A 72,089-nucleotide genomic window follows, 5' to 3' on the forward strand; every position below is an offset into this window, starting at 1 on the left:
AACTTCTAGTGATAATTTTGCCCTAGGTTCTTCGGCAGGCGTGTGGCGCCTCCACCGAATACCCTAGTCAGGTCCAACCATTAAATGATAGGGTTAAGTCTAATCAACTAATAGACGACCAAGCCCGAGTGTGGTTCAGCTCACCTGACCGCCTATTGAAGGCACACTTAACTCATCATATATTGAATGACAATTCCAATGCTTGATAAGTACCAGGCGTGTCGCGCCTCCAATAATTATCAAAACATTGGACCCATTATCACCCAACTTAATGGGAGGCTATGACCTAGTTATCTCCATAACCATTTCATTTTAAGGACCTAATAATTTTAGAGGATTTCATAATTAGGATAGATGAGAAGATCCAGTTAGTCTAATTTCTCCCACTGACTTCACCAAATCAGATTAGACTCAAACTGGTTAAGGAGACACCTAAATCAGTCAAACTGATTTTCCTTATAGGCATGGGCTAACTCGAATCATTAAGTGATCCAATCAAAATGTGATTGACCATGTCGGCCAGGTAAGTGAGATCGGTGGAAGGGATATGCCATTAACTCGGCAAAGACGAATCAGTGCGAGTAGCTCCCAATTAAAAACCACCGGTCAAAACTGCCAAACTTACCTTAGACACCGACTGGTTAATCAATTTCGATTTGATTACTCAAATGACTCGGGCTACACCTCTGAGCCTAAATCAAGTTCCATCTTGGTCTAATCAAAGACACGGAGTTGATCCATCTACAACTATTGTAAATTGACCTAGAATTTCCTTGACCTAATCTAGTTACTACTTAATTAGATTTGATCAATTAATTCTATTTGTCCATGTATGATTCTAACCTTAGGTCTAACCCAATCCTAGGAACTTGATTCAAGCTAACCCATATGCCCAAATAATTATGCAATGTCAATTAATTGAGTTACAATTTTATTTCATAACACTTAATTCTCAATTAAGTTTAGACTTATGAAAGTTTTGATCATTGCATATTTCTTTTTAATTACATATTAATTACAATCTTTCAGTTCTTAAAACATATTTTCAGATCTGAGTTTTTGTAATTAATCACATGTAATCAGATTTAATTCATGTTTAAGTCATTATATTTAATGTTCATGCATCACATATACATAACAACATGAATATTGCAATCTAAAATCTAGTGCTAACAGTACATAAACTTTTCTGGATTGTTAGCCTAGATGCACAAATATAATTGATAAATTAAATATTTCTAATATTCAAAAACAATAATTAAGAAGAATAAACTAGCAAATAATTAACTTGACAATATAATAATAAAATGAAGAAAGAGAGAGAAGATGGCCTGTGGATCGAAGCACGCTAATGCGCTGTCCCTGGAAAGTTTATGCCCCCACGCAAGGATCTGCTAGCACAGATCTCCTAGAGATACGACGACCCAATACAGAACCACGTCTTTCCCGTCAGTGCGCCTCCAGGGAAGAAAGTAGAGCACGTTCACACTTGCAGATACCTCAAAAGAAACTTAAAAAAAAATTATGAAGAGAAGAAAAATTTTCTTTATTTCTTTTCTCCCCAATGATCCCTAGAGCCCTTTTTATCTAGACTCTTGGAATTGGGAGAAGAAAAAATTTTGATTGTCTTTTGAAATGATCCCTAGAGCCCTTTATATAGGCTCAGGCGTGTCAAAAGAAGAAGATTCCTCTCCCGCGGATTGATGACGTGTCTTCTTGTACTCCTTTGATCCTTCGACTTATTGCATCTTGGCCATCCACGTTTTCTTCTTTCTTCGAGGGGCCTTTCTATGCTTGCTCTTGCGCTGGATGCATGATACTTGTCATGGTTTGCTTTCTTTGGAAATTTTTCCATATTTGCTCTTGCTCTGGATGCTTGCCACTTGGCCGTTAACTAATTTAGTTTTCAAAATTTTAAAATATTTAATTTAATTCAACATAAAATGCATATTATCTATGTAACATGTTGTCCAGAGTTCCAGCCATTTATTTCATTTGGGGTTACTAAATCACATGGATTTGTAAGATAAAGTATTTTTATTGTTATATCTTAAACTTTTCTTTGAAAACGGGGAAAAAAGGATATGTGAAACATTGTGCTCCATCCCCGTTTATCTGCAGTACTCTAGGTCTCAGCACAAACAAATACAACGGAGTATCATGAATTGATTGCATTTTAAATAAGAAATACAAAAGAAAAGCATAAAAGGTTAATAATAGATAGATGTTTGTAGAAATTTGTAATATCTATGTATGCCTTTGTTTTTCATTTTTGTGTTCAAAAACTAATGAAGACAAATGTATTGAACCGTATAATCCACACGACAAAACTTTATGTATTTTTTATTTTAAAATTATTCATAAAATCTTCAACTATGCAAGCAAAGATTTAATATTGTGGAACATGAGCAAGAAATGAAGCAAGGAGTAGCATGATACATGCAAAAAGTAATTTTCACCAGAAATGGTTAAAGTAACATATCAAAAATTTAAATTAGATATTCACCAAAGGCATATTACAGCATGTGGCTCTAACTTTAGGCTTTATTATTTGCTTAAGAGCATTAGGACTCTATAAGCTAGGTCAAACCAAGTAACTAATTTGTCAATAATACTTCAAATACAAATTATGTATATGACAATATATTTAAAGTTTTAAAATATTTGAAATATGGTATAGTGAAAATCTGTTCTTTCTTGTTTGGCCAAATTCATATCGATGTCATTTGCGGTAGTCTTTTAAGAAAAGAAGAAAAAATATATTTGAAATATATTAGTTGACAGCCTATGGGACCTTGGATGCAGTAGTCTAGTAGATTAGAGCATGCCTCATCATATTAGATCCATTAATTCAATTAGTATCCATGGGTAAATTTGTAAACCTTAGTAGTAAAGTTAGATTTATGCTTAAATTAGGTTTAAATTCTTCTAAAAAGAACATTGTTGGTCAACTTATGCATAGCAAAAATAATTTAGACATCTTCATCCAAAAACAGAAAAAGATCATACATCCAAAGGACATGTTTGCCATGCTTGTTGTCCCAACTAACAATCCTAATATTGTACCAGCCAACTTAAAACCTTTGTGAGTTGACCAGTGGGGCCCCCATGGCTATGCCCCAACAATTCTAATATTATATCTGATGCAGCTGCAACTTTTTGTGCTTGCATTTTTTTCACCATGATAGCATGCTTCTGCCCTGCAATATGGTACTGGAACACTTTCTCACTGTTGACCACAATATTGCAAATAGTGCAAACCTTGACACCCTCAGCAGTTCTCCCATCTTTCAAACTCTCCTTTTTTTTTTGGCTTCCAGCTCCTCTACCAATGATGGAACTCCCTTCTGTTTTGCTTTCTCACCTACAACTTTGCTTTTCTCAGCATCTGGGATTTCCTTCCTCTTAACTGCAGCTTTTGGAGCTTTAGAATGATTTGCTGTAATAGTCTCCTAAAGTTCCTACAATGTTTTTAGAATGAGTTTGAGAAGTTGGCTAACTGAGTTAGAATGATAATTCATATTATCATGTCACATGATCTCATGTTAATATCAATTCTTATAGAACGAACCATGTTGTTATTATAAAATTCTTACCTCAGAAACAAACAATAACTCAACATTTACAAATTACTAAAAAATATTTTACTAATTAAGCATTTATAATTAATTTAAATAGGATATGCTTTAATATTTTAAAAATAATGAAGAATATGTAGATATTATAGATTCAATAATGATAATTATCTCAAATCAAATGGAGAATAGCATTACCAAAATAATCACCTAATATTCCAACTTGATCGAGTCATAATCTTAAAAATAAAAATTAACAATGTGGCTCAATTTTTTTTGACTTATCGATCCAACTGAATCATAAAATACTTAGCAAATTTCAGCCAAATTTTGATCTTTTTTTAAATAGATTTTTTAAATGTATACCCTTATAGATAGGAAAAATTATATGAATATCCTCGTAAAGTTATTATTTGCATGTATACTCTTATAACGTTTTTTTGTATATCTACTCATAAGGGTATTTCAGTTATTTTAGTTTTAAGCCGTTTATTTTTTAACAACGTTAAATGGTAAGGTACATATGCAAGAGTAAGAAAAAAGAATAATATTCATGCAAATAGTAATTTTATGAAAATATTAATGTAATTTTATATATTTAGGAGAGTATACATACAAAAAATTATATATAGCTAGGTATCCAAATAAGAAGACTGTTTCATATTTGTAACTTAAGCTACATCTCGTTTTATTTATAGGACTCAAAATAGATTTAAAAGATTTGGTGATCATGCCCTTTTTGTCTTTCAACCAAAAATTATTTGATATATCAACTTACTAACGTATAGAGCATTAGGGGTTCTGAGAAGTCTCTCCAACTCTTTTTTTTTTCCCCCTTTGTAGTAGGGATAGGGATGGCTGTAGGGACTAGGGGTGCAAATGGGTCGGATCGGGTCGGATCCTGGGTGACCCCGATCCGACCCGGTTTTTTATTCGGGTCCTAATTTTGGACCCAGACCCGACCCGGTTAAAGATCGGGTCGGGTCGGGTTGGATCCGAGTTGGGTTCAGATCGGATCCGGGTCCGAGTCGGGTCGGGTTTGGGTCTGAATCGGATCCAGTTTTTTTGTATTTTTGAGAAAGAATTTGGGCAAATCTAATTTGGTCATATCATAATTATGAGGTGCTGGGTGACCCATGACTTGAAAGACTTGCAATTGATCTTCGACTTACTAGCTAAGTCGGTCTACAAGCCAAATTTCATATCACACTATTTTTTGTCCATATGACTGATTGGACGAAACTTGGTGTCTCCCAGCTCCCCTCTCACGAGGACAAAAAAAAATCCCAGACCTTCTTCCAAAATCCAATTCCATTGCAGAAAACTGGCACATGACCCATACTCAGTTCGATGTTCCCTCACTTCCTCCCTGTAAAAGTTAAAAAAAAACAGAAACCAAAAATCCAAAGGAAAAAAAAAAAAGCCAGCTACTGAGACACGACCCAGAGGTATCAACAGTGTAATAGACCGAGAGAGGATCCTGACGGACCAATAGTGCCACGACCCACACAAAAAAAAAGAGAAAAAAAACTCTCTTTTGCTTTTTCCCCCTCTCTCTTTCTCTCTTCGGGTCCAGTTGGGTCGGATCGGGTCTGTTCGGTAAATCCAGATCCGACCCGGAAAATGATTCGGGTCCAATTTTAGGATCCGACTCGGATCCGTGGGTCCTAAAATTCGGAGTCGGGCTGGGTCGAGTCAACCCGACCCATTTGCAGCCTTAGTAGGGACCATAATCCGTTTTTGTACTTATCTCAGAGTGGAGCGAGTGGGGTTAAACGGGGCGAATCGAATAAAATTATAAAAATTATTTTTAATATACAAACGCCACTGGAGTAGAGCTAAACGGGGCGAATCGAATAAAATTATAAAAATTATTTTTAATATACAAACACCACTGAACTTAATCCCACCTGTACTCCGTAGTTCGATCTCCTCCATTCTAGGCTCTCTCTCCGCCGTCCAGCCAGCCATGGCAGCCTTCACCGCCGCCTCCTACTCCAAGTACGAGATCCGGCGGCGAGACCCCAATCCGAAGGCCGCCGCCCTCCTCGTCATCGACATGCAGAACTACTTCGCCTCCACGGCCGCCCCCATCCTCCCCGCCCTCCGCACCACCGTCGCCCTCTGCCGCGCGGCTGGCGTCCCCGTCCTCTTCACCCGCCACCGCCACCGCTCCCCCGCCGACTATGGCATGCTCGGCGAGCGGTGGGCCGGCAACCTCATCTTCGACGGCACCCCAGAGTCCGAGCTCCTCCCGGACCTGGGCCGCCATCCCGGCGACCGGGTGGTCGAGAAAAGCACCTACAGCGCGTTCGCCGGGACGGATCTGGAGGAAATTTTGCGCGGGATGGGCGTGGAGGAGGTGATCGTCACCGGGGTGATGACGAACCTCTGCTGCGAGACCACGGCCAGGGAGGCCTTCGTCAGGGGTTTCCGGGTCTTCTTCTCCACGGATGCCACCGCGACATCGAACAGAGACCTCCACGAGGCCACCCTCAAGAACATGGCCTACGGGTTCGCCTATCTGGTGGACTGCAACAGGCTTGAGGCGGCTGTTGGCCGCAAGGCCTGAGGTTAGAAAGCCTGACCATCTCAGTCTCCTTTCGAAAGTTGTACTTTTGGAGTATGTAATTCGAGCTTCAGTTGGTGCTTTGCTGGACATAAAATCTAATGCTTACTTTGTATGGAAGAGCAATAGAGAGTAGATATTTTGGTGGTGCCAATATGCCGTAAGCTGATTTTGTTCCTGCTTTCTCCTATAAATGTGTTTGATTTCAAAGATGTGTCTAAGTTTTGGATTTTTTTCTTGGGAATTATTACCGATGCATTCTTTGGTGGGTTATACAACTAAGTTGATTTTTTTTGCAATCATTGGTTAAGCAATTTATCGTACTTTTTCATAATTTTATGCCACTTGATCAAAATATACTATTTATGTGGAGTATATGCCACAATTTATTGCATTGATGAGTATATGGAATTTACTTCAAGTTTCTTATAACTGTTTGTTAAAGTCATTTTCTAGAAAGCAAAATAGCCATATTGTTGTTTTCATTTTGTATGAAAACTTTATGATTTTAACTTCTTCATTCCACCAATTTACCACACGAACTCTCTTCCATTCTATTCTTTAACTGCTTAATAGTGCACTTTCTCTATATCTGAGCATTCCAATCATGTGTTCTAAATGTTGGATCATTTATGATTTCAGCAATCCCTATCTATCCAACAGAATTGTAATATGACTAAATGTTTTGATCATTAAACCATTGCTTTAGTTAAATCCTATTTATAAACTTAGATTAGGAGAGGAACTAAGATTTCTTGAAGAAAAAATACAAATTACTTGTCTCACAGTTCAAAGTGGGTGGTTTGAAACTTTCGGAGTTGGTCTGCTAACAAAGCCTTGAATTTTGTATGAGATGCATTATATGAGACACTAAAGTAATTATCTGTAATCAATCCAGACATATTTGGGTATGCTTACGTTAGTATAAGATTGCTACATGATATTAAACTTAGTTAATTGATTAAGAAAATCAAGGGAGAACCCAGACTCCGGTTTGTTATTTCTTAAATATGTCATAGCTAGGGACAAGGTTGCATACTCCCTTCATATGGCTACTACCTGAGGATGATGACCTTATCATCTTGGGTGTGTCAAACATTTCTAGTAGAAACCACATTTTAGGATTGATGATGTTCTCCTTGTATGATATATCTTGCATATTGTTTGACCTTATCTATCCATATGAACTAGCATCGGTCTAGTTACTTTTATGTTTAGGTCTAGGTCATGAAAACCAAGATAGGTTTTTAATTCTGTAGGTACTTGGGGCTAAAATTGAGGATTTATGAGATGTTTATCAGGGAAACCCCTACCTGAAATAGGAGAAATCACACTGTTAGGATTGATGATGTTCTCAGTATGTGATATGTCTTGCATATTGCTTAATCTAATCATATGATATGTATTGCATGTTGCTCAACTTTTCAGATCCATATGAACTAGCATGGGCTTAGCTTATTTATATTCAGGTTGTGTAGACCAAGAATATGTGGGCTTATTAGGTATTTGAGATGAAAATTGAGGATTTATGAGATATTTAACAAGGAATCCCCTACCTTAAATAGGAGAATAACTAGTTCAGCCAGAAAGGATTAATTAGACAAAATAAATCCATAAATAAAATTGTATTGTTAAGCTTATATTTGCATATTTGATAAATATAAATTTAGTATATTTGTTATTTTGCAAATGATTTTGGGGAAAATAATTAATCCAGTGTCTGATTAATCTTTTGGACCAAATGAATGCATGTCAAGCTATACCTTAAAGGTTCTATGGTGTTATATTATTTTCCTAAGGACAAACATCATGAGTTACTGGTTATAATGATGGGAAACAAGCATAAATGGTTGAACTATGATGTATAGGGTTCACATCTTACAATGCTCCGACCTTAGAAGTTCGCCATAGCACCATTTTTGAGGTCACTTGTAACCTAAATCATCCATGTTACTTGAGATATTCTGATAGGTTGGATTGATCAAGTGTTGATAAACCATACATTTCTAAGTCTTCGATTGGAATCCTAAATCTGGTATACTGATGTAGCCCCACATGTTTTACATGTGATTTTGTTTATTCGAAATTATGCACATGCACTTTGGTGGGATCTTAAAGTGCCTGCGTAAGTCCAAACTCCCTAATTTTTGTATCTCGGAGTTGTGAAGGACATTTATTGGTCTTATTTGGGCTACGGAGGAGCTTATTTATCCCTATCTTAAGATATAAAATAGTCAAGCTCTATTAGTTGCTTATCATGGTAAAGGCTTGAGCTTTGGTCAAGGTTTTGAATAGGATATCTCTAGTAGCAACTTTTTCACATATAAGTTATTTTTACTTTTTCAGTTCAAATCTTTACTTGTGGTCCAATCTGAGTAATCTCACTCCCTTATAAGCATTGAGATGTCATTTATAAAAAGGAAAGTTACAAATGTGCACATAAGTATATACGTATTTATATACATGTATATATAAGATGCCATTTATAAAAAGAAAAGTTACAAATGTGCACATAAGCATACATATAATATACGCATTTATATACATGCATACATACATATGTGTATGTATGCATGCGTGTGTGCATGCACTCATGCATGCATACTAGAGATATTATGGATAGATGCAATTCTAAAATCTGAGTTTATTATTTATGTCATATGATAAATACACACCCCTTTTGAAAGGCTTAGTCGCTCTATACCATTGTATCAAAATAACAACTGAATATAAATATAAAGATGGGAATGGTTATAGCCATGGTCGGCGGAACCGTCCCGAACCGTTCGATTTGGAACATATTGAGCTGTACTGGCGGCAGACCGGGACAGTTCCGGCAAAGAAACTAAGATGTCGTTGCCGGAGGGGGACCAGGAGAAGAAAAAAGAGGAAGGCCTCTCTCTTCCTTCCTCTCCCTCTCCCTTTCTCCCTCCCGCGCTCTCTCTCTCTTCCTCTCTCTCGTTCTCCCTCTCCCCCGTCTTTACTGTGTCGGTACTGGGCCATCACGGCATGGTACGGCACGGCATGGGGCCATACCGACCCGTGGCACCAAGCAACCGGTACAGGGCCCAGTTCCGGCACAACATACATTGGTTATAACTGTGTAGATATCGATAACCACACAACTTGGAGCCTCATAGATGACACTCTAGAATTTGGATTTAGTATTGCTAGAATGTTCAATGTGCAATGCATGTGGTGTGGAGGTGGATGACCCTTTGACTGGAGCTCCACACACCATTGAAGAGTTTGCCTGCCTTTCATAGTCAAAAAGATCATTCACTTTTACACACACTCTTTTGCATTTTCATAAGACATCTTGACAGGGATAGAGCTAGGATTTTACCAATGGAGGAGGGGCCAAGATTCCATTGTGAGAACTTGATATACCTATTTATGCTAATGATTTTTACACCTTTCGTTACAATATTCTTGCAATTTTCACAACATTATGATGAAGCCTAATTCAATATTACCATGTTTAAATGGTTGATTTGATGAATTTTTTTTTAATTAGTGTTGTTGCTGTGATAAAAATAAAGTCTGTGATAATTTTTGAAGTAAATTTCACCATATCTACAAAGTGGATATTGTCAGACTCAAATTTTAATGATCGTTCTTTTTTCAAAAAATATGACAAAATACAAAATAAGCTTTGGCTAATTACCAACAGTTAAATCATTAATTACAAGCAAAACAAAATCTATCCAGAGCACTATTTCTGATATTATGATAATAGTTGAAGCATACATTCTTCATAATTCAAATGGAAGTTCTCAGACAATATACAAAAAGAGAAAATACTTGATATTTATGAATTGATTATAGCAGAGCAGAACATTCAATTGAAACTGACAACCAACCACATAAATTAATATTTATTATAGCTAATTAAGTTTGAAGAAGAAAAGAAAACATTATACTTGTTGTGAGGAGAATATCTTGTTCACCAAATAGGACTGAAAATTAGAAATGTCTAATTTCTGCTTCAACTCAATAACTGGAGGGGAGAGAGAGTTGGAAGGGGATGATTTTTTGGTTGGAGTTATGGAGACAAGCAGGTATTGCGCTAGTTTGTTTCTTTTCCTTTCTTTATTTAATTAGATAAAGTGAGACTGGAAAAGAATTTTTTTAGGTTTGAATTGAGATATTAGAGACTCGAAGAGTGATTCTAGGAAAACTAGTTAGGGTTATTGGCTGGTAGTTTAATGGAACCCACGTTTTCCGGTCTTAGCTTGACCGATTCACTCAATTGATACCACTGCCTTGCATTGTGTGGACTTCCCTTCCCCAATCCAGAACTAGTCGACCTTTCATCACAAATTGAAGACGAGGAGTGAACAAGTGAGATTCAATGAAACGAATAGGAGTTGAAGTACTTGTGTGATAAAGATGAGAGTGGTTAGGAGGGCCCAATTTTCTCATAGTAGAAGGATGAGATGACAAAACTTTTTCTCATACATTTAGAAAGAGAGAAGGGTTTCGTTTTTTTGAGTAGGGGTGGGTGAGGGATCTGGAAATAGCAGTATTTAAGGGTAGTCACCACAAGGGAATTGCAAAGAAATTGTAAAAGTTTAGTGCATGCCGCCATGGCCCCTTGACCTGTCTCCATCTTGAGCTATGTTTATTACTAAGTTCCTAGTTGACTTCCTATAAGAACTATGGAATACATTAAGGCTTTACATAAATCAATCTGACTATTATTGAATGCTGATATTTTAATGGATATTGTGCTTAATACTTTGATGTTGGAGCAACCTTTCAGCTTGCGAAAGCCAAAAGTACATAACTAGGATCGAGTAATTGGCTACCACGTCAAAGTGTTTCATTTTGTAGAACAATCACATTATTAAAGTTTGTCCATTTTCTATGTATTATATTATCTTTAAGTCCTCAATTCATGATGCTGATATTTCTCAAAAGAAAAATGGTGCTAAAGTTTTTTTGGGGATTCAAAAATGACTTTTTATAAAGAGTTTGGAGCCTATGGGCTAAAGGAATTTATCTTGTAAAATGGGATATAGTGTGTATGGCTAAGAGATAAGGGGTAGTAGGAGTGCCAATGTTCGAACAGTTAAGGTAGGAAATGGCTGTAGCTATAACCAAGTAGGCAGATGCGCGGATTGGAAGAGCTAGCAGTGTTAAAATTGACAATAAGTGGGGCATGTAGGTAGTTGGTTCTGGTTTTGATGGTAGCCAAAACTATTTTCGTAGATTAGTTTTTTAAGGACCATTCTTGGTAATGCCTGAGCATTCTTAATTGCATCTTTTTTGTAATATTTTTACATCTACCTTTATTCATTGTGCAAGGTTTCTGACGGAGGACCATCCTATAAGATACCTAGGCACACTACTGTTAGGCGCAAATATAGAAATTAGAAAATTTTATTTTTTTGGGTTAATTTTATTTTATTTGAAAATTAGAGAATTTTAATTTTATTAGGACTAGAGTTTTGTAAGGACTTCAGTATTTTATTTCTATACAGAGTCTTATTAGGATTTTGGGTCTATAATTATCCACTGATATGTAATTGAAAAGATAAGTTTTGAATTATTTAGAATATTGAGTTGCTTCTTCTTCATATTTTTTCTCCTTCTACCTCTCTTTTCTTCCCTCTTCTTTTTCCTCTTCTTCCCTCTCCTTCTCCCTTTGTCTTGCGTCAGTTGGTATCAAAGCAAATTTCGATTCTCCACCATAGCCTAGTCCACTCACAGCTTCACCTTGAGATTCTCGCTCTCCAGTCTGGGCAATCTTGATGTCTCATGGCACACCTTCATTGGATCCTTCCCAAGGTCGGGAGAAAAAAAAAGAAAAGAGAGGAGGGACGATTCTGTGGAGTGATTGATTAAAACCCTATTTGATTTTGATGAGCTCAAAGCATTAGAGTATATATGTTGTTTACTAATGAATTCAATTGAGTGTTTCAGTGAAAATCTTGTCTAAGTGTCTCAAGACTTGGTTCATAATATTTTGGATAAGTTAAGAAGTCAGTTTGAACCAAAGTCTGAGACTCGAGTCGACTCCAAAGTATTACGAGTCGACTCCAAGCGTATCAGGATCACTGGCACGGGCTCGAGTCGACTCCTGACCATTACGAGTCGACTCCAACTGAGAACAGACAGACAAACAGAAAGCATCAACTCAAAATCTGTCAGCGAGTCGACTCCTGAAGTGCGCGAGTCGACTCCGATGTTTACCGAGTCGACTCCGGAGAAGTATGAGTCGACTCCAAGGAGTTACAGGCAGAAAAGTCAGAGAGCGGTTTTCGACCCTGAGATTCGAGTCGACTCCTGTGGAACGCGAGTCGACTCCGATGGTTGGCAGGTCGACTCCAAAGATAGTGAGAGTCGACTCTCAGCAGTACACAAGGCAAAAGTCAGAGAGCGTTTTTCGGACTCTGAGATTCGAGTCGACTCCCGCATTGCACGAGTCGACTCCGAGACACCGCGACCCCAAAGAAGACAGAAGACCAATTTGCTGTCTCTGAGATTCGAGTCGACTCCCAGACAGCTCGAGTCGACTCCAAGGCAGCGCTTCACTAAAAACACAGAAGACTAAGTTTCGGAAACTGAGAGCCGAGTCGACTCCGGAACAGTTCGAGTCGACTCCAAGACTGGACGAGCCAAAAGACAGTAGATCGAGAGTTCGGGCTCTGAGCGCCGAGTCGACTCCCAGGATTGTCGAGTCGACTCGAGTGGACCAAGTTCAAAAATAGATCCACGGACTCCATGGGATGAGCCGACTCCGAAAATGCCAAGTCAGCTCCAGAAGTTGGCGAGTCGACTCCGGGTCAAGTCGAGTCGACTCCCAGTCGAAGAGGCGACTTTAATTCAAATCCGGAACAGTTGCCGAGTCGACTCCAGAAAAGCATGAGTCGACTCCCGCTACAGCCGAGTCGACTCCTGATCGCGCGAGTCGACTCCAACCCACCAACGGACATATTGTCAGGCTGTGCAGAGTGTGCAGAACGGGCAGAAAAAGGTCTCTAACGGCTAGTTTCCGTGGGGGATGGCTTAAATAGCCACAGAAGACTGTAGCAAGGAAGAGAACAATCATTCCACTCAAAGTAATCAAGCTTTCAATCTCTGCAACCTGGTTTTCAACGGAAAAGAGGGAAGAGCAACATTAACTGCATCCGCCTACTTCCCAACATTGAAAGAGATCTCCTCCTGCATTCAAGTCGACCAGACATTCAAGAGGAGACCCGAAGTTCAAGAAGCCCTACTCTACTCCAACTCAAACGTGTTTGAGGGCTTCTAACTTCTCTTTTGTTTATATTGTTATTTATCTGCTTTTGAGAAGCTCTGTTTTTCTGTTACTCCTTTTTACTTCCATCTTGTCTTTGCTTGGTTCAATCGGGGGATTGAATCAAGGGTATTGAGGTTGGTTGGTGAGCCGAGTGTAAAACCAACGTGTAAGGGTTCGATTGTGATCCCGGAAAAACAATCGGGTTGGTTCTAGTCGGTGAGCCTGGAAAAACCGACCGAGTTCGTTGTGAGCTCGTAAAACAACAAGTTTGGTTGTGAGCTTGGAAAACAACCGGCTGTAATCCAAGGGGTTATAGTGAATTCCCAAGTGAGACTTGGGGAGTGGACGTAGGAGCAAGGGTTAGCTCCGAACCACTATAAAACATTGTGTTTGTGATTGTTTGTCTCTCTCTATCTCTCGCATTTCATTCACCGCACATAGAAACTAATTAATCATCTCGCAAAAGCATTAATTAGTTATCCACAAAAGTTTTAATAGCCAAATTATTTTAAAACCTAATTCACCCCCCCTCTTGGGTTGTCTATCTGGGCAACAAGTGGTATCAGAGCCTAAACTCTTCTACCCTAAGAGTCAAAGATCAAAATGACAACCCCATTTGGATCTTCTCACATTGAGGGTCAGTCCACCCAAAGACCCCCATTCTTTAATGGATCTGACTACTCATATTGGAAGGTTAGGATGAGAATATTCATCCAAGCCCAAGACTATGAGATGTGGACCATTGTAGCAAATGGGCCATACATCCCATCCATTTATGTAGAGGGGGTCACTGTACCCAAACTCGAAAAGGATTGGGATGAACACGACATGAGAAAGGCACAACTCAATTCTAAAGCAATGAATGTGCTTTACTGTGCACTAGATAGGAATGAATTCAATAGAGTCTCTACTTGCAATTCTGCAAAAGAGATTTGGGATAGACTTGAAGTGACCCATGAGGGCACGAATCAAGTCAAAGAATCCAAAATAAATATATTGGTTCATAAGTATGAACTATTTAAAATGGATTCTAATGAAACAATCACTTGCATGTTCACTAGATTCACTGACATTGTCAATGGCCTAAAAAGCCTTGGCAAAAACTATACTAACAGTGAGCTTGTCAGGAAGATTCTTCGATGTCTACCAAGGTCATGGGAAGCCAAGGTGACGGCAATCCAAGAAGCTAAGGACTTGAACAAGCTTCCACTTGAAGAGCTCCTTGGATCCCTAATGACTCACGAGCTAACCATGAAGCAACACAGCGAAGAAGAGTCCTCACATAAGAAAAAGGTAATAGCTCTTAAATCCACATCATCTAACAAAGATTTGTCCTGCAGTAGCAGCAGTGAAGAAGAAGATCATGAGGGAGATGATGATGAGGCTCTTCTTGTGCGCAAGTTCAGAAAATTCATCAACCACAAGAAGTCCTATCATCAAAGGAGAGGCCCCTCAAATTTCTATCGCAAGGATAAAGGTAAGGAAAGGGAAAATGAGGGGATTGGATGCTATGAGTGCAAGAAGCCGGGACACATCAGAGCTGAGTGTTCCTTACTTAAGAAGGGCAGCAAGTACAAGAAGAAGAAAGCCCTTGTCACCACCTTATCGGACTCCGACGCATCATCTTCATCATCGGATGAGGAACAAGAAGAAAAGGCTAATTTCTGCTTCATGGCCAACGAAAATGAGGTAACATCCGAAACGCATCTAGATTTTACTTTTGATGAACTTTATGATGCATTTAATGAACTAATGATTGAATATAAGGCTATAAACATTAAGAATAAAGAGCTAAAACTAGCTAATCAAACTTACATACATAAATATGATAAACTAGTTAAGGATAAGGACTGTATCACCAAAGAAAATCTAGAACTTAAGACAAGCAACCAACTCTTAATTAAAAAAACTAACACCTTAAGTAAAGATAATGAAAAACTAACTAAGAAAATTTCAGAACTTAAAAACAATAAACAAATCTTAAACGAAAATCTCATAAAAGACTTGAATACTCTAAAAACGGAAAAACAAACTCTAACTAAAGAACTTGGAAAATACAAACCTTTGGTTGAGAAATTTACTTATAGTTCTGAAAAATTAAATATGATACTTAATAGTCAACGTGCAGTATTCAATAGAGCAGGTTTAGGATATAAACCTAAAAATAAGCAAAAACTTCTTAATAACTTCTTTGTTAAAGCAGGAGAAAGTAAAACTAAGAAAATAACCTGTTTTTGTTGTGGAAAATTAGGACATAAGGCAAATGTGTGTAATTATAGAAAAGGAAAAACAAAAGGAAAAATTAAAAGGGTATGGGTTCCAAAAGGAACCAACATGACTAACCATGAAGGACCCAAGAAAACTTGGGTACCTAAGATTACATGATTTGCTTGTGTAGGAGTGTCTTGCAGCCAAGGTCAACAAAAATTTCTGGTACTTGGATAGTGGCTGCTCAAGACACATGATGGGTGACAAGGATCAATTCTTCACCCTTGAAGCTAAGAAGGGAGGTGCTGTGACTTTTGGAGACAATAACCAAGGTCACATCATTGGTATAGGTAAAGTTCAAATTACCCCTTCTACTTTTATTGATAATGTTCGATATGTTGATGGTCTTAAGCATAATTTATTAAGCATTAGTCAATTATGTGATAGAGGCTATAATGTTATGTTTAAACCATCACTATGCATCATAACAAACCCAAATGATAATAGTTTAGTTTTTAAAGGAATAAGACGTGGGAATGTGTATGTTGTAGATCTTGAGGATCTTGCCAAACACAACCCATGCTTAGTTGTTAATGAAACTAAGGACAATGATGCTAGTTGGTTATGGCACCGTAAGTTAGGTCATGCAAGCATGGACACAATATCTAAACTAGTTAAAAGAGATTCTGTGATAGGTTTGCCAAAACTAAGATTTGAAAAGAATAAAATATGTGAAGCTTGTCAATATGGCAAACAATCTAGGAATTCCTTTAAATCCATAAAATGTGTCTCTACCTCTAGACCTCTAGAATTATTACACATGGACCTATTCGGACCAACTAGAACAACAAGCCTAGGTGGAAATAAATATGGTCTAGTCATTGTAGATGATTATTCTAGATACACTTGGGTTATGTTCTTAGCACATAAAGATCAAGCTTTTTCAGTATTTAAAAAGTTTCATAAGGAAGTAACCAATACTAGAGATACTACAGTAATAGCTATTAGAAGTGACCATGGTACCGAATTTGAAAATCATTTATTTGATGAGTTTTGTAGTAAAAAGGGAATAACTCACAATTTTTCTGCACCTAGGACACCACAACAAAATGGAGTTGTGGAGAGGAAAAATAGAACTCTAGAGGAAATGGCTAGAACTATGTTATGTGAAAGTAACCTCCCTAAGTACTTTTGGGGAGAAGCCATTAATACTTCTTGTCATATATTAAATAGAGTTTTATTGAGACCCATTATAAAGAAAACACCTTATGAACTTTGGAAAAAACAGAAAACCAAAGGTAAACTACTTTCATGTTTTTGGATGTAGGTGTTTTGTTCATAATAATGGGAAAGATAATCTAGGAAAATTTGACTCAAAATCTGATGAGGCTATATTCTTGGGGTACTCTACAACTAGCAAAGCCTATAGAGTCTTTAATAAAAGAACCCTAGTTATAGAAGAATCTATACATGTTGTATTTGATGATTCTAGTGACATCTCTTCTAGCAAGAGAGTTAATTTTGATGATGATGCTGAAATTCTTGAAGAAAAGATAGATGAGATGACATTACAAGATGATAATCAAAAATTAATTGAAGGTGCATCATCAAGCCAAGAGGCTATTGTGGATCATGGACTAACTAAAGCTTGGAGGTATGCTCACGGGCATCCTAAGGAATTAATTCTAGATGATCCATCTCAACCTATTAGGACTAGGGCATCCCTTAGGAACTTAAATAATCATCTAGCCTTTGTTTCTCATTTTGAGCCCAAACACATAGAAGAAGCTGAAAAAGATGTAAATTGGATAAATGCAATGCAAGAAGAATTAAACCAATTTACTAGAAACAAAGTATGGAATCTAGTTGAAAGACCTACTGAATATTCAATTATAGGTACCAAATGGATTTATAAAAATAAACTTGATGAAAATGGTACTGTAATAAGGAATAAGGCTAGATTAGTAGCCAAGGGTTATAATCAAGAAGAAGGTATAGATTTTGATGAAACCTTTGCTCCGGTAGCTAGACTTGAAGCAATTAGACTTTTACTAGCTTTTGCATGCTCTAAGGACTTTAAGTTATTTCAAATGGATGTAAAAAGTGAATTTTTAAATGGGTATATTAATGAGGAGGTATATGTAGAACAACCTCCTGGTTTTGAAAATCATCAATACCCTAATCATGTTTATAAATTGAACAAAGCACTTTATGGTTTAAAACAAGCACCTAGAGCATGGTATGAGAGGCTTAGCAAATTCCTATTAGAACATGAGTTCTCTAGGGGTAATGTAGATACTACATTGTTTCTAAAGAAGAAAAACAAAGATATGTTGTTAGTACAGATTTATGATATTATTTTCGGTGCTACTAACAATCGTCTCTGCGAAGAATTTGCTAACTTGATGCAGAGTGAATTTGAGATGAGCATGATGGGAGAGCTAAATTACTTCCTTGGACTTCAAATCAAACAATCTGAAGGAGGCATCTTCATCAATCAAGCCAAATACATCAAGGAGATGCTCAAGAAGTTTGATATGGAGGGAAGCAAATCAATCAGCACTCCCATGAGCTCATCATGCAAATTAGGCCAAGATGAATCAGGTAAATCTGTAGATCAGAAACTATATAGAGGTATGATAGGATCTTTATTGTATCTTACTGCAAGTAGACCTGATATCATGTTTAGTGTTTGCATGTGTGCTAGATATCAGGCTAATCCTAAGGAATCACATCTAATTGCAGTAAAGAGAATCTTTAAATACCTAATAGGAACAAAGAATATAGGGTTATGGTATTCTAAAGAATCTAGCCTGAACTTAATAGGTTATACAGATTCAGACTTTGCTGGATGTAAACTTGATAGAAAAAGCACCAGCGGGTCATGTCAATTCCTAGGAGAAAACTTAATATCATGGTTTAGCAAGAAACAAAACTCGGTTGCATTATCTACTGCTGAAGCTGAATATGTTGCAGCCGGGAGTTGTTGTGCTCAAATCTTATGGATCAAACAACAATTAGAAGATTATGGCATTAAACAAGATAAAATACCCATTAATTGTGATAATACAAGTGCCATTAATCTAACTAAAAATCCAATTCAGCATTCAAGAACTAAACATATTGAGATAAGACATCACTTCATAAGAGATCATGTATTGAATGGTGATGTGACACTCCAATTTGTTTGTACTGATGATCAATTAGCTGACATTTTTACAAAACCCCTAAGTGAAGAGAGATTTAGTGTGCTTAGGAGGGGATTAGGAGTGATTGATCCATCCTAGTGGTAGTTTCCACTAGATTCATTGATTTTGATGATTAGATTGTGGTTAAAATAGAGTTTCTTTTCAATGATCATCAAATCAGATCATAATTTAGTGATTTTTTCTCATTCGGCACGAACATAGCATGATTTTTAGGTGCGTGCCAAAGTTCGAGACGACTCGAGTAAGTTTCAGAGTCGGCTCGTAAGGGGGAGTCGACTCGCGCTTAGTCGGGAGTCGACTCGAGGTCGATGGCAGCAGAGGTGGAGTCGACTCGCATACAGTCGGGAGTCGACTCGCGCATAAGGAGAGTCGGGGTCAATAGGCGCATAAGGAGAGTCGACTCGCGCATACTTTGGAGTCGACTCGAGGTCGAGTCGACTCGCGACTCAGAGGAGTCGACTCGCAGTCGGGATCCGACTTTTTAACCCTAGCTCCATCGTTTTCAAAACATTTCTATTCTCCGCCGCCACTGTTCACAAGCCCTAGAGCCGACTCCTAGGTCGTCCCCGGTCGTCCCCAAGCTTTTTCCGTCGACTTTTCACCGTCCATTAGGGCTTTTCCTCCCATTCTAGGTCACTATGCCTCGTAAAGCCGTCGTCCGGAAGAGGCCCCAACCCGAGGCCGGTCCCGAGAGGCGCTCCAAGGCTCGGCACGATCCCGCGAGGTCACAACCTCCGGCTCGTTCCCCGCCGAGGGCGGTTCCCGCGAGCCCGTGCGCCGGGAAGGCGGTCTCCACCGGGAGATACGTCGATTTCGACTATCTCTCCCGGGAGGGCTTCACCATAGGTGAGAGATTGCGTGTCCAGGGCTTAGAGTATTTCCTTACATTAGATCTCCCCACTTACCCTGGATTAGTTAGAGAGTTTTACGGTACCGTCCATCGGGGAGATGGGGGTATCGAGGGCACGGTAGCCGGTGTCCCTCTGTTCGTTACGGAGGATCTTATTGCCCACATCCTCCACCTTCCACAAGTAGGGGTGGCTCCCACACACCTCGAGGACAGGACTGAGGCCCTTACGGCCATACTAGGATATCCTCCTCAGTCCCCTTTAGACGAGGTATCCGCTAGCTCACTTCCTGTTGAGGTGCGGATCCTCCTGAGTATTTTGTCTAGGTCCATTTTTCCGAAGACTGGCCGCTTCGATTTTGTGTCTGAGAGGGACCTCGCCCTTATGTTTTATATTCTTCAGGACACCCCAATCAACTTCCCCAAACTCATTTATAGATATCTGTGTGAGCCCCTAGATAGACCTAGGCTCACCCTCCCCTACGGTATGATGTTCACTCTGTTGTTTAGGGAGTACGAGATTCCCATTCCTGAGGGGGAACCCTCTAAGGCGTTGCGATGGACTGATCGCATGCGTCCGGGGACCCTACACAGGATGGGATTTCGGAAGGTAGAGGGAACATGGGTTAGGAAGTCATCCACCTCCACACATACCTCCAGACACTCTCCTAGCCCTGAGCCAGATTCTGACTATCCTGACTTTCCCTCCACTTCTGCTCCTACCACCTCAGCCGGACCTTCCTCCTCAGCTCCACCACCTATGGAGGTCCGGATCGCTCCTGAGCAGCTCCTGGAGTTGCGGCAGGAGATTGTTAGAGACCTGCGAGATGAGCTACTTCGGGAGCTCCGAGGTTCAGTGCCAGCTCCCACTCCTGCACCCACATCTTCTGAGTTGGTCCCTTCCTTGACAGCCGTGACTGACATGACGGCCCATGTACGGGAAGAGATCTACAACGTGAGGAGTTTGATTCAGGCTCAGTTCTCCAGTATGAGTGAGGTCATGGGCATCACTCGGAAGATGCGCGATGACATCCGGAAGGACATGAGCACCACTATCCAGGGGGCCGAGCGCTTGTCGAATGTGCTCATCGACAAGCTGGACGCACTGCAGAAGTCGGTCCTCGAGCTCGATACGACACAGAGCAGGGCCATTCAGGCCGTTATCCGACAGCTCGAGAATGTCACCAATGCGGTCCAAGCACTGGTTGAGCGCATGCCTCGGGGAGCCACATCCTCGAGAGGAGGAGATACATCCTCGAGAGGAGGAGATACATCCTCGAGAGGGGGAGCCACATCCTCGAGAGGAGGAGCTACATCCTCGAGGAGACCGTAGCTGCTTTTGTGTTTTATTTTGACATGTACTGTTTTGCTTTACTTATTGTATTCTCAAATGTATTCACATACACATCAATACAATGAGTAGACATCTTATCTTCATTTCTGTGCAATTTGATCTATGATTGATTGTGTGTTCTGCTTACCTCCTTTTTTTTTGATACGATGACAAAAAGGGGGAGAAATATTGAATAGATATGTAAATGGAATCAACATAAAAGAAATCAAAATGAGAATCAAAAATTAAAACATAATTTGTTCTTAGTGGATTTGGTACCTCGAGGCTCATTATCTCTCTTTTGGGGCTCCTAATGGAGTAATCTCCAGAATCTATTCAAGGGATATTCGGAGATTAGCTGAATCCAACTCAAGAACAAATTGACAGATTTTCCCTCTAAATATCAAAATTTAAAATTCAAAAACTTCAATATACTAAAAGAAAATTCAGAGAATCAAAACATAGTAGAATGCATATGTTGAGGGGGAGAATCTGAATTTTTAAGAAAGCCAAATCATTAAATATATATAAGCCAAACAATTGATTGCATGATATGAAGGCTTATATAATTCCAAATGAAAGGGGGAGCTTTAACTCCAAAATTTATTGTTTCACACCTTTCAAGCTTGGATATATTAAATTACCAGACATATGAATTCATTTATGGATTTTATTTCCTTGTTTATTGAGCAATTCACTTTACATATACTCAAAGTTTTGTCATCATCAAAAAGGGGGAGATTGTGGAGTGATTGATTAAAACCCTATTTGATTTTGATGAGCTCAAAGCATTAGAGTATATATGTTGTTTACTAATGAATTCAATTGAGTGTTTCAGTGAAAATCTTGTCTAAGTGTCTCAAGACTTGGTTCATAATATGTTGGATAAGTTAAGAAGTCAGTTTGAACCAAAGTCTGAGACTCGAGTCGACTCCAGAGTATTACGAGTCGACTCCAAGCGTATCAGGATCACTGGCACGGGCTCGAGTCGACTTCTGACCATTACGAGTCGACTCCAACTGAGAACAGACAAACAAACAGAAAGCATCAACTCAAAATCTGTCAGCGAGTCGACTCCTGAAGTGCGCGAGTCGACTCCGATGTTTACCGAGTCGACTCCGGAGAAGTATGAGTCGACTCCAAGGAGTTACAGGCAGAAAAGTCAGAGAGCGGTTTTCGACCCTGAGATTCGAGTCGACTCCTGTGGAACGCGAGTCGACTCCGATGGTTGGCAGGTCGACTCCAAAGATAGTGAGAGTCGACTCTCAGCAGTACACAAGGCAAAAGTCAGAGAGCGTTTTTCGGACTCTGAGATTCGAGTCGACTCCCGCATTGCACGAGTCGACTCCGAGACACCGCGACCCCAAAGAAGACAGAAGACCAATTTGCTGTCTCTGAGATTCGAGTCGACTCCCAGACAGCTCGAGTCGACTCCAAGGCAGCGCTTCACTAAAAACACAGAAGACTAAGTTTCGGAAACTGAGAGCCGAGTCGACTCCGGAACAGTTCGAGTCGACTCCATGACTGGACGAGCCAAAAGACAGTAGATCGAGAGTTCGGGCTCTGAGCGCCGAGTCGACTCCCAGGATTGTCGAGTCGACTCGAGTGGACCAAGTTCAAAAATAGATCCACGGACTCCATGGGATGAGCCGACTCCGAAAATGCCAAGTCAGCTCCAGAAGTTGGCGAGTCGACTCCGGGTCAAGTCGAGTCGACTCCCAGTCGAAGAGGCGACTTTAATTCAAATCCGGAACAGTTGCCGAGTCGACTCCAGAAAAGCATGAGTCGACTCCCGCTACAGCCGAGTCGACTCCTGATCGCGCGAGTCGACTCCAACCCACCAACGGACATATTGTCAGGCTGTGCAGAGTGTGCAGAACGGGCAGAAAAAGGTCTCTAACGGCTAGTTTCCGTGGGGGATGGCTTAAATAGCCACAGAAGACTGTAGCAAGGAAGAGAACAACCATTTCACTCAAAGTAATCAAGCTTTCAATCTCTGCAACCTGGTTTTCAACGGAAAAGAGGGAAGAGCAACATTAACTGCATCCACCTACTTCCCAACATTGAAAGAGATCTCCTCCTGCATTCAAGTCGACCAGACATTCAAGAGGAGACCCGAAGTTCAAGAAGCCCTACTCTACTCCAACTCAAACGTGTTTGAGGGCTTCTAACTTCTTTTTTGTTTATATTGTTATTTATCTGCTTTTGAGAAGCTCTGTTTTTCTGTTACTCCTTTTTACTTCCATCTTGTCTTTGCTTGGTTCAATCGGGGGATTGAATCAAGGGTATTGAGGTTGGTTGGTGAGCCGAGTGTAAAACCAACGTGTAAGGGTTCGATTGTGATCCCGGAAAAACAATCGGGTTGGTTCTAGTCGGTGAGCCTGGGAAAACCGACCGAGTTCGTTGTGAGCTCGTAAAACAAGTTTGGTTGTGAGCTTGGAAAACAACCGGCTGTAATCCAAGGGGTTATAGTGAATTCCCAAGTGAGACTTGGGGAGTGGACGTAGGAGCAAGGGTTAGCTCCGAACCACTATAAAACATTGTGTTTGTGATTGTTTGTCTCTCTCTATCTCTCGCATTTCATTCACCGCACATAGAAACTAATTAATCATCTCGCAAAAGCATTAATTAGTTATCCACAAAAGTTTTAATAGCCAAATTATTTTAAAACCCAATTCACCCCCCCTCTTGGGTTGTCTATCTGGGCAACAGATTCCCTTGTTCACCCCCCCCCCCATTTTTCGCTTCTCTCCTTCCCCTATCTCCATCACCCACCGGCAGCCCGCTATTTTGATGATTACAAAACATTTGAGATAATGTTGTGTACTAATGATGTTGGCTTAATTGTGAAGTTCTATAAGTCAAGAAAAATCAGAAGAAATGAAGCACTGCAAAATCATTATCCTTAATTCTTCATAAACATTTATTCGATATGTTCTAAAAGGAAAATGATTTTAATCCAATCCATGGAAATCAAAGATGAAGACTAAAGTTTTCTGTTTTAGAAATTTGAGTCGACCTCTAAGCAAAAATGACAAGTTTGAGTTGACTTTGGCACGTTTTCTTCAAGTGGTACAATCAATGAGTCGACCCTCGCTAAACATGAGTCGACCCTTGTGTAGTTCAAAGTAAACAGAGAGCTTTTACCGCCTGAGACAAGATTTGAAGAGTCGACCCTTGTTCCAAATGAGTTGACCCTCGACATTGAAGAGTCGACCCTTGTGTTTGAAGAGTCGACCCCAGTTCAATCTCAGCGTTGGCGAAAAATTTATTGGATGAGTCGACCCTTGTGTTTAAAGAGTAATCCGAACGAGGAAGGTAGAAATGCAAAGCCTTCATTCTGATCGTCAAAATAGGAGAGAGAAATGTTTTGGGACTAAGAGGTTTTATTGGGAAGAGTTTTCGTACACTTATGTGACTCTCTCTGTTATAAGGTCTACTCCTTACTACAAAGGCTATCTCTTCCCTTGAACTCTCAAACTCCTCTCACAAGCTCTCTCTCTCTCTTCCAGGCTCTCTCTCTGTTTCAGAAGCTCCTTCTTTACAAAGGCTAACACTCCTTTTTTTCTTCCTCCCTCACTAGTCTCCTCAGACTAGTTAAAGGCCGGGGACTTAACGAAGCTTTCCCACAATCCCACGAACCCGATGTGGACAACTTCCTCCGGAGTGGGCAAGATGTGGTGGGGTTATGCGGTGCAACCACATGGGACGAAGAGACTGGCTCCCCATGCTACTCCCCATATCCCACGTTCTCCCCAATAGCCATGCATGGCTTAGAGGTACTTCAAAGCCTCCCGAGTCCCACGTTGCATGAGACTATGCGTGGCTTGGAAACACCTCAAAGTCCCCTGTGTCCCACGTTGCATGAGACCCATGCCATGCAACAAATCTCGTGCCTCACGTGGGTTAGTTCGGAAAACTTCTCCCGTCCGTTGTGCATAGTTCTTGAGGTGGGACCCAGGCGCGGACGTGTGATGGCTCTGAAGTAGGCTTGGAAAACGCGTCCCACGCTCCTCACGTCCCACGTCCATGCAATGATTCCCGTGCGTGATGCGGGATGGCTCGAAAAAGGCTCGAACTTCCTCCTGCTTGGCGAATGCGTGGGACTCACCATCGTCTTCACGTTGGGATGGTTTTCCTCCTCGCATGGAACTCGGAACGCACGTCGGGATGGTTCTCTTCCTCTCATGGAACTCAGAACGCATGTCGGGTATGGTTCTCACATGGAACTCGGAATGCGCTTCCTCCCGCGCGTCGTGTGGTTCCTCTAGCGTGGGACTGAGACAACCGAGACGCTCGTAAGTGCTAGAGATTGTCCCGGATCAAAGAGGCGACTCTTGAAGAGGATGAGTCGACCCTTTGAAGTTACAATAGCAAGAGCCGTTTCAATATCTTGAAGTGCCGACCCAGGATAAATATGAGTCGACACCTGAGTTACATGAGTCGACCCCTATACTGCTGGGACCACAACGGAAAGCTTGTAACAACTTTTGTCTTCTTCTGTAACAGAAAAGATTTCCATCAGAACGGAAAGAAAGAAATTCAAATTCCTCTGATGAACTCGTCTATAAATTGAAGGGAACCTCAAAAAGGAAAGATAACAAGGAAAGAAATATAATCAAAGAGAAGAAAAAAAGCTGAAAAGTTCATCATCCTCACCGACATTCTTCAAAAATCTTTTTCTGTGAGAAAATTAGTCGAAGCTTCTCATTGCATCAAGAAGAGCTAGTGTTCAAGCATTGAGACACTCTTCCACAGCCAACCTCTTCATCGGCTTCAGCTTTTATTTCTATTGATTTATTCTATATTCTCTGAAGCTTTGAGTTTTTTGGTTACAACAATCATATATTTGGATTATCTGTTGCTGTAACAGTTTCACTGTATGAAACTTGTAAAAGCTCTTCCAAACCTTAATTGGAAGTTGCTAAATCGAGAGTATTCAGTAAGAAAAAAAGTTTTTGGTTGGTTTGTCTGAAAACCAACTGGGTTGTTTGTGAGCCTGGAAAAACAAACGGTGATCGGTTTTCGGTTAGTTGTCTGGAAAAACCAACTGGGTTTTTGATTATGAGCCCGGAAAACAATCAGGCCGTAATCTACTGGATTATAGTGAAATCTCAAGCGTGGCTTGGGAAGTGGATATAGGTGCTGGGAGTGCACCGAACCACTATATATCCTTATGTTTGTGTATGACTTGCTTCTCCTCTTCCACTGCATATTTCTAACTGCAATCCTCATCTTAATTCACTGATTTATTTGTGCAACTTTAATTCCGCTGCTAAATCTCTAAGTTACTAGAAGATTTCAGTAACTCATTCACATCACGTTATTAATTTTAAAAGACCCAATTCACCCCTCTTAGGCTGCACCTCTGGGCAACAAGTGGTATCAGAGCCTGATATTCACAGTAACTTATTGATCTAACAATCAAGAGTTAAAGGTCATGGCAGCCTCTATGGGAACTTTTATTGCCGAAGGACAATCTACCAACAGACCACCTCTTTTCAATGGCACAAACTTATTGGAAAGCACGTATGCATATTTTTATTCAAGCACTTCACTATGATTTATGGACTGTTATTGTCAATGGACCTCAGATACCAACTAAGATTATTGATGGCATCACCTTATTCAAACCTGAAATTGAATGGGATGACCGTGATAAAAGAATGGCTCAGCTGAATGCAAAAGCCATGAATATTGTTTACTGTTCTTTAGATGCAAATGAGTTTAATCGTATATCTATTTGCATGACTGCTAAAGAAATTTGGGATAAGCTGGAAGTTACACATGAAGGCACTAACCAGATCAAAGAATCTAAAATCAGTATGCTAGTGCATAAATATGAATTATTTAAAATGGAAAACAGTGAGTCTATAACTGAAATGTTTACTATATTCACTGATATTATAAATGACTTGAAAAGCCTTGGTAGATCTTACTCTAACAGTGATCTTGTTCGAAAAATTCTTAGGTCTTTTCCTTGAGCATGGGAAGAAAAGGTCACTACCATACAAGAACCCAAAGATCTCAACTCTCTCCAACTAGAAGAACTGCTGGGTTCCTTAATAACTCATGAGCTTTCAATGAAACAGAACCTTGCGAAGGATGAACCCAAGGAGCGTAGAACAATTGCTCTTAAGTCCACTCCACATAAAGATGAGAGCGAGGATTCTGAATCTGACAACAGTGAAGAAATGGCCCTGATTACAAGAAGGTTTAGAAAGTTTTTCAGAAGAAATAGAGAAAACTTCAAGAAAAGGCCTGTAATCAAGGGGGAGCAAAGTAAGGAAAATAATCATAAGGAGCAATATGTTTGCTGAGTGCAAAAAGCCAGGACACTTCAGAACTGACTGTCCCTTATTAAAAAGGGTTCCGAAAAGATTGAAGAAGAAAGCTATGCTGGCTACTTGAAGTGACAGTGATGACTCCAACTCTCGAGAAGAAGAACAGCAACAAGAAGCTACAAATCTGTGTCTAATGACACACGAAAATGAGGTATACTTAGATACTAAATATGATTTTACTTTTGATGAACTTCAAGATGCTTTTTCTAAGCTAATGATTGAATATAAAAAAACTTAGCTTAAAGAATAAGGAATTGAAACTTAAGAATCAATCCTTAGAAAAAGAAAATGCTCTGCTTCTGAAAAATGAAAAGGAACTACATGAAAAAAATCAAAATCTAGCTAAAGAAGTTGATAAACTGAAACCGATAGTAGATAAATTCACCATAAGCTCTGAGAAATTAAATCTAATTCTTGAAATCAGAGAGCTGTCTTTGACAAGGCTGGATTAGGATATAATCCTTAGAAAAAACAAAAATCACTGAAAAACATGTTTGTAAAACCAACTTATGCTCAACCAAAATCTGCACTATTTAAGTTAGACAAATTGAAGCAGAAATACACTGCATGCAATCCTAAAAGCCAGAATCTTGTAAGTAATGTTTCAATTAAAAAGATATGGATTCCAAAAGGAAGTATTATTGCTAACCTGCAAGGACCCAAGAGAGCTTGGGTACCTAAGATAAAAGCTTAAATTCTGTTTTGCAGGAGTGTCTAGCATCCCATGAATCAAACAAAAGATGGTATTTGGACAGTGGGTGCTTTAGAAACATGACGGGGGATGAATCTTAATTCATGTCCCTCAAAAAGAAAGATGGAGGAATGGTTACCTTTGGTGATAATGGCAAAGGCAAAATCATTGGTATTGGTAACATTCGGATCACTCCAACAACTTTTATTGAAAATGTTTTATTAGTAGATGGATTAAAACATAATTTACTAAGCATTAGTCAATTCTGTGATGAAGGATATGTTGTGACTTTTGAATCATCTATGTGCTTAGTTTCTACTACTAATGACAGCAGGGGCGGCTCAATACATTCTGGGGCCTAAGGCGAATCCAATGAATGAGGCCTTTTGTTTTTAATAATAATTTTTTTAATAATAATTTTTTTAATAAATATAAAATACTTAAAAAATATATATAAAAATAGATAGCTATCAAGTACACTATTTCAACCATGAATCTAACAAAGATAGACAAGAAGCCTTTTCAATTTAATATAATTCTTGAATGGAAGCACATAAAAGTAATTATTCTAAATGAAGGGCCATGAAACTGATTAAATAACTGAGATAATACTTGGAAATACTGTTTACCATGTCAAGCAAGAGCCGGATAGGAAAAGGTCATCCCATGGCACTTCATGGTCAAGATAAGGAAAGAATTTGTCCATAAAGAAATCTCTCAATAAGAGAAAGTAGGGTCATTATGGGAAATTCACTCCATCAAATTAATAAAAATCCCATCCCACCATCTCCCCTTCAAGTGAGTACCCAAGCAGCAACTGCAACATCACGGCACAGCAGCCATTCAACCCCCTCCCTCCTTTTCTCTCTCTACCACCCAAGAGGGGAGAAGAAACCGAGAGGAGAAAACTAAAAGAATCTCCACCCTCCAAGACGTCCATCTCCAATCCCCCTATCTTTCTTCCGGATGGCCCAGCTGGATCAGGAGTAGTGTGAGGGAAGGAAAACCAAGACCAAAACCAAAAAAGAGAAGGGATGAAAGGTAAGAGTGGCTTCAGGCGTCTATCAAGCCAACCAAATCCCTCCTCTCTCTCTCTCTCCCCCCCCCCCAACCCAAAACAAAACTACTGTCCCCAACTTCCAAATTGCCCCTCTGCAGGCCAGGAAACTCTCCACCGATGGAGGGGAGAAGATTCTTAGCCAGCTCCTGATCCCGTTTATATGGGGCCTTTGCTTCCTTTTGGTCAGCCTCCCGGGGCCTTCCTTTGGCCCGGGGCCTTAGGCGACCGCCTCAGTCGCCTAAGGCTCGGGCCGGCCCTGAATGACAGTGGTATAATATTTACTGGACATAGGCATGGAAATGCGTATTTGGTTGATTTAGATCAAATACTAATGAAAAACATGGATTGATTGGTAGCTATGAAAACCAAAAATAGTGAGACTAGCTGGTTATGGCATCGAAAATTAGCTAATGCAAGCATGGACTTAATTTCAAAGCTTATTCGAAAAGAACTTGTTTTTGGATTACCTAAACTGATTTTTGAAAAAGACAATTTGTACTGCATGTCAATTAGGAAAACAAATCAAGAGAGGGGGGGTGAATTGGTTTCTATAAATTTTTAGTTCCTTAATGAAATTGATAGATGATTGAATCGCTTAGTTAATACTAGTTAAGTGTGTGTAGTGAAAATAGAAAGACACACAAGGCAAACACACAAGAAGTATAGTGGTTCGGTGCTCTCCCTTGCCCGTGCTGGGGTCGACCCAAACTTTCCTGGGGTCGACTCAACTTACTGTTCATTTGACTTGTGGTCGACCCCTGCTACAGTGGGGTCGGCCTTCTCAAGAACCACAGAACCTTGTATTTTTGGCTGTTTTCACTAGGGTTGACTCAACCTTTCTTGAGGTCGACCCATGCTACGGTGGGGTCGACTCAAGTTCCATTGGGTTCGACCCTCTCAGGAATTTCAGAGACATGGTTTGGAACACATATCCTTGGGGTCAACTCATGTTCAGTTGGGGTCGGCTCAAGTATTCCTGGGGTCGGCTCCATCGGGGGTCGGCTCAGAAAAACTTGGGGTCAGCCCTCTCAGAAAATTTCAGAGAGTTGTTTTCTTCAGGCTTCAAGCTGGGGTCGGCTCAAGGTTCTTTGGGGTCGGCTCCTCTCCTAGGGTCGGCTCAAGGATACATGGGGTCGGCTCCACTCACTGTTCATCTGTGCCATTTTTGCAGGGATGTGCCAGATGGTTCCAAGGTGTGCCAGGGTCGACTCCACTTCCTCTGGGGTCGACTCAATCCATACTTTCCTGCATCTTAAGGTTAGACTAATTCATATAATCAATGAAACATATTTCAAGTAATTTTGAGTGTATGCTATGATAGAGCTACATATCCTTAACAATAAAAATTACTGTTTTACCCTTAAGAGTATATTTCACTTGAAACTTTGCTGAATTAGATTTAAGAGTTCTCTATCACTTTTCTACTATAAATTTTATCTCGTTGTTAATCATTGGAAGACGTCTTGATCTCATTCTCTTAATATATCATGAATATATCGAGGGTGTCGTATTCATTAGTGATGTATCACGTTAAACTGTATTATTAATTTGATATTCCCTCAATGGCTGTGTTAATCATCGAAATAACACTATCATCCTCAATGTTGTCTCCACAACTAGAGCTTTAGAGCTTCTGCATATGGACTTATTTGGACCAACTAGGACTGCAAGCCTAGGTGGAAAATATTATGGCTATGTTATTGTAGATAATTTTTCTAGATATACATGGGTTCTATTTTTAACACACAAAAATGAAGCATTTTCAGCATTTACTAAACTGTATAAAAAGATTTCAAATGAACATGGACTGCAAATTATCAAGATTCGAAGTGATCATGGAACTAAATTTGAAAATCATTACTTTGAAAATTTCTGCACAGAAAATGCTATTGATCATAACTTTTCTGCACCAAGAACACCACAGCAGAATGGAGTTGTAGAAAGAAAGAACAGAACTCTTACTGAAATGGCTAAGACAATGCTATGTGAAAGCAACTTACCTAAGTATTTTTGGGCTGAAGCTATAAACACAGCCTGTCATGTCCTTAATAGAGTTACTATTAGATCTATTCTAAAGAAAATTCCTTATGAGCTTTTGAAAAACAAGAAACCAAATCTTTCATACTTTAATGTTTTTGGTTGCAATTGTTTTGTTCTAAATAATGGTAAAGACAACTTGGGAAAGTTTGATTCCAAATCAGATGAAGCTATTTTTCTTGGATATTCTTCATCAAGTAAAGCATATAGAATATTCAACAAGAGAACTCTAATTGTTGAAGAATCAATACATGTTATTTTTGATGAATCTAATGACATTTCTTCAAGAAAGATTGTAAATCTCGATGATGATGCAGGAGAACTCAATAAAGAAATCAAACAATTAACCAAGGTCCGCCGTACCGGTACCGGTCGGCGTACCGGTGGCCGGACCGGTACGGTACCGGTCCGGTCCGGTACGTACCGGCTGGTACCGGTCCCGTACCGGCCGGTACGCGGTGGTTTCAAAAACCACAGCGCGCGGCGCTGTGGTTCTAAAAAAAAAAAAAATCGTACCGGTGCGAACCGGCCGGTTCGCACCGGTACGAGGTGCGTACCGGCCGGTACGGGCTCCGAACCGGCCGGTACGGGCCCGAACCGGCCGGTACGCACCCGTACCGGCCGGTTCGGATAAAAAACCGGGAAATACCGGTTTTTTATCCGTTCCGGTACCGGTCCACGGCCGGACCGGTACGTACCGGCCCGTACCGGCCGGTACGGGCCGGTACGGCATTCCATGCAATTAACCCTAAAGGATGTCTCTGCATCTGAAAATTCAGAACATGATGAAAATCAAGAAGAAGAACAAATGCTTAAAGGTAAAACTAGTCTACCAAAAGAATGGAGGTATGCACCCAGTCATCCTAGAGACTTTATAATTGGTGTTCCTTCACATGGCATTAGGACTAGATCTTCTATTAGAGATGTTTGTAATCACCTTGCATTTGTTTCTCAAATAGATCCAAAATCTTTTGAAGAAGTTGAAAAAGATAATAATTAGTTAATGGCTATGCAAGAAGAATTAAATCAATTTGAAAGAAATAATGTTTGGAATTTGGTTAGAAGATCTGAAAATATTTCTGTAATTGGTACAAAATGGATTTTTAGAAATAAATTAAATGAAGATGGCATTGCAATTAGAAATAAGGCTAGATTAGTTGCTAAAGGATACAATCAAGAAGAAAGAATTGATTTTGATGAAACCTTTGCACCCGTAGCTAGACTTGAAGTTATTAGGTTGTTACTTGCATTTGCATGTTTTATGGACTTCAAATTATTCCAAATGAATGTCAAAAGTACATTTCTAAATGGGTTTATAACTGAAAAAGTTTATGTAGAACAGCCACCCGGCTTTGAAAATCATAAACTTCCAAATCATATTTTTAAATTGAACAAAGCACTTTATGGCTTGAAGCAAGCTCCTAGAGCTTGGTATGATAGATTAAGCAATTTTTTAATAAAGAGTAATTTTTCAAGAGGAAATATTGATAAAACTGTTTATTAAAAAGAAAAATGCTGATATCCTGATTGTTCAAATATATATTGATGATATTATATTTAGTGCTACTGATGAAAGTTTATGTGAAGAATTTGCTAAGCTCATGCAAAGTGAGTTCGAGATGAGTTTGATGGGTGAACTCAACTTCTTCTTTGGACTTCAAATCAAGCAAACAAGAGATGGAATCTTCATTTGCCAAAGCAAATACACAGAAAATCTTAAAGAAGTTTGGTACTCCTATGAGCCTCTCCTGTAAGTTAGAAAAAGATGAGCATGGTAAATCTTTTAATTCAAAGCTGTATAGAGAAATGATTGGTTTTCTACTTTATCTTACAGCAAGTAGACCTGATATAATGCATAGTATTTGCATGTGTGCAATATATCAAGTAAATCCTAAAGAATCACACTTTATTGCTGTTAAAAGAATACTAAGATATTTACAAGGAACTCAACATTTAGGTTTATGGTATTCTAAAGCATCTACAATTGACTTAATTGGATATTCAGATGCTGATTTTGCTGGTTGTAGATTAGACAGAAAAAGTACAAGTAAAACTTGTCAATTTCTTGGAACAAACTTAATCTCTTAGTTTAGCAGGAAGCAAAATTCCGTAGCACTATCTACAGCTGAGGCTGAATATATTGCTGTAGGAAGTTGCTGTGCCCAAATCCTATGGATTAAGCAATAACTCGAGGACTATGGCATAAAACAAAATAAAATTTCTATAAGGTGTGACAACACTAGTGCCATAAATCTGACTAAAAATCTCATACAACACTCAAGATCTAAACATATAGAAATCAGACATCATTTTATAAGAGATCATGCTCAAAATAGGAATATAAAAATAAAATTTATAAATACTGATAAACAAATTGCAGATTTTTTCACTAAATCTCTTAATGAAGAATTCTTTTGTAAATTTAGAGGTGAAATATGCATTTGTGATCCATTTTGATGACTGATTATAAATGTTAAATTGCATATTTTGATTGATTATTATTAGTTGAATTTTAGTTGATTTGATATGTGGGTTACAATTGATTTTTAAATCTTATTTAAAAATATTGTCTCTTGAACTGTTTGAGGAGACGACTCATGTGAATGAGGAGTCGACTCATGTAGTAAGGGACGACTCATAAGTTAAAAGAGTCGACCCCTAATCTACAAGAGACGACTTATAAGTTAAATGAGTCGACTAAAATAGTACTATTTGAAACGGATTTTAAGAACGTTCTCTCTTTGAAATGTTGAACCTGAAATGTCTCATTTTCTTTAGAAAGTTTTTAGCTTTTAAACACTCTTTCATACAAAAAACCTCCAAAATCCTAGAAATCCTTTCAGAGGTTCTGATTGATCTTCCAATGATAAGAAGAAAGCAACTCACATTCGGACCAAAGAGGAAGAGTATCACTCCGCAAACTGAGAGGAGAACAAAAGCTAGGGCAGAGAAAGCCGTGAATCCACAAAGACAAGAAACGCCACCACCTCAGCCCGATTCGGCTCCTCTGTCACCTCCGTCTTTGGTTTCAAAACAAGGTCCTCTCTCCATAAGAACCGTCTCCACCGGAAGAAGAGTGGATTTTGAGTTTTTGGAGGAGAATTTTCCACTAGGTCAAAATCTAAAGGAGATGGGTGGGGAGTACTTGTGTTCACTGAATGTGTCGACCTACCTAGACTTGGTACGAGAGTTCTACAACAATGCAAGATTTGGGCAAGGTCAGATCTCATCCAAGGTTAAAGATATTTCTATCTTAATTTTTGAAGAAATTCTTAGGGATGCTCTTCGGATTCCCAATGATGGAGAGAATGGAGATCATTTAGAGAATAGAAACGAAGGAATAAGCACTATTCTGAGTAGCGAAGTCATAGAAGATTGGATTGAAGTCAGTGCCAATCAACTGAATGAGAGATGTGTCTGTTGCATCACATGATCAACAAGATGCTATTTTCGAAGACAGAAAAATTTGATCATGTCTCAGAAAGAGACATACTAGTTATGCATCATGTGATTCAAGGATTGCCACTTAACCTATCCTGCATGATGATTAGATACATGGAGACACAAGGACAGAGAAAGGGAGCTTCACTTTCCTATGGTATGGTTCTTACATTAGTCTTCATTTACTTCATTATGAATTTAGAAGGGGAGACCAAGAAAAAACTTCTATATTCAGATGTCTACAATGACAAATCACTGAAAAGAATGGAATTTGTCAAAACTGAGGGCAAATGGATTCATAAAGGGAAAGGAATTCAAGATGAAAGTGGTCAAGACACTCCAACACCACTGAAAGGCAAAAGAATCCCTACTGAAGCACCTCCAAAAGAGTCTCCAGTTAGTCAACCTCCTTCAATCCAAAGACTTTCAGATCCTCCACTAAGACTTGAGAAGTGACAGTTAAAATTTATTGGAGTCAACATCATAAAAACACTGTTCAATTCTGGAGTCTGCTGGAATTCAGTGATTGATCTCACTGTCTTGGTAAAAGAAGTAAAAGTTGAACTTCAAGGATTGAGACAACTGACAGCTAATCAACAGAGAAGAATTACTGAAATTGAAGAACACTTGAAAGAACAAAGAAATTCTCTTCAAGGTTCTCTACAAGAACTGAAAGAAGAGCACACTCAGCTTTCAGCCTCTCTCTCTGCACTGAACAACATCAATCTGGACCTTCATCTTCAAAACCTTCAACCTAGACTGAACCTAGACTGAACCTCATGTTTTCAAAACATAACTTTGTATTGAGCTTCGTTTTATTTTTTTTGGCACACTTGTATGTTGACTGAACATGATACCAATTGTATTTTGATTTATTAAGTGTACTTCATTTATCAATTGCAATGAATACTTATCTTTCTTGAAATATACGTTTTCTTGAATTGTATGTTGCTCTGATAGATTAAAAATATATTGAGTCTGATACCTTCTCTCATTAACACAACTGTTAATTAATCCTTAATGCTTAAGCTCACAACAAGAGGAAAATTGAAATCATTTTTTTTCCTTCCTTTTGTTGATGACAAAAAGGGGAGATATGTGAAAGAATTCCAAACTGAGATGAGAAAAGAAGAAAAGAATTCCAAAGTATATATGACATTAATGGTAATATATAGGAGGAGATTTAAATGGTAATATATATATATGGTAATAGTACTGCCAAGAAAAATCTTAAGAAAAGAAGAACTTTGCATAATTTAAATGTTTGTAACTGATAGGGAGAGATTTTTTCCTCAACTTGTTGAAATTATACTTATATCTCTGAATGTTATCTTTGCTCTGAACTTCATTACAAAATTCTTATAATTGCTCTGAAATTTATTGTTAAATTCTTTTAGACTCAATGGTTTTGTCATTATGAAAAAGGAGGAGATTGTCAATCTTAAAGGATGAATTTTGATGATTACAAAACACTAGAGATAATGTTGAGTACTAATGATATTGGCTTAATTGTGAAGTTCTATAAGTCAAGAAAAATCAGAAGAAATGAAGCACTGCAAAATCATTGTTCTTAATTCTTCATAAACAGTTTATTGGATATGTTCTAAAAGAAAAATGATCTTAATCCAATCCATGGAGATCAAATATGAAGTCTAGAGTTTTCTTTTTGAGAAACTTGAGTCGACCCCTAAGCAAAAAGGACAAGTTTGAGTTGACTCTGGCACGTTTTCTTCAAGTGGCACAGTCAATGAGTCGACCCTCACTAAACATGAGTCGACCCTTGTGTAGTTCAAAGTAAACAGAGAGATTTTACCGCCCGAGACAAGATTTGAAGAGTCGACCCTTGTTCCAAATGAGTGGACCCCCGACATTGAAGAATCGACCTTTGTGTTTGAAGAGTCGACCTTAGTTTAGTCTCAGCATTGGCCAAAAAATTATTGGATGAGTCGACCCTTGTGTTTAAAGAGGCGACTCCTAAAGAGGATGAGTCGACCCTTAAGGTTAATGAGTCGACTCCTTGAAGTTACAACAGCAAGAGCCGTCTCAATATCTTGAAGTGCCGACCTAGGATAAATATTAGTCGACCCCTGTACTGTTGGGACCACAACGAAAAGCTTGTAACAACTTTTGTCTTCTTCTGTAACAGAAAAAATTTCCATCAGAACGGAAAGAAAGAAATTCAAATCTCTTTGATGAACTCGTCTATAAATTGAAGGGAACCTCTTCATCGGCTTCAGCTTTTATTTCTATTGATTTATTCTATATTCTCTGAAGTTTTGAGTTTTCTGGTTACAACAATCATTTATTTGGATTATTTGTTGCTGTAACAGTTTCACTGTCTGAAACTTGTAAAGGCTCTTCCAAGCCTTGGTTGGAAGTTGCTGAATCGAGAGTATTCAGCAAGGAAAAAAAGTTTTTGGTTGGTTTGTCTTCAAACCAACTGGGTTGTTTGTGAGCCCGGAAAAACAAACGGTGATAGGTTTTTGGTTGGTTGCCTGGGAAAACCAACTGGATTTTTGATTGTAAGCCCAGAAAATAATCAGGCTGCAATCTGCTAGATTATAGTGAAATCTCAATCATGGCTTGGAGAGTGGATGTAGGTGCTGGGAGTGCACCGAACCATTATATATCCTTGTGTTTGTGTGTGACTTGCTTCTCCTCTTCTACTGCATATTTCTAACTGCATTCCTCATCTTAATTCACTAATTTATTTGTGCAACTTTAATTCCGCTGCTAAATCTCTAAGTTATTAGAAGATTTCAGTAACTCATTCACATCACGTTATTAATTTTAAAAGACCCAATTCACCCTCCCTCTTGGGTTGCACCTCTGGGCAATAGGTATCAAAGCAAATTTCGATTCTCCACCATAGCCTAGTCCACTCACAGCTTCACCTTGAGATTCTCGCTCTCCAATCTGGGCAATCTTGATGTCTCATGGCACACCTTCATTGGATCCTTCCCAAGGTCGGGAGAAAAAAAAAGGAAAAGAGAGGGACGATTCCCTTATTCACCACCCCCCATTTTTCGCTTCTCTCCTTCCCCTGTCTCCATCACCCACCGGCAGCCCACTATCCCTTCATCGAATCCCTGCCGCTCCCTCACAACCGCATCGGTGCCAAACTCCGCATTCTCTGCCAGTCGCATCATCCTCCATGAAGAGATTAATCACCAAATCTCGTGAGTCCGCCATCGACCACCCGTGCCTAGCCATCTGGTTCCTTTGCCTTGGCATTGGATCTCCTACTCCGTCGCTTTGTTGGATGAAATCATATACGAGAAGGCTTCTTGCTATGAGTCGACCTTGTTCGTGGCATCTCCAGCGTAGTCCACCCATCTCCTCAACTTCATCATTGTATTGCCGTCGCCGCATCGTCTTCGGCCCTTGCCATCAGCCTCAATCTCCCTCACTGTCGAACCGAGTCTATCGTCATTTGGCCGAGGCCCTCTACCGCATGCGTAAGGACTTCGGATCGAATCCCTTACGAGGAAGAAGGGGTCGTGAATCTAGGTCTAACCCAGATCCGATCCAAACCCGGTAAGTGCCCTGTGGATCCGGGTCTAATTCACACCAACCCGCTGACACAATTAATTTTTGCTACATCATCAAATTTCCCATATCTTCAGCTAGACAGCAGTAAACGTTAGCAAACCTTAACACATCATCATAGCCATGCAGCTTGTTGATGTCATCAGCCATGTCAGCACCACGTTACCTGCCACATCAGCATTAGAAACCTGTCCTAGCTAATTTTGACGTGCTAATTCCATTTTTGATGTTCACTTCCGCTGATTCTGCTTCTACAATGAGTTTTTTTTGTTTAGAAGGTGAAATAGTGGTTTAAATTACTTTTTATGAGGTAACGTCTTTCCCTTTGAAAGCTTCATTAATATTTATTTGATTAGGTAAATTGCCTTAGTCCAAGTTTAACCTTATTCCTTTCTTCCACCAATAAAAAAACACCATATTCTTGCATCTAACTTTTATTTGCATCCATCCTAGTTTTTGAACTTTGACATATCATCTACAGTAGACTTATTAGTTTTACTATGTGCATCATAGTAGTTTAGGAATCTAAATTACTTATTATAATTTTTAGTCTATCTCTATATACTTTCATTGCCCTATACTTAAGTGCATCACACTATGACTAGGAACAAACAGAGTCACCACCCATCTACTATGTTTCAAATGACCACAAATCTCATTCCCTCTACTTCTATACCACTATTTGACCCTCGAGCCTTTATAAACTCTGTAGATCGGAAAAGTGAATGAATGAGAAAAGTTCTGCATTATAAAGATTTGAGAATATTTAGTTGCTTCTCCGTCTTATTCTTCTCCTTTTTCTTCTCTTTTCTTCCCTCCTTTTCTTTTTTCTCTTCTTCCCTCTCCTTCTTCTCCCTATGTCCTGCATCAGTTTCTTATGCTTTTAATCAGGATATGAATTCAGTTCTTGTTTGGAATTGAAGTTTTAGTAGAATTTTGTGGTAGAGTATTCATGTTTCCTTGTTAAATTTTTTTTACAAGCTCGTTCTATCTCTCAGGACATTTAAGCATCACTTATTGCCAAAACCTTTCGCTTTCACATGGCTGTCTCTGTTGATTGTGAAAAATGCACTTTGTGCATTTTTTATCTTGGAAAGTGTTTTTTGACCCCTTCAAAAAGATTGTGCCACCTAGGTACAAGTTCATTTAAGAAGGCACGCAAGTATTTAGTACGCAGGAGCGGCCTAATGCAGTTGGGAACCTAAGGCGAACTTACTAAGAGGGCCTTTTTTTTTTTTCTTCTATTTTGTCTTTGAGGCCTTCCCTGCAGTGGGGGGGGGGGGGGGGGGGGGGGGGGGGCTAAGACGAACTCACTAAGAGGGGCCCTTTTTTTTTCCTGTTTTATCTTTGAGGCCTTCCTTGCGGCGGGCTTTCTTTTGGCTGGGGCCTTAGACGACCGCCTTAGTCGTCTAAGGGTTGGGCCAACCCTGTTAGTACGAGGACATTTATAAAGGTTACAAGTTTTTATAAGTCATGCTATATTTTTGCTTGCTACATCCTTATTAATTAGAATTTTGAAATATTGATTTTTCTCATAAAACCACTACTTCCATTATATTTATGTTCTGAATTTTGTATTTTTCATAATAATATTCAGGTCTGGGATTTTCGACATCATGAGTGTGGATTACGGATATGGTCAGTCCCAGGCATATCATGGGTGTATATTGTTGGATGTAATAGTTGCGTGAGATAAAACTTCTATTGTAAATGAAGATCTGGGGTGTATGATGTTAATTGTAAATAGCTTGAGGTGAAAAATACAAGTCCTTTTCCTTAAATGATGTGGATATCTTCACCAAAAATGTAAATGTTGTGTTTCTTGTCTGTTTATTCTTTATGGAATACCATGCTTCTGTTTTCACCTTGTGATAAGTCTTAGGGTGCCATTTCCTTCTGCTGGTTGGTCAGTCTCTGTGCTTGTTGCTGCATGTTTAGTGCTATTTGCAAATTAATGTTTTTGGCTACTCAACATGTATTGCACTCTACAGCTGAAAGCCACAGATTTAAATTGGTCGTAACTTTCAAAAAGATTATGCTGCTTATCATTTTATTGTTCTCTAGAAGTATCAAAGAACGTGTCTACTTCATCTTGAGATTCTGTTCTGTTCTTGGTATCATGATGCTTATTTTAGAAGGGATGTGACAATAACCCTGTAGGGGAGTTAGAAGATTCTACCTTGGGTAAAAGTGCTGAAGAATTGGTTTGCTTGGGCCAAATGAGTTTATTTTGTTAGTCCTGGTTCAAGTTCCAAAATCTTGATAAAAAAAGAAACATAAAAAAGTTGGAAAATAATACATGTTAGAGAAAAGAGATTACACAAAAATTTTAAAGTGACAGATTTTAGTTAGTAATAATTTCATACACCAAATAAAACTCATTCTTGTCAAAATAATATCAATTTTCACACACACACACACACACACACATCCGACATGTATAGGCTTTAAAGGCTGATATCTAAACTATCTTGACCAGCACCAACATTGAATAGGATATTGATTTATCTCCTCTGATTGAACTAGATACTGAATGAGGTTAAAAATGGTTTTAGGCACTATGTCCAATTATCTACCCACCTATAGTTATCTCTAATTGATTTTATTTCATTTCATCTTTATCTCTTAAACTCATTTGGGTTGTTGATAAATCTCAAATATTTTGTTCGACGTCTATATGTGCATGTGCCTCATCATCTAAACTTAAGAAGATCTTAATCCTGTAACCAGAGCAACCTATCTTGTTCTTGTTGTGCACTGCACATGCCTAGTGATATGAAACTGATCAAGATGTGCAAGATGCTTTTTACTTTTAAATTGCATTGAAACACTTTAAGACTATAGATTGAATGCAAAAAGGATCTAGATCCTATTAAGACAACAGTACCTTGCCTGTCAGGTCAGTTCTTCAATATTAGGAAGTTTTCGATCTTTTGGGAAAGGAGTTTCTGGCAATAGACGGAGTCCTTGACATAACAAGTTTTCATCTAGAGAAAAAAGAGAAGAATAGAACAGAAATAAAAACAGAGGATGAGAGATCATATTTGTTTTGGTTTATGTGGATCTGTTCTATATAAGTTTGAGTAACTTTAAATCTTTAATCATGTCTAGGGTTGCTATTATTTCTAATTACCAGTTTGGATAGTTAGCAATCATAAGCTTGCAATCAGTTGTCCTAATTAGCGAAATTATGGCTGGGAAATCATGGTTGTCCTTGGAATTAACCTTTCCTCAGTGTATATATTAGCAATCAGCTTGTAAGAGTGAGGTGAGTCTGACTTAACCAGCAACCTCATAAAAGCCCTGTAGGAATCCTCGAACTCATTTAACCAATTCTGTTCCATGTATCATCTCTGCTGTCCCCGTTGGAGTTGGATTTCTCAATCTTTTGTTAAATATTGGCAGGATGTGCCTTAGATTAGCATCCCTAGTCTTAGATGACTCAATCAGTTTGTGATTGTCAACTCTACTTAATCAGTTCTAGATCATTAACACTGCTATGGGTGATAACAAGCACTTTAGGTTCTCAATCTGTTAAGTGAACCAATGGAACTTTATGATGAAACATGCTTTCTTGGAAATTTTTTTCGCAATGCCTCGCATTTGTTGCATATATCAAGTTCTCAAGCATATAGTTTTAAGTGCATAAATGCTGTACTCTTTGTAACATTGTGTTACAGAGGTGCCTACATGGTTAACATTTCAGGAATTAACAACGTCAGGTATTGCCAAACCTAATAAAAAAACCCAATAACCTAAATTACAAGATTCCTACGGGGGTGAAAGAGTAAGCACTAGGATTACTGCTGAAAGGGTGACCGACAACAAGCTTCTGAAGCTGAAGAGTGGCATTGTAACATCAGTTGAAAAAAAAAAGTTAAGCTACAGCTCGTTTTGAAGTATAACTTTCTATGAAGATTTTAAGATTAACAGCTTTGCGTGTGTCCTACGAAAAAGAGATTCCTCAACTTTGCTTGTGAAATCCAAGAAAAAATAACTTTCTAGAGATGAAAGCATTACCTATATCAACTGATAGTAATTCAATTATCAGTCCATCGTAAATGACTTCGGGTGACATTGTTAAGCTAGATGGAGAAAACTAGATTGAAGTAATGCACCCTGTCGTTATCCCGAAGAACCAACCTTTTCCGAACCTTGGAATGATAAGAGTCTAAAGGGCAAATGACAAATAGAAAAAATTTAGTGAAGTCCCTCAATATATATTGTTCTATTGTGAGAGAGAATGCAAGAAGGCTATTGACAGGAACAGCCTTAACATAAAATATTGGGAGTGAGCTAGATCTGCATCCAAATACTTCTTATCTCTTATGGTCCTGCAACGAGTCTGCCAATATAAATTATGGAAATACAGCTTGGGACCATTTGGACAATTTATAAACAATACTCTATCTTCCAACTTGGAGCCCACTATATAGTGGTCTTTCAAATAAATGGTACAGATTTTAGCTATGCCCCTAAGAATTTTCCTTTTTTTTTCCTTTTGTCGATTCCAAGCTTTCAGCTACTAGAGTTTTACGGGAAACAAAACAAAAGAAAACAAAAAGGAACCTTAGACAAAGGCACTAGGAATGATTCTCCAAGAGGCTAATAGGGCCTTCTCATGGAAATTAGGCTTCAGATAAGACAGTCAAAGCCTCTAAACCAGGGGCTAGATGCATTCAGGTTCAACATATCTTCTTGGTTTTTTTAGGAGCACTTCAGTTTCAAGTGTGCAATTGCCCAAAGTCCAAACACGTTTTTGTTGATGGTGATATTTGGAAGGAACCTGTAGGAAGGATCCAAAAGTTAACCGGCTTTATTGTTGTCCAATTTGGCTTGCGCTGACCGGTAGTCCTAGTCCATATTTGAGCAAGTGAGTTGGAGAGAACCCATCATCAATTTTTAGTGTAAACAAGGTGATGTTTGCTTATCTTGTATCAAATAAATCCATCGTTAATCATCATAATTGAAGGGAATATATGGGCCAATGGGTTAGAAAAATCATACATAACGGCTTATGTGTTTGGATGAACATAATAGAGTTCTTCTCCTTGATTAGGGTTTTGGACATTTGCACCACAAACTCTTTTTCACCCCCCCTTTTTTTTTATAGGTGGGATTTTTATTTGAGGTCCTATTGCCCAATGCAAACATGTCTGTTTGTCGATGGTGATTTGCTTCTCAATAAATATAATTAGCATGAGAGCCTTCGTAATCAGGCAGATGGTATCAACCACCAGCACTTAAGACGATGCCGTCTAGCAATGACCTTTGCATCTTATACTCTAAATCCTATCTTATAGGTCCAAGACAAACTATCCTTGTTTGCTTTTAAATTTAAATGATTAAGGTCTTTCACTCCAATTCATGAACTTATCAGGAAAACTAATAGGCACAACCTCATGATAGAATATTGTCATGTCTAATCTTAGATGAGAGGAATGAATGATCCATATAGGTAAATTAACAAAGCTTAGAGAAAAGTGAACCACCAAAAGTGAATTACAAGTGCTTCATGTAAATGTTCATCCAGCAGCTATAATGTATTGGATGAGAAGATGATAGATAAAGAGCACGGCATGGAAACAAGGAAGATGTTCCTCGATTTAGCAGGCCCCAAACAATCATTGGTAGGACACAAGAACTAATTCAACTTAAATATACCATTCTCTAATAAATCTTATTTTATCTTAATAAATCTAACAAGTCCATTGCTACATTCTCTAACCTTTTCTCTGCCCTATGAACTCTATACCAACTTGTGCTTCTACTTTCCATTATCTTATCTGTCTTCTTCTTACTCCACATGGAAATAAACCACTACTAGTAATATATCTGGGTTAGGAATTCCTCACTCTTCCCCCCCCCCCCCCCCCCAAAAAAAAAAAGTTTGACCAAGAATCAAGCATATATTTTGAACTGTAGAAATGTTTCTCTTCCTAAAATTGTGTTACAAAGAAGCCTGTCCACCATTGTTAAACATCACGAGCTAAAAGTATCAGGTATTAACAAACTACTTAACAAAAAAGGGTTGATTATTTCATATTCTTGGTTAAATTAAAAGAGTCATTAGGAGATCAAAGAGGAAGCACTTGGTGGACTATGTGATAAAAGAGTGACTGAGGATAATGTTCTCGGGAGTGAAACTAGAGTAGCACTGTAACTCTCTTTCAACAAAGGTATTTGATAGTATTTTGGATTTTCCATAGATATTTTAGGATTATCTGCTTTGAATGTATTCTATATGATAATGAGATTTCTCAAGTCTCCAACTTTGTTTAAAAAGGAAATATAACTCTTGACAGGCAAAATCTTGACCAAATCATCTGATAGCGATTCAGTTGCCTGTCTTCAGACCATCTCCATCAATCCATAGCTCATCAAAGTTTGTCTGCAGATGACAATGTTACAAGGGCAAAAGTAATTAGGCCAAGTGATGTACCATATTATTTATCCCAAAGAACCACCCTCTTCAGACCTTAAAGTGACAGTAAATCAATGAGGCAATGGGCTGAACCAAAGGATGGTCCTGGCTCAGTAAGATCAAGTGCAAACTCCCACAAGTCTGGTGTCCAAACTAGAAAAAGTCTAGCATTAATTATTTAGTAATAGTTGATGTTTTGGAACAGTGGAAACTGTTGAAAAAAAATGCTGTAATTAGCGGCGAATAATGCAGTGGCAAGAACAGCCAACTAGAGAAGTTTGAGAGTGGACCAATTTAGGGCCAATCTGTATCCAAAAAAATCATGGCCTTGTGGTCCTTCAGTGGGTCTGTCAATATAGATTATTCAAACAGAGCTTGGGGACCATTTTAACCATCTGGGGTGGTCCTATAATTAATCAATTGTTCATAAAACTTTAGGGATTGAAAACAGAACAAAACAAAATGAATAAACCTTCAACTAGATGACGATGCCATGAATAATTCTTGAAAAGGATAATAGAGCCTTCTCATGCAAGTTGAGCTTCAGATGAGATGGTCAAGGGTCCAAAACCAAATTCAAAGGGAGCAGATATATTCAGAATCTATTTTTCTTTTTGTCTTGGGTTTATGGTTGCATGGATGCTTGTGTTTAAAGTCCAAAATGAGGATTGTTGATGGTGATATTGGAAGGCGACCTGTGGCAGTATATTATAGTTAGCCATCTTGATGTAGTCCAATTTGGCCTGCTCTATGACTTATGTAGTCCAAGTCTCAGTGCATTAGTTGGAGAGAACTTAATCAAAGATCACTGCTATTTAGTCTAAACACAGTTACCCTTGGCTGCTATATGTTGAATTTATTTGTTGTTGATTGTGATACTTGAAGTAATGCACGAGCCAATAGGTTATACGAGTCAGAGTTGATGTCTTATGTGTCGCGATCGATAAACATGTGTTATTTTTACTGCTTCACCACCCTTCTAGAGAATGCACACACCACAAATTTCTTTTCTTCTTCTTCTTCTTATTTTTTTTGGTAATTCCCCTTGTTGCTTTCTTCAGTAATTGTTGGCTGGGCTTCACTAGTGATCTTTCATTTTTAGTTTTATTTAGTTTATTTCTTTGAGAGAACATGTTACTGATGATTTGTTTCTCTGAAAATATTACATGCACGGGATCCTTTCGCATTACGCCATTCATCAGCCACATAGACCTCAGCTAAATTTATATTGCATCAATCTAAACCTTTTTAAGACTCAACGAAAGCGATATTGTTCCCATTACTTATGTCCGAAAGAAAATTTCCAATCTTTCTTTGTTTTTATATGGACAATCTCTTTCTCTATGGTTAGTGAATTGAACAAGACTTTATATTAAGCACAGCTGGCTCTTTGGTTGTAGTCACGTCTCATCTTAGATTAGAACAATGAATGGTTATATTGTTGGTCAATTAAAGATTATATAAAAGTGGGGAGCTACCAAAACTCCATCTTGGATGTTCACCAGTCACTTTCATTTGTTGAGAAGAAAATAGACAGGAGAGGGTGGAGAGAGAGCTTATGTACAAAAATTAATTCAACTCAAAAATACCATTCCACTTACAAATCCTAATTTGCTATCTCATCCTACAATAGAGACAAGCATTAACCACTTCTAAGTAAAAGCCTGAAAGTATCAACCCTTGTGTATACTATAGTCATTAATTACTTTACCTCCTAACTTTTTCTATGCAAGAAATAACTATTAAGGATTATGCATCAATTTTTAGTTGGTGCTTATAATAATTGGTTTTCTGTTTTACCAACTGTGTGGAGAAACTTTGATCTAGGGAATAATTTTATAACCACATACACTACCTTATAATTGAAACATAAAACTTTTCAACCATTGTCATAGAGCAGAATCTACCATTTTATGTTCTACATCTCTAGATAATGAACAAAACATGGGCTTCAAAGGATCTTCAGACTCGTCACAATCAAATGCACAATTGTAATCCTCTCAAGAAGAAAAGAGAACATAACTATACACAAATTATTTGGCATCAATGTAACTCTAGATGCCAGTCCCAAAAAAGATAAAAAGTGGCACATCTTTGTTATTAAATTGATATCTCATGGTAAAAATTAAAATTAATGATGTTAATACTTAACTGTTTTATCCGTTTTGTGGAGTGATCGATTAAAACCCCGTTTGATTTTGATGAGCTCAAAGCATTGGAGTATATCTTGTGATTACTAATGAATTCAATTGAGTGTTTCAGTGAAAATCCTGTCCAAGTGTCTCTAGACTTGGTTCATAGCATTTTGGATAAGTTAAGAAGTCTGCATGAACCAATGTCTGAGATACGAGTCGACTCCCGAGTTTCACGAGTCGACTCCAAGCGTATCAAGGTCACTGGCACGAGCTCGAGTCGACTCCTGATCAGTACGAGTCGACTCCGACTGAAAACAGACAGAAGGACAGAAGAGCAGTTTTTCAGGTCTGAGATTCGAGTCGACTCCAGTGGAACGCGAGTCGACTCCCAGCGGTACACACAGAAAAAGTCAGAGAGCGTTTTATGGACTCTGAGATTCGAGTCGACTCCAGTGGAACGCGAGTCGACTCCCAGCGGTACACAAAGAAAAAGTCAGAGAGCGTTTTATGGACTCTGAGATTCGAGTCGACTCCCGCAGTACGCGAGTCGACTCCGAGACTGTGCGACCATCGACAGACAGAAGACCATGTTACTGCCTCTGAGATTCGAGTCGACTCCCAGACAGCTCGAGTCGACTCCAAGACAAGCTTCACGTCAAAAGGCAGAAGACCAACTTTCGGAAACTGAGAGCAGAGTCGACTCCAAGGAAGTTCGAGTCGACTCCAAGACTGGATGAGCCAAAAGACAGAGAATCGGGAGTTCGGGCTCTGAGATTCGAGTCGACTCCCAGGACAGTCGAGTCGACTCGAGTGGACAAAATTCAAATTTGGATCCACGGACTACAGAGGATGAGCCGACTCCAAAATTGCCAGGTCAGCGCCAGAAGTTGGCGAGTCGACTCCGGGTCAAGACGAGTCGACTCCCAGTCAAGACGGCAACTTTAATTCAAACTGGGAACAGTTGCCGAGTCGACTCCGGAAAAGCTCGAGTCGACTCCTGCTACAGCCGAGTCGACTCCTGATCGCGCGAGTCGACTCCAACCCACCAACGGTCACATTGTCAGGCTGCGCAGAGTGTGCAGAACGGCCAGAAAAAGCAGAGTAACGGCTAGTTTCCGTGGGGGTTGGCTTAAATAGCCACAGAAGACTGTAGCAAGGCAGAGAACACACATTCCACTCCTAGCATTCAAGTCTTCAAGCTCTCTAAGTGCTCTTCAACGAGAAAAAGGGAAGATCTGCATTTACTGTTCCACCAACATCTTCCCAGCATTCAAAGCTTCCTCCTCCTGCTTTCAAGTCGATCACTCTTTCAAGAGGAGACCGGAGTTCCAGAAGCCACACCTCTTCACCATCTTAAAAGCGTTTGAGGGCTTCTAACTCCTTTACGATTATATTGTTTTAAATCTGCTTTTTGAAAAGCTATTTTCTGTTTTCTTCTATCTCGTGTATTTACTTGATTCAATCGGGGGATTGAATCAAGGGGATTAAGGTTGGTTGGTGAGCCGGTTTAAAACCAACGAGTGTAAGGGTTTGATTGTGAGCCCGGAAAAACAATCGGGGTTGGTTCTAGTCGGTGAGCCTGGGAAAACCGACCGAGTTCGTTGTGAGCTCGTAAAACAACAAGTTCGGTTGTGAGCTTGCAAAACAACCGGCTGTAATCCAAGGGGGTTATAGTGAAATTCCCAAGTGAGACTTGGGGAGTGGACGTAGGAGCAAGGGTTAGCTCCGAACCACTATAAAACTTTGTGTTTGTAGTGCATTGTCTCTCATCTTCTTCCCCACACATTACTCACAGCACTTAGCTTTAATTAAATAACTGGCTATAGTATTTAGTTAATCATCCACAAAGTTTTAATTAGCTAAGTTAATTTAAAAAACCCAATTCACCCCCCCCCCTCTTGGGTTGTCTATCTGGGCAACACGTTTAATTTGATTCAATTTGTTAAAGGTCGGGTTAGATTACCTATTTAAAGAAATAGTCAGGTTTAAGTCTGAATTTTTAACCTACTTAATAAATAAGTCATATTGGAGTTGATAAATTTTTAATCTATTTTGTATCCGATCCAACCCAGTTGCCGATCCTAATTGGAATGCATCCTAATATCAGTTTTCTAATGTTGAACGAAATTTTGTAATCAACTAATAGTGGCAGAAGTGTTGGGTTTTGATAGGATGTGGCACATGCTAGCCATTTAATGCAAGTCCCTCCAGAGGAGCCCTCCCTTGACTTCTTGCACCAATGGAGTTCTTCAATGGGACTAGAAATGCTCGAGACGGAGGCCAGAAGAGAGAGGTCGGGTTAAAGGAACATTCAGAGCAACCATTGATCTAATATTGAGAGTCATAGTATCAAAAGACGAGCTCATCGTTAGAATACTCTGATGACACATAGGTCACCATTGGAAGGGTTCCTTTAGAAGCAGACTAACAGACCTCGTCCCCATCTCAAAGATTAAGACCGTCCAAATAAGTTAGATAGAAATATGACAACCATTTGAGTCATTCGAAGTAGTCCCCATAAAGAATTGGAAGGCTAGAAGGATTCGAAGGTAGGAAGCTTACTTTCAGAAGGTTTTGATAGAAGTCACATACAAAGGTTCATGATAAGAAAGAACAAGGCTGTTGTTTCAAAAAGATGGTGAACCCTGTCCCACAACTATAGATTTTTCTTTCCGATGCTTATGATGTTCATGCTTCAGTGCCTAACTAGACAGAGCTGCAGTTTAACAATAATTAAAATGGGATTCAATTACATGCTTATAGGAAAATCAATGTATGGAATGTTAAGCCTGAAGAGATTGATAATGGTACTGAGCTTGTCTATACTGGAAAAACTAATTCGAGATAAAGTACCAAAATTAGATAAGGGTATGAAATACAAAAGAGAGTAGATTATGTATATGTTAGTAAGAGAGTAAAAAACAATGAATTAGTTAAAAAGGAGGAAAGTATAGTGTTATGTTATACACCAAATGAAAGACAAAAATAAAAAAAATAAACCATGTAGTTCGACAAGAAGAAAAATTATTAGGAGTGGCTTTTATAGTGATATGGTTCTCAGTAATAGGATAAGTGAACTATAGGATGGACAATAGTTATTATAACAAATTTAGAATTAAGATCAGAAAAGATATTGAATTACTTTATAGGCTAATCAATTGTGTTTTCAATAAATTTAACAAGATCAATGGTATATTAAGAGTAAGGATGGCAATTGATTCGGATCAAACATGATACAAGTGTTGCCGCTCTTTTCATCTTGTTTTGCATGAACCAGGGAACTCGAGATCCCAGAGAACTCAGTCGGTTGGGGAGAAAGTGCTTGTCAAGCTTGCTTGGGCAAGAGGTAGATGCATATGCGGGCATAACACCGACATTGGACTAGCCAGATAGATGTAGATCAAAGGAAGGGTAGAGAGTAGTATGAGTTCAGGTGCGTTGATCTTCAAAAATTTTTACTATCGTCATACCACAGAGGCGTAGCGCTGGGCTACGGTAAAGGCATAGCGCTGGGCTACATTAAAGATGTAGTGCTAGGCAATAATAAGGATGTAGCACTGGGCTATGGTAGAAATTCTAAGTTACACCTACTCCTAGAATAAAATACTAAGATAAAGATAAAAATAATTTGATTGGATTGATTGTCAAAGAGTTACTTTTCAGAGTACAATTCTAATATTTATATTAGTACATGATAACTGCCCACTTTTGACAATTGTAAACACGTCTACTTCTACATCAGCAGTTCTGGTTTCTGTTCCTAGTCGGTTTTCGGTACACACATCCTTCAGCATGTCTGCACCAATAATTAGACTGATAACGATACTTGATGGACCAAATTTCTTGCCATATCTCTGTTCGGCCTATATACATCAACTTTCTTTTGGCCATTCCGCATATTTGGCCTATAGTGAGATGCTTTTAATCAGCTCTTATCTAATCATGCATCCGGTCTTATCCCTTAGGATCTGCCTTTGATGCATGTTGTACCTATTCTCTTCTTACCACAATAGCCATTTTGGTGCATCTCTTGTGTGTCCATTCCAGCAAGGATATGGTGTAAACACCAGATTGGTTCAAATACGACATAGGTCAAAAAAATTTCGACCTGAACCCAACTTTTTATTAAGTGGGTCAAAAATGCAAACTTGAACCTAATCATTTTATTAAACAGATAACCTAATTTAATTTAAAGTGGGTTGAATCAAGTTAAATGGGTTAAGCATTGATACCCCTAATTAGGCGAGGTGTGAACTACATAACATAAACTAGTGTTTCATAGATGTATAAACCATCAAAAATAAAACTCATAATACCCCCTTAAGTACAGTAGGAAAAAAAATGAGGCTTTTTTGGACTAATTTGTGAATGAAGAAAGTAGGAACTTAAAAATTGATTTGAACAATTTTGTGAGTTTAAATGACATAATACGAAGAAAAGCTTGCCAATTAGCCCTTGTGACATTGATAGTATTCACTCCTGTCCGACATTAAGCAGAAGCTTGACACCATTTCCCTAGATATTAGGAACCAATTATAAAAGTTTCTTAAATTTGTTTACCTTTATTCTTAAATTGGCCTCATATGGATGAGATATTGGTTGTTCTTTGAAGTTTAGATTATGATTCATCTCTGTGGTTTCCTTTAGGGCTTAGGAAAACAAAAGTTCAGCAATGTCTTGGCATCTGTTAATTTAGCACTCCATAATTTAAAGATCAATGGACGATCAAAGATAAGATACACTAATTAAAGACATTATGTTAATAGAGGAGAGGGGATATCATGGTTAGTGGTTCTACCAAGGGATATATTTAGACTAGAATTTTCAAAAGGCCAGAAAAAGGGGATGTTCATGCAAGGACCACAAGCAATCAGCACAATTCATCTAAAGTATTCTAAATATTTATAATATGAACTATCCTTCTGATACAGACAGGTTTTCATTAAAGATATAAATTATTATACTAATATTAATAGGGGGCAGACAGCAAATCATTAAGTAGGGAAACAAAAGTTCCATGATGAAAATAAATAACTACATGACTGGTCTCAAGGATCATCCCTGAGTTCTTCATTAGATTAATCTTCATTCCAAATTCCTTACAACAGAATTGGATGACTGAATCATTGCGAAATCAATCTGATTGGAAATATGGCTTGCACCTATTCCCAAACATCCTTTTATTATTTGGGTTTGGCTTGCACCTATTCTGCTCAAAAGCTTGAAATGGAAGGCTTGATAGAAATGCTGTTGGGATGGGTTGCTAGAATGCTGAAGAAGGCAATTGCTGGTTAGCCAAGAAGTGTCTGATAAGCTGCCGTGCTTGCCTAGGAGCAAATTCTGGAACTTCGTGGCCGGCGCCCCGGATGGTAACAAAGGTAAGTCCCTCAAAGATAATTGTCCACCCACCAACCTCAATAACCACAAGGAAGTATCAGCATACTTATTTTAAGGTGATGATGAAGTGAGTTATGGGGCCTTAGAAAATAATCATTACCTGTTGATGATTGTACCATGGCTTCCACTTCTGAATAGTTTTGAGACCAAGCTTGTTCAATGTGTATCTTGTTGAGGTGACCGGAATTCTTCCATCAGTGTCTCCACTGTATAAATGGATGGATAAATAGAAAAAATTCAGTTGAAAAACAATGACTAATTGTAATCACTGGATCAAATCAATCAATATATATGATTGATGTCATATTATCCTTCCTCTGCTTGCATGAACCCATTAAATACATTTTTTGAGCTACTTTAAGATTGTAGCCTATATATATGAGCAGTGCCCGTAGTTTTAATTGCTATTCCAAGGACAGAATTCATAAAAAATATCAACTTAGAAAACAAATGATGATTTACAGCTTGCATCAAAAGTTGGTTGACATAAAATGCTGAAGTGTATACACTATGTCAAAGATTATAAGCAGCATATGAATATATATTACTTGCTGACCGCATTATTTTTTTTAATCTGGTGCTAAGGTAAGGGAAAGTTGAATAATAGTTACTCAACAAGATTCTTTTGGACTAGCTGTTATATATTTTTATCTATGGTTTATATTTTTATGAGCATTGCTGGGACATATAAAAATCTAGGCTAGGCTATTACATGCAACTGTGTTGTTAACACACTTTTTTGTCATTAAATTATAGAAATAACACATATTATATTCTCTGAAGAAATAACTGTTGGTTGACTAAATTTCAGTTTGGTCTGATCCTTCTGCAAACAAGCAAATGAAATGTTTCTCAGAACACTGACTGGCATTGCATTTTCCAATTTACCTACCACAAACTCTTGCATATATGCGACATTCTATATAATTTGGCATTATTTATGGCTAAATATTGATCGCAACAGTTACATAGGGTCTTACTCATAAAGAAATTCACCTGTAAACCCACACTCTGAGGCCGCCATTAATGAGTTTACGAATGACTGGGAGCATGGTCATTGGCGAATCATTCCATTTGGTAATCGCATTACTGTCATAACAAGTACCAAATAATTAAAATCCATCATAATTTCATATGTTTTCTTTCAAATGGAAAATCATTGATCCTTTGTGATCTTCCAAATCGATGAAGGAAACATAGGTAAGAATCTTTAGAATTTTTTGTAAAGAAAAATTATTGGTGATGGATAATTTTTATAGACTATAAGAAAGATGAAAGCTCCTTTTGAAGAACCAACACCACATCATAAGTTTAAAGCCTTCCTCCAAATCATAATCAACAAACTAACTTACCTGCAGTGAGTCCAGTTGTACACAAGCTTTGTAACATTGGCATGCAGAGCTTCTTGAACATCTCGACGATTAAAGTATACTTCACTGTAGTGTGATACACAGGGATCATAGCCTGCTGGTTTCTGATGCCACCCTCTCTACAAAAAAAAAAAAAAAAAACACCATGTCCTCAAGGACTTGTCTTGGCCTAGCCTTGGTTGCTCAAGTGCAACTCCTCAATAACCATGGAGTTATAATTTCTGAAGTAGATTCTCCTGGTTAGCACAAAAATGCAGAGAGAGAGAGAGAGAGAGAGAGAGAGAGAGAGAGAGCTTACATATTTGGAGAAGAGCTTAGGAGCAGCGCCTTCAATCCAAAAGGATTTTCTCATAGAACTTGAAGTATTTTGAACACAAATAGGGGAATACAAGCTGTACATGTCGATGATATTATAAACGGCGAAGTATTCATTCAATGCATCATTGCAAGCCTTGGTAGGAGGGCTCCCAATAACAGGCACCTCGCTGAAATTACAGCTCATCTTGACATCATGGTACACTTGATCAGAGATGACTGCGTGATCCCACGCATAGTCAATCATCCCCGTCTGATCGGTGTCATCGTCCAACAACGCATTTCCGATCTGATTTATTGCAGATGGTGGATTACTAACAGCTTAAATGTTTAAGATGTAGTTATAAAAGATGGAAATTAAAGTGACACAAGTAACAAGCCATAACTATTTCCAAGTGTTTAATTTAGAAAGTTTATACTGGTGATTGGCGTTTCAGACAAGAGCTCTACCATGAATCCTTTGAAATTTACACGGTCCTCCTCCGCGACATTTTTATTTTCATCAAAGATTTTCTCCGCAAGTTGTGGAACATAATGCCCTAGAAAGAATGTGATAAGTAAGTGTAAATATATTCCATTTCATTAGTTAAATTAATATGATGGCAATTAGGAGAAGCTAATCTTTACCTCCATAACTTTCTCCAGCAATGTAGAAGTCATGGGACTTGTACTGTGGGAATCTCTCGAACCAATTAACAAGGAATGTATATGCATCGATGGCTTTTAATGATAATTAAAAACAGGGTGTCAATAAATATTCATAAAATGTTTAGAAATTCTACCAAGATTGACCATTATTAAATCAATAATATGTATTTCTGAGCTTACCAGTGATCTTGTCCCCAAGTTGCTGCAAGTCAGAGCTTGTATTTGTGTAGGAGAACCCCACACCAACAGGGGACTCCAGAAATAGCAAATTGGCCTCTGAATAATAGATAAGAACCATTAGAGTTTTATATTATTTGTTGTTCATGTTCTCTTGAAGGATCCAAACAAAAGTTTTAAGTTACCACATTATAAATGCAGTTATAGGTGAGTGATGAGTCGCCTTGCCTTTGTTCCAAGAATGCTTGTTGAATTTGAGCTCTGGCACACCTTTTTGCATTAAGAAAGGTCCAAGCTCCTCTGCCTCTCCATAGCCAATAGAAGAACAACCAGGCCCTGAATTCAAATGCATTAGACAAGTTATTTGTTTGATGTTTGCAATTAAAAATCATATTAGGCAAACATATAATTCTGCGGTCAGTAATAGCCTTCTATCACCATGTTCATGATGGGAAAGAGAGAGCATGCAGCCACTTGTACGATTTGCGCCTATCAACACAAATAGTTCAATCACTGAGTTATTCATAGCATGGGCCCTGGCTCAAATTTTTCTGTGGACTTCTTTGTGCCAAACTCTTCCGATCACCATTAGAAAGGATTGGTTCACACTGGCTGAGAGTGACATCAGTCTATGGTGGATAACTACAGCCTTGTATCTTGCTCATCATTTTTATTCCATAGAACACGTTACATAGTTTCATTTCCGCCATGAAAATTAATAGTAGTAAGTCCAACAATGGTTAAAAGAAAGTAGAAGAGTAACATCATTCCCTCCCCCCCCCCCCACACACACACACACTTTTTTCTCTTGGTATTATGGAGATCAATATATAGGAGACCCTTCCTACTTCTGAAATAGTTAAGCTGACCGAAGCTTGGTCTACAGGGGGGCCGAAGCTGGTGCACCGGTGTGAAAGAGAGCAATGCATCTTCCTTGTGATGCTTGTGTGCGCCCTCATGGTCAAAGTCACCATTGCTCTAGTCCTCTCAACCTATTCCAACTTCCTCCCACTTACGTCTTGCTTCTTTGATTTAGACTCTCTCCTTTGAGGAGCGGGTGTTTCTCTCAACTACCTATCTTTTGCTTGAAACCGCCATATCAACCTATTGGTTGATTTAGCCTTGTGGGTTACCCCATGGAAATTAAGATACGCCATAGCAGGTATGGGTATCTTTCAATGTATATTTCATCATGAATATGCGAGCTTGATCAACTAAATCATGTATCCAAGTTAAAGCAGATGTCTCCTATATGTATATAAAGAAAATTATTAGTGAAACAAAACTCATGTCTTCACATCTCAAAAATCTAAAGTTAAACACAACCCGTATTATAGTGAAAAGAGAATGCGTACAATGGATACAATGGTCAGTGGTTAAAAAAAAAACAAGAAAGCTTTGCGTAAGTTGTGGACAAAACTTGGCAGATCCCGGAAAGGATATTGGAATAGAAAGTGAAATAGTTAGGCACTCGAAGAATAATAGCTTAACCTAAGTACCTGTTGACATCTCAATAACAAAGTAGAAGAGGTGCTTTCTCGTTTGGGTTATATGTTAATAATGGAGGGGCCCCATGGACCACAAGCAACCCTAGTGAAAAAACAAGCCATCTCTTGATAGCCCCAGATGCGCCATGAACACCAATGAAGTATCTTCAAGAGATGGATCATTTCATTTTGGAAGCATTCAAGAAAGCATTCATGAATCTAATGGTATAACTCTATTGATTACGGTCTGTATGATTTTGTCTGGGGTGCTGGCCTTTCTGGACCACTTTGACCATTAGGAAAATGGGAGCAGATTTATGGATTTTATGGTGAGAGTTGAGCCAAACCTTGGGCTACCAATATATCAGTCTTCTAGTTTTTAACATAAAAGAAACAGCAAGTTATGTTAGAGGTTCCTTTAACCTAAGGCAAGAGACAAGCCAGAATTGAAGGAGAAAACAGGATGCGTATAAACTTTTAATAATTAAGAGCAGACTGCATGTAGCTTGAAGAACTTAAGATACCATACACTGTTTTCCAGCATTCAGTTCCTGCCATAATATATATATACACAAAGAGTGACCTCTTCCCATCTTCCATCCTCAAGTCAAATTAAGCACAAACTTCTAAAACTTCCATTTTAAAAGTAAAAACAAATCAAAAAACGAAAATAAAATAAAAAAAGGAATAGAATTGTCTTAATTCTTTCTCGATCACTTCAGAAAGTCTAGGTCAGGAATCTCCACCGTCATAGACACAATCCATTTTGTAGGCTAATCACTATCTGTACTTGTGAGGAAAAAAGAATGGAATTAAACCACAGCTAGCTAGTAGTAGCTTTCCTAGAGCACTTTGAAAGGAGAATGCAACAGAAGGTAGAAAGAATTGAACATAAAGCACGCACATATAAGCATAACTTTATGCTCTTTTTTTGAGAAAGTTATTAAGTATAAGCACATATAAGCATAATTCTATGCTCATACGTAACATGTATACCTCCATTGAGCCATAGGAGAAGAGGCTTCTTCTCGACGTCGTGAGTGGCCTCGAAGAACCAATAGAAGAGAGCCCTCCCATGGCTCTGGTTGACGGTAACGTAGCCAGCGAACTGCCGAAAACTCACCGGCGGCTGGCCGGGAAGGCAGTCCACGCGGTCGGCCTCTTGTTGCATTAAGACCCCATGATCTAATCCGGTCGACTTGACAAGAGTTGAGGAGTGGAGGAAGAGCAGGAGGGAAAGGAAGAGAGAAGGGAAGGAGGAGACACCCATTTGGTGAATTGTTGGTAGAGAGGCCTGGAGCTCTAGGTTCGTATATATAATGGATTCAATGTCTATAGTGCTTTTTTAAACCATTTCTTCAACATTTCTTATACACAGGGAGGAAGGCTGTGTTTTTGGCCAAGACGACGACGTCAGGCGAATGACCAGATTTTTCTCTTGGGTTGTTTCACGTATTTAATTCTGGATGCACCAGCTACTGATATGTACAGAGTGGATACGGCAGGCCATACCGTATACAGAGATATTTTCCTTTACGAGGGAAGGGATTAACTAATGTTGATATTGTTGCAGCAAAAAAAAAAAAAAAAAAAAAAATAATGTTGATATTGGAACGTGGCACACATCAAAGCCACGCATGGCGATCTGGTGTGTTTCACACACCTTCAAAGAAAATTCAAAATCGAACTTTTCAGTTTTCACTTGATAAAGCAATTTTTGAAGTGTTTTTTTTGACTATCTTTATATAATGAGTCATGTCAACTGATATTGCCAGGATATTCCATTAGAATAATGCTCATCATATCTTAGGTAATATGTCTATCATCTGGTTAGGGGCTTAGAATTTTCTTCCTTCAAAGTTGGTAAGGATGGAGGAAACCTTATTGTCAAAGAAACTGTAGTACAAAATCATGTATAACAAAAAAAGTTGGAGGATATCCTATATATTCAAATTAGCATATGGTTAATAGTTTTCCTCGAAGAAGATATCACCAATATTTTTATTAATATGTTCAATATATTTTATTATGCATTTGCAGAATGCTTAGCATTCAAATTTTAGCCCTTCAAACTTCATATCTAGAGTATTGAAGTATTAGACTTTCTAAATTAATTGTTGTTGACCCTAGTGTGATTTTGATATTTACCAAGCCATTAAGGTCACATTGTTGTACTAATGCTTTTAAATTAAATATTTCAGATGATTTAGTATATAAGTGTTTAAGGAAGAAAGAATTGAAATGTTCTTGATAAGTTTTGTTGTTTAATTAGAAGAACTTGCAAGAACTCAACAAAAGGTTAAATTATTGGATGAACTTGAGGAAAGGGGTTAATTTCAGATTGATAGACTTAAGAGTCAAGTTTCCTTGGTTGTAGTATAATTCTGTCTTTTCCAAGATTAAAGAGATGAAAAATTTCATGTGTCAAGGATCCTAAGTGAAAAGAAATGATTTGCTATGATTCTAGTTTAAGAAGTTCAATTATAAATGCAAATCTAACTTAAAGAGGCAAAGAATCTGTGTTAGAGTCGACCCAAGAGTTTCTGGAGCCAACCCTAGCACGATTTGGCATTTGGAACAAGTTTTGAGTCAACCCCAAAAGGTTTGGAGCCGATCACGGCATGCCCTGAACACTGGCATGGATTCGAGTCGACCCTACCAGAAGTTCGAGTCGACCCCACCAGTCATGACAGAAAGCTTGTTCGTCTGTAACCACTGATCGAGCCGATCCTAGATCTACTCAAGTCGACCCCAGCTCGTCTGACAGCCTAACGGCTAGGTGCGCAGAAGCTTTTTTGAAGACTCCAACGGCTATAAACGGTTATTTTCTTTAATCCAGTGGCTAGTAACGGCTATTTAGAGGTTGGAGAGGTATTTAAGAGCCACTATTCATCTAAGAGAAGAATCTTTTTGAAATATTAAGCATGCATTCAAGAGAAAAAGCTTGCAAACCAAGAGTTTATTCATTGCTTCAATTAAGGCCAAAAAGAAGAGTGTTGAGCAGAGATTCCAAGTACATTCAAGAGCTCAACCAACCCATTAAGCATGAAGCAATTTCAGCAAGGAAGAAAAGCAAAGCGCCTTCAAGCGACATCATTCTTTTCCTTCTTCTTTAGCGCATAATAGTTTTGTTTGCACATTTAAGGAGCTTTAAATTTTTGAACTATTTATTCTCTTTGTAAGGGTTGTTGGTGAGCCTTGAAACCAACGGAGTTGTAAGTTTTGTTGGTGAGCCTAAAAGACCAACAGTGTGGGTTTTTGGTTTGTGAGCTCGGTAAAACAATCCAGCTGTAATCCACGGAATTATAGTAAATTCACAAAGGGATTCATAGGGTAAGTGCCTTGGAGTGCACCGAACCACTATATTTATTGGTGTTTGGATTGTATTCTTTTGTGCACCTTGCTTTACTTACCTTCTTGCGTCGTGTAGTTGCTTTAGTTTAATTTCTTGCTTGTTTACTTGAGGTTGCCTACAATTTATATAAATTCCACTACATTTACACCTTTCACATAGGTTAAATTGTGCACATATCTATAAAAAAAATTAGGATCATAAATTTTACAAAAACCAATTCACCCCCCCCCCCCCCCTCTCTCTTTCCTTGGGTTGTTACCTTGGGTAACAATTGTAATATTTTATATTATAATGACATACCCCAAATTTGGGATATAATGTAGCCATGCTATTGAAGGGTATTGTCCACGATAACACGAAGCCAATAATCATAATCCATATAGAAATTTGTCTCAAATAAAATATAACAAAAGAATCCAAATCCATTATCCATTAAATAAATAATTATGTATTGGTTCAGAGTGACTAAATTCAAATTTAGATACCAAAAACCATAATTTCAAAATTCAAAAAATCATCAACTATAAATTTTATAGTCAATTAGAGAATTAAAATTCTGCTGCAAAATCGCCAAACTTGCTAATGTGAATTCAAAGGCCGACAGATTCTTCATTCCTAGCATTCTTCATCCCTAGTGACCATATTCCTTTGAAAAATAATATAAAGAGATGAGCTATGCAGATTAGTAAATAAACTTTATATTATCTTACCGGATCAAGCATAAGTTTTTACATATATCAAGAAATCATTTAGAGAAGATAACTACCATTAGAAATAAAATATTTTATAATAATAGTATAATGATAAATCAGTCATGCTCTTGCATATGCATAAAATATGTAAATGATATAAATATGGTTCTTAGTGCATAAACATAATCATAAATCATGTTTAACATTATAAAGTCATAAATCATTTATTATTTTACTATATCATAATTCATAATAATTCTCTTACACTAAATGCTAAGGTCACCATATACCCGTGATAAAGATGAAATCAATATCATGTCAACTATTATAACCTGTTGGCAGGGCTGTATGCCAAGCTATTGTAATCTGCTAGTGAGGGCTATACAAAGCTATCTAAGAGCCCATAGTCATATTTCTTAAATCATATTTTCTTAAAACATATATTTTATATCATAAATAAATAAATAAGTTGAATGACATTAAATGGCTTGATAGACTTAAGAGTTCATAAGTAAATCATTAATAGTGAAACAATTATGCAAATAGCCTTTTCATAACAAAAATGCAGATTTTATAAATATAGAATTCATAGTTTATAAACAAGTCATTAATACAGAAATATCAATGAAACTATACTTTTCATGACAATACACGATTTGCATAATATTATATGCTTGACTCTTATTTTAAGAAAATACAGAATCATCAATGTCAAATATTATTTTTATATTTCATAAAGTTTTAATAAAATGATAATTCAAAAATTAATAAGGAATGTCAGAGTTACTTACCTCTTTTGCCTTAAATCTTCATACTTCATGAAGCAAATAAGCAAAATCTATTAAAACATTAAAAACAAAATTAATTTTTATTCGATGACTTGAATAGAATTTAAAACAACAAGAACTAGAGGATGATTTGTTGGACAACGACATTTAGTGGCTCTAGGTGGGTCAAGTCTAAACGACACAATCAATAAATCATGAAATATAGACTCGATCAAGGTCAATATTGTTCGATGGGATTCATCAATAATGGGATTCAGAGGTACACAATAGGGCAAGGATGATTGATCCGATAGGCTGCTTGAGCACCAGAGCGGTTTAGGGTCTCTTTGTAAGGATTAACTTGAAACTATAGGATAGAAAGATAGGACCTTTTACTGAGGTCCACAAGTCTGTTAGAGAGAGAAAGAGGGATAAGAGAGAGAGAGAGAGAAGAGAGAGAGAGAAGAAGAGAGATGGGTATTCTTTTTTTTCTTTGTTTTCTTCTTCTTTTTTGGGAAAAATAGAGGAAGGAGGGCAGATTTTGGCTATGGTCATGGTGGTTTAGCAAGGTAACAATCAGCCAGCTAAAATCAGCCCAAAAATAGGGCCGAACAAGGAGCTTTTTGCTTGATCATTCTTGGGTCCTAGCCCGCTCGTCGATGGCTGGGGTTCCAGCTCCAAAAAGGGCCCAATGCATGGGACAGGCTAAGGCCATCAGCAATGAACGTTGGCGGCAAAGATTGCCGGAAGAAAAAGAAAAGAGAAAAATGGGGTGGAAACTAGGGTTTTCCATTAAATGATTCCGGTGGACTTCTCAACCAGCGATGAGCTCCATCAAAGAAAAGATGAGGAGAAAAATAAGGGAGGAGATCGAACCTCTTACCTCGACTCTAGTGAGGCATGGAGGCCAGCAATGTGAGAGATCTCAACGACAAAAACTATGGGGATTCGATGATGAAACCGGTGGCAAAGCTAGAAGTGATTGGCGGGCAGCTTGAGAGGGAGGTGGGATCTCTTAAATATAGGTGGAGGGTAGGGTCCTTTCTAGCTTTCGATGGCCTTTTCCAAGTCCAACTCCCACTGATAGTCCTTAAGGAAGAAGAGGGAGTCTTCTTCTAGGATTTTTTTTTTTGTTTTTTTGTTGTGGGGATCGGGGCCTGTCTCAAAGATGGGTTGGGCTAGTGGACCAGGCTATCACATACAAAGCAGGACCTTGTTGAGGAAGAGCAAAACATATCATAATATGAATCAATTGCAATGGGCATTAGAATATAGGCAATCAGTAATTTAGGCCGGAGAATTTACAAAAGTTTAGCAAGAGAAATTATGTGAAGATATTTGATGCATCGAAAAAGAAAAATACACAATAAAACCTATAACAACCTAGGACCTCATCCAAAAAGGCAATTTGAAAAGTGGTATATGGGTTTCTTGGCCTTGTATAAGTACTCAAGATCTGCCTAGTGCATAGCTAATGTAGGACTAAATATATATCCGCACGAGTTCTCACATGCTCTCCTCATTTAATCCATAGCATCTTCCCCAAGATAAGAGTCTAGACCTATTCGAATCTCTTCATAAGTACCACAAATCTAATCACAAATATCATGATTAACAAGTATTTAGCCCAGATGACCCTACACTATAGTGTTTCCTAATCCACATAAGCTATAGATTGGATCTACTCTGATACCATTTGTAACAACCTAGGACCTCACAAAAAAGACTTGCTAGAAGGTGTTATTTGAATTTCTTAGCCGTATGTAAATATCCAAAATCTACCTAGTGCATAGCCGTTGTGGGACTAAATATACGCGTGAGTCCTTGCAAAACAATTAAATGAGATGTTCAACTAAAGAAAAATATCATTTGTCATTACTTAATGATGGGAGCAATCATCTCGTGGTTATTCATCCAAAACATCCAATCAGTGTTTCATTGAAGTGATAGGTTTGTTCATCCTTGGTTTCACTTTTTTCAACACAACCATGATATTTGAGTATAGAATAAGAGTTTGTAGCATATTCAGCAAGAATAAGCTTTGCTACTCAACTTATCTTTAGGTAAATGTATCCTAGAAATGGATCTGATTCAACTTCACCAAACTAGATAAACTAGTGGGATATTCCCTAACTTATGTATAAATATATTAGAGAAATTAGAAGAAATCCCTAATGTGTAATCTCTCATAAGTTCTTCTTGATTCCTTAGAATGTCCATGATTTTTCCACATATCTTGATAATGTTTTTGTTTCATTTTTTAGGACATTCTATGGACTTGCTTCTTTTTCGTCAAGGTTTACAAAAACATTGCTGATGACCATATTAGTCAGGTATCAGGTTCTCCAAATCCTAGATTTCATAAGAGATGTTAGCATAATTTTAGAGATCATGTAACAGCCTGTATCAGCCCATAATATTTTTCTTTGTTAATATAATTCTATATCAATCAATATTTTTTTTTTGTTAGCATAATCTTGTTAGAATAATTTTAGGGATCACATAACAACTTGTATCAGCGAGTAATATTTTTAGCCTATAATATTTTTCTCGTGTTGAGTCTATACATGAGTATATATAATCTGTACTGAATATGATGGAATAGAAAAATAAAATCACTTTTCTCTCTCTCTCTCTCTCTTTTATTTTTCTCTTCTTTTGCAAATATTTTAATATGTTATCAGAGCTATTGATTACCTAATCTGCTACCGCCATCTCTTTCACCTTTGTTATAGCCATCGTTGCCATATCTAAAAGCTTTGAAGACTCCTATTGTCGATTTATCGATCTCTGTTTTCTAGTGAATCAATACTTGAAGATCTTCTATTTTTTGGTAGATTCGCAGATCCTCTGTTTTTTTTTCAGATCCTTTATTTATTAATGAATCAACATTCGAAGATCCCATATTCCTCAGTAAATTTGCATATCCTCTATTTTCGGTAAATTAACATCGAAGATCTTTCTAATTGATCCACAACTCCTCTCCTCCACTTTTCTCCTCAATTTTAGATCTTTAGTCGTCTCTCCTCACCATCGCTTGGCCACTTTCTCTCCATCTTTAATTTTATTTGCTGCCTCTGACTCCTTCACCATCCAGTTCGAGGTCTCTTGCTATTTTTCTATGGTGCCTCCGTCTACGAGAATCGTCAACCTTCGGTTTCCTCATTTCTGAGCTTTGTCCTTATTGCAACTACTATCTTCTATGTATCTTCTTGCTGCCACATTATCAGACAAGTCAATTAGCCACATTAGTAGATACGTTAGTCTGTCATGTCAATCAGACACATCAACAAACACACCCGTTTGCTATGTTAGTTAGTCATGTCAGTGGACTCATTAATCTACCACGTCAGTTAGCTACGTCGGTATTGCCAGACATATCAATTTGTTGTGTTGGCTTTTTGATCTACCGCATCAGTTTCTAAGCTGTTATATCAGCTTCTGTTCTACCATATCTAATTCTTTATTATCGCATCAACTTGATACATTTATCTGCTATATCAGCTTTTGAGTAATTATGTCAACTCGTAATCTGCTATATCAGCCTTTGAGCTACTATAACAGCTCATATTCTGCCACATTAGACTCTGTGTTGCCACGATATGTCAGTTTTTAGTTTATTACATCAGCTTCTGAACTACTACTTTAGCTCTTGAGAGAATGGGCTTTAAAGTGAAGGGAGGTGTTACTTGTGGTTGATGATGCAAAGTAGTTAGTTAGACAAGGATAGTGGTCAATTAAAAAAGCTCTAACAATGAACGGTGAAGAGCTTCGATGGGTAGCGAGTGAGAGTGAGAGCGAGAGCGAGAGAGAGAGAGAGATCGAGAGATGTAGCAATTGAAGGTTGTGGCTTTTAAGGCGATTGGCTCGGCTCTCATCCAGTAGGTGCCAATCATAACCAAGCCAAACTGGGAGGTCTTGCTCATTCTGGGCATGTTCCTATTAAGTCCCAAATCGACACCTTATGTCGATTCACACCATTTCGATATGGTACCCAAACCGTGTAGTTTTGAGAACCTTGTCTCTTCTTGATTATATATTGTTTCCTAATTCAAACTTTTATTGCAGCAATTGCCGTCGATTTTATGAATACATAAATTGACACAGGAGTGATGGACCAACCATGCTAGTTCAACACATTTTGGATTAGTTTTTTAAAATGGCCTATTATTTAGTCAAGAAGTAAAATGTCTAGCTAAATATTGATTAGTTATTAGTCGTTGTTGGTTATGAACTCTAATTATATATTTATAAACATGGGTATCCGATAAAGTTTCTAGGCTGTATTAAAGATGGTTATACTTAGTATCTTTTAGAGGTGATAGAAGTACTTATTTTATTCATTTTTTAGAAAGTTTGATGTATGAATGTGTTGGAATTTGTAAGATCATCTTTGTATCTATATAAGCAGATATGTAGTAGTGAATGAATGTATAGTGAAGAATTTGTTGTTTTGGAAGAGAATTTAGCCTTCGGTTTTGGAGGAGTTCTCATTGTTATCTTTTGCTCCTATTTACTTGGTGTATTACTAGTGGGAGAAGAGTGTTTGTCCGGTTCACTTGTGCCACTTATCTCCGACTCGACGTTCGACTCCCTAGTTTCAGTGTCATAAACATAGGTAACACATACAATATTATATAGGAGACATATAGAACGTCAACTCACACATCAAAGAATCTGTCTTAATTTTCTTATATCATCATTCCAATTATACTCCAAAACAATTAATTCAATATAATTTTGCAATTTTTAGCAAATTAAATAATTAGGATTGAACTATATATGTATCTTGTTTCACGGTCTCAAGAGTAGATCCTAATCCTAACTAATGTATGATTTTGCTAGTCATTTTGTTTGTTGGGTTGGATTAGATCCAATTCTAATCTATGTTTCAACCATGATCAATTCTAATCCCTGGATGTGGTTTTAGTTTAGAGTATTATCAATAAAACCTTAAATATATTATTGATCTGTTTCCCTTCAATTCATCAAGAAAGGAAGAATTCAAGTTTTAGAAAGCCCTCATGATTCATTTTTCTTTATATTGCCTTCATATTTGATTGGAAATTCTCTTTAAGAAACCTTTCCTTTTTTTTCCATGAGAAAATGATGTAATTACATGAAAAAAAAAACAACTCTAAACTCTTTTCTTTGCCAGGAACCTTATCTTGGTTCAGAATTCTTTCCTAATGGCAGATCCAAAGTTCAAATCTTGGATATATTATTGAGAGAGAGACCCATGCTTCTCCATCTTGCCTCATTCGTCCAATTATTATAGTTCTCTCCATTAAATAAATAATGCAGCATATTCGAAACGTTCAATTCATTTTCTCATAATGATTTCTTCCCTTCTATATAATTTTCACGTCTTATTACGCAAGGATCATGAACTCAATATGCAATAGACATTACTCGTCTACTATCAAGCTACTAATGATGCAATATAATATTAAAATATATGCTTTCTTGCTCAAATTGATGCCCATAGGAAAGGTTTCAGAAAATAGAATTGTAGGCTCCGTCATTTGACACTTCCATGTTGGTTGATTCACTCAGATCATGGAGCAAACGAAGGCGTAGGAGCAACACTTGATATTCTCTCTTGTCGTGACGAGGATGCCATAGCAAGAGTGGCAGACAAATAAGATTCCAACTTTTCAACAAGACAATCATCGATTGCCAAAGTATGCCTAAGACCCAAGAATTCAAAGATAGAAAGAACCATGGGATTCCATGTCACAGATCACACCCTCTTTTATACCAAAGTTTGTATGCTGCATTTATGAAAATGGCAATGATATAATAGTACGGCGCATTTGCACAAGGTATGCAAACTGCATTAAATGGTAAAGCTCATAAGTCTCTCTCCAGATCTCACAAGATTCTGAAATCCAAATTGAACTAGGTGATGCAGGGGGAGGAAGACTTCTTCTGCAAATGTTTAAGCTCAATGCTCAAGGTACATCTAAAATGGTTCCACAAGCATCAAGACATTTGGATCAATTGCAGCAACGTGATCATGGCTAAGAGAACAATACAAACGATCCACAACTTCCCAATGTATTGACCTCTTCATTATTGACAATTAAAATGGAAATAATCCATGTGAGTTCTTAAAGTTCAGACCATAAGCTTAAGCTGATAGGTAGATGGACCTGCTATATGAGAACTCAAGCCTGAGGAGGGGTAATATCTGAATTAGTGGGTGTGGAGGTACAAGAGGAATGGTGTTGTGCCTTCAAGACCATATTAAAATCCAACCCAAAGGTTTAAGCAAACTTTCTACCAATAGGAGCTCTAATGAACTGGTCCAAATCCATTATAAGACTTCCTGTACAGCCGGCAAAAAAGCAAGTGCCGAACTTTCTAGTAGCATTTTCAGTCTCACAATCTTGGAACTGACAAACAAGAAACCTTAATTTTCATATGTTTTTCATAAAACAAATAACACTTAACACCATAAGCTCCTAAGAACAAGGTCCAGTCTAAACGGTTCTGCAGGTATGAAATGTAAGTACCATTAGCAGCAACCTCATCTTGGTTAGAGAAACCATGTACATAATCCTCAAACAACCTTGTCATCTGATACAACAAAGTGTTACTAGATTTGACCATCATGACAGATATGATGATGGTTTATTTGCCCAATCCAGACTGGGATAGGATCTCTTAAAAAAAATTGATGGTTATCAAAACTGTCACTAGCTCCTGTAATTAAAATAACGGGTAGCAGTAGCAAAATCAAGATGTTACAACACAAAATTAAATTTCATCCTGAAAATCAAGATGTCCATTATAGATATCATAACAGGGAGCCTCCAAACAGCTGTTACAAAATTATGACAGTCATTAGTTTTAAACATGTTTCCGGGTCACACTCTGCCAGTGCAGAATACATTCCATGAAATTAAAAATAAAATGTGTCTTAAGATCAGTTAATGGAAGCATGTTGGGTGCCCGAACATAGAAGCGGGTCTGTTTAGAAAATAGTAAAAGAACACTCAGGAAGCGGGTGCAGGTATGAGTTTCAACAAGATTTGGAAGTACGTACACCACTTTAAATGGAGGATTCCTGCTATTAAGTTCTTAAGTAATCAAATGTATGGGAATGTGAGTCTAGCTAATTAATCATGTGACCTATTATGTGCTCGCTATAACATGAATCTGTAAATACTCTTACCAATACATTTTAGAAAGGCATGTATAGACATGGTCAACAATGATGAAAAGCCATTATAATAGCTGTTATAATGGTATCGTGGTCATTAATTTTGAGCATGCTTCCAGGTAACACTCTGCAAGGGTTGTTAAGGAAATAACTTGCTAGTATCAAATGCACTCCATGATATTAAAATGAGATGTGTCTTGAGTAATTTAACCTAGAGGGACAGAAAGGTAGTAAAACTAATATCTAATTCCACAAATTGTAATTAACTACCTATGATTGCCTCATTATATCATGAAAATGTCATTAAGCTCTTACAAGTAGAGTTCATTAAAAGCAATTGCAACATGGGTGTACAATAGTCATTACAAAGTTGCTACCACAAGTTTTCACTATAATATTTTTGCCACTATCTGTATTACTTGGTCACACATAAATATTTTGAAAAAACTAGCAACTCAGAATTCAGCCAGGGAAAACTGTGACCACTACCCTGGATGGCTGTCTTGCTTGCTTATTTCTCATTTCAAATATTAAAAAACCTCAGGCTGTGTCATGACGCCGCAGGAAAATTCTGTGATTGGTTCTTTCATTTGAGATGATTGGTTAGAAAAAAATGGGCCAGTTAGGTTCTTACCCACCTTTCTATGGAACTCCCTACAATTAAAACAAGCAATAAGATAAACCATACACAGCGTACTGTAGAGCAACATACCAGATCCAAAAAATAAATATCCTAAACTTAGCTCCATCTTCGCCGATCTTCTTCTTCATCAACTGGAGTATACCAAACTGGCCGTCTCTTTTGATTGCTCAGCCTGTAGTTCAAAAACAGTTCTTCATCACTTAAATCCCTTGTTGTCACCAGCACAATTGTCTTTAAGACAGCTATATCACCCTTGCAATCACCAGAACCACGAGATCTAAACCAAAAGGTTCCAAATCTCTTCATTGTAACATTCTCTTCACTTCCAAACACAAGGTTAGGAATATAGGGTCTCATCTCCTTCTCGGTTATTGGGAAATCATATGGGCAGAGCATGACATTTGGAATTGTTCCTTCTGGTGGATGGTTGGCAAAATGGCCAAAGGCAAGAGGGTTCCGACGCTCAACTACTTCATAATTTCCTTTGTAATTGCTTTCTAATGGCTTGCTAAGCATTCTCCAGAAACGGTCAGAGCGCTCCTCAATGTCTTTGGATGGATTTGGCCTGAATCCTGGCTGGTAAAAGCCATCCCATACTTGTCGAGTTTCACCACCTATACCCCACGGCTGTGCGTTTATAACAATCCCATCATACCTTGTAATTAAGTAGGAGTTGGAAGCATCAATTCTCGGGTACCCAGGAATATTCTGATAATAAGCTGGTGAATATATTACCCCAGGGTAGAAGGCTATGACAGCTCCAACATCAGCCTCTCCAGTTATGAATAAACCTTGGCCAGCTTCCTCATGATGAATTTGAGATGGTTTGACTTCAAGAGTGTAACCAATGTGATCCTTCAGACGTTGTGATAATTCCAGGCGGGTGAGCGGTCGTGTTTCGGGCACAACCTGTGCTGCAAAACACTGGAAGTTAGTTTATGAAGCTATGACGTGTTTACAATTTCTCCACCGTGGATAAATGGAAAAGAATCTAACCAAGAATAAAAAATGTACTTTTTGTTTGACTAGACTATAAGATTAATTCATACAATCTAACTATGCATTTAATTTCTAATTCAGTTAACAATGTTGTTGCAAGAGAAGACAAATTTCATTCAGCTTGAAGACTGCTTAGATTATAGAGGAATCATGATACAAATTGAGTAAGAATGGTTTTAATCTGACAGTTCATTTCTAGAACATCGTCATGATTACCATATGCATCTATACAAACAGAACCAAAACATGCACCCAAGTGACATGATGAACCGTGTAAATCATCACCTTGGATCACCCACCATGCAATCTGGCAGTAGGGCATCACTCATGCTTATTCTCTCGAAGCATAAACAAGAGTTCAACTAGAATCCTACCAGGTTAAGTTTAGCCCAAACATCAAACAAAGCAAATCACTTTATATGCTATTCAAATTAAAACTCCAAACAATTTATCGTAATCAACATCATTAAAGTATTAAACAATACAAAGCAAACGTTTAATTGCAATTTGTTTGAATAATACAAATGACATAAAAGGTTCTAATAGTAAAATCTTGCATTCATGAGCTAAAGTGTAAAGAACATTTCTTAAGCATCAACTGATCGAGATGTGTCAACTTTGTTTATACAAACCAAAACAGTATTTACAAAATTGATATACAATACATTTTATTTATCTTTTTGCGCAATCGGATGGCAAAAATCAGCTGGAAACAAGAATAAGAGGCTCTAATTTGATGGCAAGTTGAGCACAATAAAAAATTCAACATGGTAGATTGAAGGCCCAACCTGAAACAATAGAAAATCGAGTATATTTCTCTCATTATTAAAATCTTCATCATCACTTGTTCAAGCAAGAATATGAACCCTAATGAAGTTCTTGAAAGTCGAACAACTGAACAAGTTTAACACAACAATATCAACAAGAATATAAACCCAGACAAAATGAACAAAAGAAAAATCCAAGTACACTACACTTGAAGAGACAAATGTTAGAAAATTTGTATAGATCATCATCTTAATCGAGTGCCACATTGACAAGCCCTTTTCAAGAAAATAAGCCCAATCTAATTAATCGAACACAATTTGAAACCATTTTCCCTTTGTTTCAAAGACAATGCTAGCAAACACTGAGATCAAAGTATCAAAAATGATCCCTTTAGTTTGAACCCATCACCTTAAAAACATACTAAGGAAAAGCGTAGATCTATCCATCATTACAAAACCACAATACAAGAAATTGAAGCAAATAAAAGTTCTAGATTAACAAATCACTTTTTATTAAAAAAATGAAAAGGGTGTTACCGTGTTAGGTTGGGTCAGGTCCAAGTGTGGGTTATAAGGTCCATCCAGTCTTCAGGTTGGACTCAGGTATGTTAAAACCTGCACTCCACCCAATGGCGAGGTTGAATCTCTCAAAAGCATTTAGATACTAAGTACCTAGGAAGGAGGTTCTAGAGCTACTTTTCAAAGAGATTCTAAAGCAGTCATAGCACCCTAGGAGAATTTTTCTGCTACCAAAAGCCATTAAGGGCTTGTTTAGTTGGAGGTAATTTGGCATAGAAAAATAAATCCTATGTCAAATTCCCATATTTGGTATGAAAAGTGGATAAAAGAGATGGAAAAATAAATGATGGATCCCATGCCTATTTTTCTAAGAGAGAAGGTAAAACAAATACCACCAGAGGGTGGTATTTGTTTTTCCATGCTAGATTACTAAACTGAGATAATCTAAAAATAACATTTCTTGATGAAATGCCCTAACTTATATTATATTAATATTATATTAATTATATTAATAAATTAATATATTAATATATTGATTAATATTTTATAAATAATATATTTTATATATTAATATATTTATTAATAAATATTAATTATTAATAAATAATTAAAAATCTTTATTAATTATCAATAAATCTAACATTGGATTTATTAACAATTAATATATTTATTTATATACCAAAACATACTAAAAATTTATTTACAATAAAAAATATATTTTCTAATATATGTATAATTAATTTAAAAATATACTCATGTAAATATATCTCAATATTCGAAATAGCCAATATTGACAGCATTTATATCAAGGACTGCCGTACCGGCTGGTACGGGCCGGTACGTACCGATCTGGAACTAGACCGGTACCGAAACCATGTTATTTCCGGTATCTCCCGGTTTTTTTAGCAGAACCGACCGGTACGAAGCCCGTACCGATCGGTACCGGCCGGTACCGCTTGGTACCTGCCTCGTACCGGTGCGAACAGGCCGGAATGATTTTTTTTTTATGAACCACAGCGCCGCGAGGCGCGTGGTTTCTGAAACCACGCGCCGCGTGTGGTTTCCCAAAGAAGTGGCCACGGGCTACTTCTTTGAAAAAAAAAAAAAGCTGTAC

General features: G+C 38.0%; 3 protein-coding genes across 4 annotated transcripts in view; 1 reads left to right on the top strand and 2 right to left on the bottom strand.

Annotated features, from left to right (window-relative positions):
• The first annotated feature begins 5,450 nt into the window (after positions 1-5,450).
• LOC103697359 (nicotinamidase 2-like) lies at positions 5,451-39,987 on the top strand. The gene is made up of 2 exons (XM_039120262.1): positions 5,451-6,148; positions 39,710-39,987. Exon 1 carries the CDS (start codon positions 5,545-5,547, stop codon positions 6,145-6,147), a length of 603 nt encoding a protein of 200 aa, XP_038976190.1. The 5' UTR covers positions 5,451-5,544; the 3' UTR covers position 6,148; positions 39,710-39,987.
• Positions 39,988-51,586: 11,599 nt separating this feature from the next.
• LOC103711936 (serine carboxypeptidase-like 34) lies at positions 51,587-57,497 on the bottom strand. Of its 2 annotated transcripts, none has more exons than XM_008798260.4 (10): positions 57,062-57,497; positions 54,807-54,914; positions 54,582-54,677; positions 54,381-54,473; positions 54,204-54,292; positions 53,737-54,042; positions 53,421-53,557; positions 53,065-53,157; positions 52,169-52,274; positions 51,587-52,084 (listed from the first exon to the last, which is right to left on the bottom strand). In XM_008798260.4, the coding sequence occupies exons 1-10, from the start codon at positions 57,333-57,335 to the stop codon at positions 51,935-51,937; spliced, it is 1,452 nt and encodes a 483-aa protein (XP_008796482.1). In that variant the 5' UTR covers positions 57,336-57,497; the 3' UTR covers positions 51,587-51,934. The 2 variants fall into 2 exon arrangements, with proteins under 2 accessions (XP_008796482.1, XP_017699479.2); XM_017843990.3 differs by lacking the exon at positions 57,062-57,497 and adding an exon at positions 55,017-55,267.
• Positions 57,498-68,303: 10,806 nt separating this feature from the next.
• The window catches only part of LOC103711937, a 19,024-nt gene continuing 15,238 nt past the window's right edge, over positions 68,304-72,089 (bottom strand). The window contains exon 4 of the mRNA XM_008798261.4: positions 68,304-69,604. Within this exon, the coding sequence (XP_008796483.2) occupies positions 68,787-69,604 (818 nt within the window). The 3' untranslated portion in view covers positions 68,304-68,786. The remainder of the gene's footprint in view (positions 69,605-72,089) is intronic.

This window comes from Phoenix dactylifera, unplaced genomic scaffold (genome assembly GCF_009389715.1).
Source record: "Phoenix dactylifera cultivar Barhee BC4 unplaced genomic scaffold, palm_55x_up_171113_PBpolish2nd_filt_p 000764F, whole genome shotgun sequence".
Lineage (NCBI taxonomy): Eukaryota > Viridiplantae > Streptophyta > Magnoliopsida > Arecales > Arecaceae > Phoenix > Phoenix dactylifera.

Bases quoted from the DNA above. Each gene is read 5' to 3' on its own strand.
- LOC103697359 (XM_039120262.1), top strand. From the start codon at position 5,545: ATGGCAGCCTTCACCGCCGCCTCCTACTCCAAGTACGAGATCCGGCGG.
- LOC103711936 (XM_008798260.4), bottom strand. From the start codon at position 57,335: ATGGGTGTCTCCTCCTTCCCTTCTCTCTTCCTTTCCCTCCTGCTCTTC. The intron at 54,474-54,581 runs GTAAGCTCAGAA...TATCATTAAAAG, and splicing joins ACTTGGGGACAAGATCACTG to CCATCGATGCATATACATTC. The intron at 53,558-53,736 runs GTAAGCTCTCTC...TTTTTTTTGTAG, and splicing joins CTAAGCTCTTCTCCAAATAT to AGAGGGTGGCATCAGAAACC.